The sequence below is a fragment of the Onychostoma macrolepis genome, chromosome 01, assembly GCF_012432095.1.
Source record: "Onychostoma macrolepis isolate SWU-2019 chromosome 01, ASM1243209v1, whole genome shotgun sequence".
Classification (NCBI taxonomy): Eukaryota; Metazoa; Chordata; class Actinopteri; order Cypriniformes; family Cyprinidae; genus Onychostoma; species Onychostoma macrolepis.
The window spans coordinates 19,735,901-19,807,989 of NC_081155.1; the positions used below are offsets into that span (position 1 = coordinate 19,735,901).

General features: G+C 36.8%; 2 protein-coding genes across 2 annotated transcripts; one reads left to right on the forward strand and one right to left on the reverse strand.

Moving 5' to 3' along the window:
* The first annotated feature begins 3,934 nt into the window (after positions 1-3,934).
* dok7b (docking protein 7b) lies at positions 3,935-24,697 on the forward strand. Its single transcript, XM_058788772.1, has 12 exons — positions 3,935-4,111; positions 4,477-4,616; positions 4,742-4,787; positions 6,389-6,619; positions 9,131-9,331; positions 13,539-13,658; positions 16,714-16,821; positions 17,869-18,716; positions 20,867-20,924; positions 22,024-22,104; positions 22,216-22,362; positions 22,933-24,697. The coding sequence occupies exons 2-12, from the start codon at positions 4,563-4,565 to the stop codon at positions 23,064-23,066; spliced, it is 2,028 nt and encodes a 675-aa protein (XP_058644755.1). The 5' UTR covers positions 3,935-4,111; positions 4,477-4,562; the 3' UTR covers positions 23,067-24,697.
* Positions 24,698-24,829: 132 nt separating this feature from the next.
* lrpap1 (low density lipoprotein receptor-related protein associated protein 1) lies at positions 24,830-28,421 on the reverse strand. The gene is made up of 8 exons (XM_058788786.1): positions 28,140-28,421; positions 27,789-27,933; positions 27,441-27,571; positions 27,200-27,320; positions 26,660-26,815; positions 26,494-26,576; positions 26,122-26,298; positions 24,830-25,998 (listed from the first exon to the last, which is right to left on the reverse strand). Exons 1-8 carry the CDS (start codon positions 28,251-28,253, stop codon positions 25,930-25,932), a joined length of 996 nt encoding a protein of 331 aa, XP_058644769.1. The 5' UTR covers positions 28,254-28,421; the 3' UTR covers positions 24,830-25,929.
* Between the last annotated feature and the right edge of the window lie 43,668 nt (positions 28,422-72,089).

Here is a 72,089-nt window from a genome sequence, read left to right on the forward strand (position 1 = left end):
ACCAGCAAAGGAAGAATGAGAACAGGAGTTTACCAGACCTCAGACCAAACAGAACTGCTGCCTGTGAAAAAGCGTATTGATCCAACTGCAAAAACGGCAATTAAACCTTCAGTTAAAACTTCAAGCAAGAAGAATAACCACAGCAAGAACAATGCCACTTTTGTCTGATCAGACAATAAAGAGGCTGAGCTTGGTAACAATTAACAATCTACTACCTTGATAGCTTTTTCCAATGCAGAAGAAAACCTTCACTTGCAACAATTTAAATAACTTCTAACATGGAGCTTGTAGTGGATTTTCACGTTTGTTTTTGCTGTCAGTTACTGGGCTGCTATAATGTGCTTATACAGCACATTAACCTCTATAAATATGACCTGTGAGGAGCTGTTTGGGACTGAGCTGGACTGGCACGCTGTGGATTGCTGTAGGACTTCATCTATTTTACTTATGGACATTAATGTCAGGTTCAATGTAACAGCATTATAATAAAGCATTATAAGGTGTCATACTACTAATACTTGTCTCTTGCTTAATGTTTCCTCCTTGTGCTACTGCCAGTGAAGTCTTCTATGCTGCTGTCTCGTTGGACAAGGTAATGCTTTCTTGCGTCTCCAAAGTTCACACGTAATTTTAATGGCTACCATTCAGCGTTGAAAACGGCTCATTGACCTGAGGATGTGAAGGCACTGCTTTCTGCCAAGACGGATTTCAGGGATAATTGCAAAGAGGAAGGAGCTACTGAAAGGGAAAGACCGATGGAAGGAAAAGATCAATACAAAATGCCGCAGGTATTCTAAGGACATGCAGTGTTTTCATTTGCTAAACCACAAGCTAATGCATTGATGGTTCCTGCACTCCGACACAGCAACTGTCTTGAATAAATATGAATGACTTTTCCATCCCTGGTCAGCGATTTGAATCTCTTAATGTTTGTTGATTGCATTTGTATCAGTGGGCATTGAGGAATTTAAATTTCATTCATAAAGGAAGATCTTGGCTGCTGAGTGGCAACGTCTGATTGGCATTGGTTTTCCTTTGTGGCCACTGTGTCCTTGAGCAAAACCCGATGAAACCCAAGTTGCCCGAGGGATGCTAAACATTGCACTTCTGTCATTAACTCCCACCCCCTACTTCTAGGGTTTTTTTTTTAGGAATTAGAATAACTTCTAAGTATTCATTTCTCTCTTTGTGACATTGCTTTTATACAACAGTTCAATAAACAACAAGGTAATTGCAACATACTTTAATAGCAATTTGTAACTATTTTCATTCTGGCAAATTTGCAGCTAATTTGTAGTACAATCTCATTTATACATTTTTGTTCAATCTGCTTGCACCCCTCTGATGGTTAGGTTTAAGGGTGGACCTTGTTTAGGCTTTCTTCTAAAAAATCATTTCCGTATGAATCACGTTGTACATATTCATATGAAATCACCATCTTGATAAGTAGTAAGATTTTCTCATGAGATGTGCTTGGTAATTGAGTAACTTAACCAATGACATTTTTGTGTATTGAACTGTTGCTGTCTCTCTCAGAGCAATAGACGGTATAGTGACATTCCCAATGTCCTGTGTTCTTGAACAAAGCAGTTGAGTGAATAATTCAATGACTCATTCAAGACAGTTTCTGTGTCCAAATATGCCTACTTTACTACCATATAGAAACTGAAAACACTATGTGATAAAGTATTCAGAAAACAGTAGGTGAAAAGTACTAGGATGATCTACTACTTTCGGACACTTTGCAATCCCATGAGGCCATGGGAGAGAAGTTGTGTGACAGTGTAAATAATAGATGGTGAATGTAGTATGTCTGGATTTCATACACACGTTCATAGAGCATTTTTAACAGTTGTGAAGTAATTATTTATTCAAAAGAAATACTCAGAATATGCAATTTTGGACATTTAATTTCCTGAATGAATCAGTGTGTTGCATTTGAACAAATGAGTTGTGTGAATGATCCAATGACTCAGCCATATTAACTGACACGTTTCTTTTGTTCAATGAATCAGTGTGTTTGAATGATTCAATAACTCATAATGAAAATCACCTATAAACTGCAGAAAAATGATTGCATAAGTAAATCCAACGTTTACCTAGATTAATAAATGCTGTATATTCTCGTTCATTGTTACTTAATGATGCCTAATGCATTAACTAATATGAATGAACGGAACCTTATTGTAAAGTGTTACCCATACACAAAATGCATTTAGGAGTGTTGCACAATTTTATCCTGGGTGTAAAATGCTTGACATCCCAGCTTTCAACTGGCCTACTGCTTCACGCTTCACAAAGGACAATAAAACACTGTATCAACCACTAGCCTTCTGAGCTCCTTACATTGGCTGTAGTCATTTTACAACTAACTTCACTCCCTCTACCAGCATCTGCTATTTGTCCTCTGGAGTGTATTCAAAATGCTTCAGCTTGACTTGTCTTTAACCTCTGGAATTCTCTCATGTTACGCCTCTCTTGCCTGCCAATATGATGCCGTTTCTGACTTTTATACTACTGCCAATGTTCTGACGCCCACTACCTTCAATCCTTCATCTAAACTTCACCCCAGCCTAGCCATTTCTTTCAGGCAGTTGTGCTCGCTCAGATCCCTCATCTCTCCATATGAAAGGTTACTGCTTGTCTAGGTGCAGACATTTCTCCATTTGTTGATCTCTGCATTGGTGGAACTAAATGAATCAAGCTGTCAAAACAGCTGATTTTTCAATACAAAGCCACAAAGGAACATAGCTTTTAGAGTTATCTTCTCCTCCATCCACATTCACCTTTCATAAATCCAAAAATATTGAAATATAGTGAGGTCTGAAACTCGAAAAAACCCTGGAAATGCATCTATTTAGCATTTTTCTAGTTTAACACAACTCTTTTCAATCAAGTTCAAAGGAGTAGAACCTCATGATCCACGTTATCCAGCATAACGAAAATGCTCCAAAGAGTACCTTGTGCTTCAATGGAAGCAGAAACATTTTGTACAAATATGTGTGGCGTTATTTTAATGACACATGTCGAGAGCGCATTATTGTAGCGCAAAAGCACATTAATATAATATTTCCTATGCTCTTGTGCGCGCACGTAAAACATGTCTCTCCTCTCACTCAAAGTGTGCGTGTGCGCGCTCAAACTGTGTTCTGTGCACTCGCAAATCTCTCTGAGAAGAGACATGCTTTAAGTGCGCGCAATTTCTTTGGGCGAGAGCAGCGTGTATCTGAGCGCGCGCGTCCGGTTTTGTGCAAGAGCAAAGGAAATATTATATTAATGTGCTTTTGCGCTACAATAATGCGCTCTCGACATTTGTCATTAAAATAACGCCATACCATATGCACTAATATAGTCGTTGTCACAAATTTGCTTATTTGATTAAGGCCCTAAAATGCTGCAGCTTTTAGCTGCCTATTTCGGTAATTTACATGAGCACTTTGTGATCACTTTAGAAAGAAAGCATCTCTTATGGACATACATAATATAAATGTAATTTCACGAATATTGTGTTTTGCTATCAGGTTATTTCAAGTAAATGCATTTTAAACGAAACAGACATAGGGAAAGCCTCTACACAGTCATGTTATTTGCAGGAATACTATATTGCTGAAGACAAAATGCTCTTTGCGGGAATCCGAATGGAATCAGACACCAGGGACATGAACTGATTCTTCTAGTAAGAAACAGTGGTGTTGTGCCTTCAGGCTGGACGCTTAATTGAGATTCAAAATGCTTCATGGTGCTGTCCCATTTCGCTTGTGTTAAGTGTTAACTGTATTCCCCAGTTACTTCCCCACTGTGAACACAGTTGGCATACAGTATGAGGCCCCTTTGAGCGCTACATCCTAGAAGGGTTCCCATCCACCTTTTCTTCCCGTAAAAATGTGCACGGCCATTTGTAAATTCTATTGGTCTGGCTTCCGCCTCATCTGCGTCCAGATATTTTTAGCTGTCAAAAAAAAAAAAAAAAAAAAATTAGTTTTGCTGCTTGAAATTGAAAATGGGTGTGTCTTAGCATATTATTTTATTATGAACACACTGGTTTGTAGTGCAAACAGTTTTACCATTTACTGCACGTTGTTATTTTTCTCGTCATAGCGGCTAATGAACAGTAAGTCTTGCCCATGCTTACTTCCACTTTGAAGAAAAAGGTGGTATTATTATAGCCAGTTTCTTTTATGTGGTTAAACGGTTTTATCATATAGAGATTATCCACTATTATTTTAGCAGTTCACATAATGCCATGTTTGTTTACATGTCTCTTAAAACACATGCCTACTTGACTGTCCGAACCTTGCAGCAATGCTTGCATCGCTTGTCCCGGTGTTGTAAATTAATTTGGCACCATTTAACTTGCCACCTTGACCCACTGAACAACTGTAAAAACCTTTGCCTTGTAGTGTAGGTCTGTGTTCAGAGGGTGGGCCAATGCATGTGTGAGTTATGTGGGTGAGAGAGAGTTTGTGCGTGTTGCAGCAATGCAGACAGTTCTGGAGGTTATTTTGAAAGTGACCCCCTCACTGCCGCGGACCGCTCACAGCTGTCGGGAACCATGACACAAGATGACGGATACGGTTGTCGTAGAGGGACAAGTCAGACTTCGAGAGGGGAAAAAGGTGGTTAAAAGCAACGCAAACTACTTTTACTGTATCTTTCAATGTTATTCAAAAACTTAGATTTTTCTTTGTTTGCATATACGAACAGTATGTTTGTTTGTTGATTTGATTCTCTGCGTTTACAGTGGAAAAACAGATGGGTGGTTCTTCGGAAACCTTCGCCGGTTGCAGGTAAATACGCGGAAAACTTTTTACGCTGCTGTTTAACAGTGTTGAGATGATGTAATTAATTCAATATTGCTGTTTGTTCCATAAACGTAGTTTCTGTTTATCAAAGACCTGACATAGCGCTGTCACGGTTGTTTTTTCCCGTGACGGTATGCGAGGTATTGGTATGGTCGTTATGAGCGACACTCTAGATGCACGTGTCACGATGTCGCAAGTCACTCTGGCTCGAGCTGTTTTTAGGGCCAACAGGTACAATGTAAACTTAAAAAACTTTTTGTACTACACTTTTGAAGTTTATATTCGGGACCGTGGCTAGTTGTCACAAGAGCTATCACTGACGCTTTCACAAATGTCACAAATATATAGTTTTATATGTTGGTTTCAAACTTTTAGTGAATTCCGTCCTTTAAGCTAAAATCCAACAAACCAATACCATAATATTTTTGACAGCATATGTTGACCCATGCATTTTAACACTTATTAATGCCATTTGTATAGGAAAAGCAATAACTCCATTTAAGCTCCCCAATAAAAACAACTTACTTTTTCCAGTTTTGTTCTTTCATTCACTGTTTATGATTATTATTATTTTTAATAATTGTTTTGCTTTTTATACTTTCTTTCAATTTAGTGCGTTGTAGTGGCAGGTTTTGATGTTAGAATGGAACCAACATGTTGTTCAGTTACATTTTTCCAGGGTAATAATAGTAGAATGTTCAAAAGCATTTTGGTAAATAGAACTTAAAGGTATGCATCTATACATTTTAAAAAATAAACTTCCCTTGAGAAATATTCACAGTCTGGAGTTGAAAACATGACAACCATCTTTGGCCTCCTCTATGATAATGCATCAGCATTCACAGTGCAAGTCATACACTTACATAACTTTTTTTAGGTGAACTTGGCTAGCGGATAGGTCATTTTTGGATCCCTGTCGCCTGAAGCTGTCATTGTTTAATAGGTTAGTCTCCAGTTGCTTTCATGGATCACTGTGTCTTTTGATGTGTGTTATGACAGCTGCTTGACTCCTCGCATACTGTTTTTGAAGTCTGGTGATGTAGAGGTTTGTTCACTTGTATAGAAGTGTAAAAACAAAACATCACCACATTTTCAAAACAACCAAAAAGTGGAGGCGTTTTAGAGACTATAGCTTGATGCTGTCACACATGCAACGCTAGTTTATGGAAAGAAACAGTTTATATTTCATGGCTCGGTAATTGCGTCCCATGCATCTGTTATTTTGTCAATTGTAATTCTTGATGATTATGCAAATTATGATATCAACTGCTGCAGTTGTAGTGCAACATAGTGAAATGAAAAGGAAAAAGTACACTTTTTTTGCCTTATAGAAATAGCATCTGAATGATTTTATGTGACATGAATGGTACCATGGTTCGTTAATGGTATTAGATGGTACTTACACCATGGCAGTGAATAATGTACAGTGATATTTTTATGGAACTCTAAAGTGCTTTGATGATATGGTCACAGTAAACATCTAAAAACCATGGTATTGCTATTACTGCTGTAATTTTTGGTAGTTTTTGTTACTCTAAGCTGCATTTCTGATGCTTTATGAATCTGTAATCTTGACTCTGTCTCAGACTGCCTGACCTTGCTGGTGTATAAGGAGCGTGGAGAGAAGAGTAAAGGACAGCGGGAGAGGAATCAGGCCACACTGAGGGATATCTGTGGACTGGAGGCACTTCAGGGGTTTGATGGAGTGAATTACGCGCTCGGTCTGCTCTGCCTGAGCCAGTCTGTCATGCTGGGCTTCGACAACAAAGTGTCTCTTCTGGCCTGGGATGCTCGTATCCGCTACAGCCTTGGAGAGGGTAAGAGAAGAGCGTGTCTGTGTGTGTGTGTGTGAACACTGATCAGATGGAAATGGCCATTAGTTAAAATTGTCATTATTTACTCATCCTTATGTCATTCCAAACCGGCATGCTGTTACTATGTCAAAATTAGATTTTTTTTTTTGGAAAAATCACATCATAGCCATCCAGTGACAATGTTCAAAGTGACTGAGGGCTGTCAAGCTCCCAAAAGGACAAAAATAACACCAAAACAAGCACACACACACACACACACACACATTTATTTATTTATCAGACAATTTTTAGCACCTCAATATCAACATTAATATTTATAATTTTATTATGTATGTCTTCTCTCTTTAATTCTTATTTCTTACATATTTTTTTACAAAATTCTTACTTCTTACATACTGTATTTCTACAGCACTTTTTTGAATGAATGCCCCCTCAGTCTCACATTGTGATATAATTCAATAATTCTCAACCTACTTTCACACTTTTCACCAGTGCAGGTGATATGAATAATATGAAAATAGTTTTTAGATCAATCAATATAAAACTCTATATGAATTTTTATAGTTTTATAATGTAAATCCTCTGTCTTTAATCCTTACTCTTCAGTTTGTAATTTTGTTTTATTGTGTTTTCTAGCAAACGTATCTAATCAGTAGGCCTACATAAATAATTGTGGGTAGGTGGTGGGCCATGGGAGCTAACGTTTGATCTCGCCTAGGGCACTATGAGTCAAGATCACTGTTGGCTCTGTTAATCCCAGACACCCTTGAAAAACACGTACAGACATACACCTACCCCCAGATGGCTGACTCTTTTGCTCTCACAAGTACACATACACTCTCAAGTCGTGCACTTTGAGAAAGCAGCAAAGTTATAATTGGGATCCTGTGATGTGTGATACTGTATACGATCGCTTGGGTTTTTCTCGAACATGCGCTTGACAGAGTAACACATACTAAAAAAACATAAAATATGGTTTTCTGAACTCAGTTCAGATGACTTGAGGTAATTTCAAATGAAAGTTTTCATTTCCATTTATGCATCTAAAATGTTGAATGACAATGAAATAATCTTGTTTATGACTGATGTTTCTCTCCTTTGCTTTAAAACAAAAAACAAAAACAGTTTTCAGCTCTTGTTTGGCAGCTGTTATGCTGACAATTCTGAATGCATGTGTTGTGCTCGCTCCGATGCCTCCCTGATTTTCAGGTCCCATGTTTGTTGTTTATTTGTTTTGCTTTAAGTCAATCAGAACGCTGATAGATTTTGCTTATGTTTCATTCCGCTCTGTTGCTCTTATTAGTTTCTTTCTACACTACCTAAACATACTGTTCTGTAGCAAGTTGCTCATGACTGATGCATCAGCGCCTAGCTTTGGTTGACTGTCAATAAAAATGTGAGAGCATTTGCTGAGTTGATAAATCCCATAATTTAGGCCTAAAACATATCATATGATGATTGTGTGTATAACGCGTGACAAGGTACGCAATGGAATAGGATTTATGAGGTAAAAATTACATTAATCCCATTGCTGATGCAAGACATGCACACATATGCATAATTATGCTTGCTAGGATTGTATTGATTGCTTGTCTCTATTATGATAAATTGTGGTATTTTTCCTAATGATTTGGAGTCTGTATTCACACTTGTGTTGGTTAATCACACCCATAAATTATGTATTGAACTTGAAATAAATTTATTAATAAATTTACAAAGTTGTGGGAGCCAAAAAAGACAAATAAATATCCAGCCTATAAAAATGCACTGATGATCTATTTAGGACTTCCACAGACTGTCTGGAAATATCAGGGAAATTGTGTTTTTGATTGATTCAATTCATCTCACAATCTTTCAAATGTATTATCAACAAGATAATAAAGTAAAAAAAAAAAAAAAGCTTGCAATTCATAATGTAGTTCGATTTGATTATGACTTGCCCACTTGAGCCAGTTATTTGAAATAATTTTATCTTAATGATTCATTGGCAGATTAAACCTGAACTTATTTTAACAATATTTTCTATAGTGTTCATAAAAAAAAAAAAAAAAAAAAAAAAAGAAAAACATTAATTGGTCAAATGATCTGGGAACCCTGTTCATTACTCATGCTGTAGTTTAAATGTATTTTTGATAGTTCCCAATTTGGTATGATGTTGTTACCTCTTGGTACAAAGAAAATGTGATAAGAAGAATATCGGATTATTGACCCATATTACCAAATTGCAAAATATGCTTGTTTAAAAAATTCATTCATCTACTACATTTATTTAAAACATGAATTAAGAAATTTACTAAAACATATAGAAATATATAGATTTAAAAAAAAAAAAAAAAACTTTTATGTACAATACATTTTTGGAGTTTTAAGTACAATGTACTGTGTCCTTCTAGCTGACGGGATGAAATTAGGCCTTTCCAGAATGTCTTGAGAACAACTGCTTTGATTTAATAGCAGTTGACATGCTCTAATTTGAAAGATAATAAGCTCCTCTTAAATTTGTCTCTCTTTCAGTCCACAGGTTCAACGTCAACGTCCAGCCTGGCACCAAACTAGAAAGTGGCCCTGCCTCACTGCATTTGTGCAACAACTTGCTTGTCATCGCCAGAGACCTCCCTCCAACTGTCATTGGCCAATGGAAACTGTCAGACTTAAGACGTTATGGTGCTGTTCCTAATGGATTTGTCTTTGAGGGAGGGACACGATGTGGCTACTGTAAGTTCATGTTATTGTTCTTTTGTTCCTTCAGTGCTGTTCTTTTTTGTTCTTCATTGAATTTATCATTTGTCACTTGATCTTTCTGAGATGCGAAGAGGTTCTTGGACATCTCTCTTATTTTATTTTGGCAGATTACTGCTTTTTCTTCATTGAGAAGAATCCCTTGATGATTGCGTTGAATGTGTAGCTTGTTCTTGTACAAAGTTGTCTCCTTCTCTGCCTCTTTTTCACTTAGTCTTAGTGAAATTCCCTGTGGTGGAAGTAGCACAGAGGTGTTTGCCAATAGTAAATGTGAAAATCAGATAACCTCACACTCAGTCTTTCTCTCACCCCAACCCCCCCCCCCCCCTCTCATTTTCTCGCTCCCCCATACTTACAGAATCAGTACACATTACTTTTGTTCACCCACACACAGATTGTGGTAATGTGTGATGTGCTTCAGTATAAGATGTTGCGTTAGCACCAGTGAAACCCACCAGCTGCCTCTCTGGCAAATTCATCTGCAGCTGTTCTGTAGCTTCAGCAGCTTTAATGCTCCATCTTATATGAAACTTCCTTACAATGACAGCCATGTCTCAACAGAAAAAGTGTGTTTTATTGCAGTTATAATCAGGGTAATTAAACTGTCACTTCTAATGGTATTCAGGTTGTTTGTTAGATGCTGTTTGAATGCGCTATGCAGGGAACTCTGGGCAGTTTTATGTGTTTAGATGGTAAGGCAGCATGTGAAAGGTCTCTTGCCAAGTGGAGGACCTTGAGGGGGCAGGGGTGCTCAAATCGGACACCAGACTCCAAACGTACCTCTCATAGCTGTAGTAGTACATTAGTCCAACATAAGTCACGTCTAGTTCTGCACAAAAACCACACCTGCAGAACTTCACAAAAAGCTGTAAATCATAAAAAAAACTCTATCATTTAGAAAGTTACACATTACGTGCGTTTCATACTAATATTTCTATTATTTAAATATTAATATTGAAATTAAATAATGTTAATATATATATTTCTTTATTTATATATTATGCCTGAATATTTTGATATATATACTGTATAATATATATACTGTGTGTATATATATATATATATATATATATATATATATATATATATATATATATATATATATATATATATATATTTAAAATAAATAAATAAATAAAAACACACACACACACACACACACACACACATATATTATTTGTTTTTATTTATTAAAATATGTTAAATATAATATTAAAATAATGTTACATATAATGTTATGTTTAGAAAATCTAACAATATTTAAATATTATATTGCATTTACTTTGTCATTTAGCAGATGCTTTTATCCAAAGTGACTTAGAAATGAGGACAATCGAAGCAATCAAAATCAACGAAAGAACAGTTATACACAAGTGCTATAACAAGTTTCAGTTAGCTTAAAATAAGATATGAGAAAAGCATGAAATCGATATTTTAAAAATTAGTTTTTTTTCTTTTCATTTTTCGTTTTTGAGTGACCTATCCCTTTAATTAATTTTTTATTAATGATTTTTTTTTTTTTTAGATGAAATTACGCTATAAAAAACCCTAAAACTGCCAGTAGGTGGCAGTAAAATGTCTTAATGAATAAATCATTAAGTAATTTATTAATTTATTGGATTTGTTCAAATGGCTGATTCATTCAGGAATGAAGTAAATCTTTATGAATGGGTAATTAAATCATTGGTTCACCCCATTCTTCAAAACGCGGATTCATTCAGAAATTGTGTGTTTTTGTGTGCTTGGAAATGCACAATTCTTGTGATGTGGTTTTAATTGGTAATATTTGCGTTGGCAAACTGAGCAAAAACAGACACTATTTTGTTCAAAATATAACACAATATTAACTTACTTAACTGCTGTATGAAATCACGCATGAAATCACTTTTGCATGCTATTGGGGACGAAAACAGCACTCGTGTGATATTGCTTATCATATAAATATGAGAAATTCATACAGCGGCATTTTTTTTTTTTGGCTTTGAATTTTGGGGGCACATAACTGAATACATATACACATACATATCACAAATAAAGATGTAAAATGTAAAAAACAATAAATATTTATTTAAAATATTAATAATTAATTCACATAAATCAAGATGTAAAAATATTTTTTTAATTTTTTAATTTGATGTTTGCAGATACCATACCAATTAGCCTCTGTGTAATTTAAAATTTAAAAATGTTCCTTCAAAACCAGTGCAGAAAATCCAAAGCAAAAGATCTGCAGATTAAAACCACTACTAACACCTTATACATTCTGAAAATGTATGGAAATCCATAAAAACAGAGACAGCCAAGTTCACATTTAGATACACACAGTGAAATAATACTTTGTCTGGAGCATGTATCTGTTAGCCAGTGCTTCACCTCATTACAGTTTGACAACCACACACAGCCACACAGAGGTCATGTCCCTCCCACTGCCATTAGTGTAATTCAGCAGTTGGTTGCACTGGGACAGAGTCAATTAAATTGAAAACATGGCCTTGTTGCTGTTTCTAGCGCGATTCAGTGTCACAGGCCACATGCAGTGACAAAACACATATTGGCAGTGCAATTAGTGAGTGTGTCGGCTGTCTCATTTGATTTCAGCGAGTGAACGTGTGTGAGTATGTTCACTGGCTTAGTTTGTCAACAGACTTGGACAGATTGTAGATCACTGTTTTCCCTGCTGTCAGGTAGGGCATTCGTGTAACAATTTGGCTGGCATCAACAATGAAAAAACATGTCATGAGATCTAAAATAAGTTGAAACTGACAATGCAATTCTAATTACAAGATTCTGAAATTGTTTGAGCTTAACCTGATTAGAGTTGTTGTACGTGAGCCATACATTTAGTTACACAACTTTACATATTGCATTAAACAGTGTATTAGAAAATACATGCTTAGACTGTAATACTGGCTTATTTTATGGAATACTGCGTAATGGCTTACTATTTAAAAAATATTATGTGAAACAATGCATTATGCAATGATAAATGTTTCAAACAGAAGTTGCATAAAGTCTATGTAAAACATCTGGCACATTAAAAAGTCAAGAAAAAAATAAATAAAATATATATATAAAAAAGAAAGCTGATGCTTAGAATTAATTTGTAATGATGGAAATGAAAGGTGAGCTGCTTTGCATTGCGGGACAGGATTTTGCAAGATTTTTTTCAAATTTTTTTATGAGTGGCAATGGTGAAAATCACTGTAGCTTAAAGTAAATGTAGGCCTTTTTATTCTCTTAAAATTGGTAAATAGCCACAGACATGGCCAGTGGCCACATGCCTCAAGTTTTAATGGCCTGCCAGTGTGTTTATGAATTATGAAACCAAGAGCTAAGGGTGTTATGGTTATTTTTATAAAGGGCTGTCACTCCTATACTGCCCACCGTCTCCACAGTGACGCTGAGGGATTTGACAGGACTATATTTACCTCCATGAAAGACTGCCTAAGTCTCTTTCCTCATCAGGTCCTACAAAGAAAAACAGTCATAATCTGACTGTGGATGAATCATTAATGCATCTTACAGCAAGTAAGGCCTTTGTTACCCCACATTGTACTTGAAGCCTCAAGGCTCTTTAATAGCTTATGTTTTTCAGTAGCATTCAGCCATGCTTTTGCCAGCACTTATTTTAGTCTGAAAGGTGTTGCAGGCTTTGTAGATGCTATTGACGTTTGTATGGAGGAGGTGTGGGCACCAAAGCAGATTTTCTTGGTACGCTATACTGCTCCTATTTTATAAATAATAAATTATGCTCAATTAAAAGTGCAAATTTTTTTCTTATCTCAAAGAGAGTACTTCCATTAGTTCCACAGCACGTATAAACAAAAATGATCAGTCTTCTTTAGTGATAAAACATCGCTTCAATTACCCTTTACAATAAACGTTGAATGTCTGATGCATTTATGGTGTATGAACTGTATGAGTTTTTCTTGGTTCCATTGTCTTGAATTAGTCTATATAATTCATTTATTCTGAATCAGTGAAATGTGAATGTTCTCATCTGCTCAGAGGAATAGCTTGATGTTCCCCATTTGTTATAATCTTGTGGTCATTACTGAATGAACTAATCTTCGATTCAGTGCTATGGACAATTAATATCAATCTGAATTCGGTGCATTATGTCTTTTGAATAAAATAGGCTCAAGACATTAAGGAGCTATTTCTCTTCTCTCTGTCTCTATAGGGGCTGGTGTTTTCTTCCTTGCATGTGCAGAAGGAGAACAGATCAGTTTTTTGTTCGATTGCATCGTTCGTGGCATATCGCCAAGCAGGGGGCCGTTTGGACTGCGTCCAGTCCTGCCAGGTGAGTTCATATTTGTGGAGGTGTGTGATGTAAGATCTCAGTTCAAAAAGTTGCCATGTTGCCACTGCTGGCCTCATTAGCTTGATGTGCGTGAGCTGTCAGCTGTGTGCGCATATCTGTGTCTAAGCTCTGTGTGTGATTGATATGTGGTGTCAAGTTTCCCTCTCTCTCGTTATCTCTCCCAGAACACTCATGTTCTGCTCAGATCAACTGGACTGGTTTTATGCTCAGATTGACTACTTGCTCAGTGTTTGGAGTCTCAGAGACTCCAATTATGTATATATATTATGTATATAATAATAATAATAATAATATTTTTTTTTAAATTAGCCTTTTCTTTTACTTTTATTTGAATTGAGATACTTATTTGACCTAATCAAAACCCAGTATATTATATATTATATTATTGAATATCTGCCAGTAGGCATGCTCTTCTCAGAAATGTGAAATTTAAAATAAACAATAAAAAATGAACTGAAGTGTACTGATTCAGAACTTTATTGTGTAAACAGCATTGCATTATTTAATGTTTTTAAATTGGATTCCCTGAGATCATACTGTAAGTAATGTAACATTTTTAATGTGACAAGGCATTTGAAACATGTTATCAAATTGAAATTGTTCATAATCTGCTCTCATATTTAAAAGTCAATTTGATGTTAAATGTTTTTGAGTTGTTAAAATATTCCTGAGTCTCTGAGACCCCAAACAGAACATGAGAGGTAATAAATTATTCCAAAACGGTATAATGAATTTATATCCCTAGTTTCAGCATTCATAATGAATTATGAAGTGTAGTACACTTACTCACTCAAATTAGTGAAATATACTTGTATAACATTTTAAACAAACTTACATAGCAATTGCACATTTTTCCTATTATTTTTATTAGGCAAATTCTGTGACTGTGTCACAATTATCAATAGTTATAAAGTAATATTTTTATTACTGAAATGCTACTGGCAGATTTTTACATTGTAGCTGTAGCAGGATGCCATGGTAAATCACGTTCATTAAGTTTAATGAACTTCAATGAGTCTTACTTTGTAATGGCAGTCGCTTTTTGAATGGCTCCATCTTGACGGAGGATAATAATATCTATGTGGTGCATATCTTTTTAATGGAACCTAACATGACTTCCAGAATACTGAATTATTGTCCTGAAAATCAATGTAAGATTTACATTTAGTTTATTGATCGATTCTAGATAGATTTACCACGTAAGCATAATAGTATATTAAACCTTAATGAGTTTGACATATCATTTTATAGATCAACCCCCCACACTGGAACACAGATATTGAGTTAAAATGGTACAGTCTAGCAGAAAGGTTGTGTGCTGCCATGATTTGTGTGAACAGAAACCTATGGAGAGCTGACACACGGTCAGTAACATGTAAGAAGGATATGGATATGAAGTGGCTTAAAGCTTTTCTGTGGTTCATAGCTAAAATTAGCACAGCCATAGTTAAAATGTCTTTCTACATAGTCAGAGAGCATGTAGAATAGTTCAAACCCTACAAAGATTGATCCGCGAAGGGTGCTCCTGGGCTGTTCCTCGTAATGTACTGTTGCTCTGGAAAAAAGTGTGTGCTAAATGACTCCTCATTTACATATACCCATTTACAGAGGTGATCTATAATGTGTGGACTTATGTTTTGACAGGTGTTATTTTTCCCCCCTTCATTACATTGATGTTGTGTACCACTGCTTTAAAAATATGATCATTCAAAATTGGTAAAGATCTTTTTGTATTTCTCTGTGGACCAACAACGAAGACAACACAATCATTTTCAGCGCAGTTTTGATGATTATGATGATAATAGCTTGTTTTGTAATCATGTTGAAAACTTTTCTAGTATTTCTTTCCCTCAATGATTGCTTTAGGAAAGTATAAATATATAAATCAAAAGCCTTAAAGTTTGTTTACTTTGATGTTTATGACAACACATTCTGCCACATTACATTAAGTTCTCATCTGTCGTCCATCATTCTGAGATGCCAGGGCAGTTGTTCTTGCTGTCATTAAGTGTCATTAATTAAGTTCACTTGATGCATTTTAACCTTTGACATTCAATGAAAGTTGTGCAAGAGTTTGCCAGTGATAAATAAGGTGTACAGGTTATTGATAGCCAAGTCACTCTTCTGTGTCAGCTTCTCACTTTATTCTGTATTCTGCGGAGGAATTTCACAGAGCAGATAAATTGTGCAATGACAAACCTCTTTAAATATGCAAAAAGCAAACGCTCTTTTAGCTTTTTATCTTTACATTCTCAGTACTGTTCTTCAGCTGCACATGCACAAAAACGAGCAGCTTATTCAAACTGTATAATAAGTATTTTAACACACACACATTCTGCAGAACTGCTGTACAGAAGCAACTTGCAATTTTGTTTTTGCTTGTGAAATATTGATTTTTTTTCAGTCTATTTGTTGCCTGTAGCATTGCTTGAATGCTTGTTGTACCATGTTAAACCAGCTTGAAATTGACTTTTCATGCTAATAAGATTTCCAAAAATATCTACCACTGAACTGTGCCTCCATATCAACTTTTCTATGCTATATTCAGTGGTTCCTTTCCTCTTGTTTTGTTCCAGTTGTGTCTTTTTTCGAGACCCTTTATTTATTTGTTCTCCCCTGACTGATTTATTATCTCATTTGAGCACTTTGTGTTCAGTGTCCTGATTTATTCTATTGTGAGGGAGAATGATTACCAACCTTCTGCCATATTCAAAAGGAGGTCTCAAAGCATCCCGTGTGTGAGTGTGTGTGTGTGTGAGTGCATGTGTGAGATATTATTGCTGTGAGGCTTTGTCTGTGATGTACCAGTAGAAATTGATAAATGCAGCCAGTGGCTCCAGTGATTCTGCCAGCAGAGACAGTGATACAACAGTGATGGATTATATATGACTTAATGCTCAGAGACAAATCAGTGCTGTCTGGTGCATGTTTGTGTGATCATAAGGATATACTGTATGTTGGTGCATGTGTGTATGAATGATTAATGTTCACTGTATTAGTTTAATTAAAATTTAATGAGATTCTGTTTCCATAGACCCCAGTGCTAACCCATCATCTATAGAAGACAGGATTAGCCAGGAGGCCAGTGAGCTAGAGAAACGACTCAGTATGCTGTCCATTTGTAGTCACCACAGCAGTGCAGGTGATACAAGAAGCCATACATGAAATTTACACACAGAGGAGGCTGTTTTATTTCAAATAAAAGGTTTTCGTAAATAATAATTCATCCAGAAATGAATATCTGTCATAATTTACTCCTCTTCATGCCATTCTAGTTTTAGTGGATCACAAAATAGTAATTTTTGAAGAATCTTTACACATTCCATACAGCAACAGTACATAATGTCTGCCAAGCTCCAAAAAGACCATAAAAGCAACAAAAAAGGATCATAAAAGCCTTCACATAAAAGCCGTGTGGAAAAAAAGATCGCTATGTCAAAGGGCAAGGTTTTGTAAGGGAGATTGTAGTCAAACTAAAGCCTGAAACTTCATCCTGAAGAGATACTACCACTTATTTAGAATCTGTTTACCTGATAAATAAATAAGCATACAAGAAATATTGAATTATTTTAGGTCACACTTTATTTTAAGGTCCAGTTCTTGCCATTAGCAACTAATTTGCTGCTTATTAATAGTTAGTAAGGTTGTTAAGTTTAGGTATTGGGTAGGATTAGGGATGTAGAATATGGTCGTGTAATCATGCTTTATATGTACTAATAAACAGCTAATATGTTAATAATAGGCATGCTAATAAGCAACTAGTTAATACTGAGGATTGGTCCCTAGTGTTACCTTATATGTTATAAAAAAAGTAAGTGAGCACAAAGTGATACAAAAGACATATGTCCAACATATTGTTCATTCAAAAATACTTTTTGATTTTCAGAATGCAGCGATTGGCCAATCAGAATAAAGTTTTCCAGAAAAACATGTAGTAATAGATTTCAAGTTTAGTCTGTATCGCAGATCATATGGCTTTAAAAGACTTTACGGGCATTCTAAAATGCGGTGCAAAGATTCTTCAAAAAGTTCTCCTTTGTGTTCCACCAAACAAGCATCATTGTATAAATCAAATCGTAATTGTTTTTTGTGTCAACACCTTATTGAAATTCATGTACAATGCTAACAAGAAGCCAGTTTCCAGGCAATCATTTGTTAATCCCATCCTCTCTTTGTTATAATTGGTCAGCCTCAACCTTCAGTTATGGCACCTCCTTGGCAGGAGACGATCGGAGCATCTCCAGCTCCTCCTCTGAGGCCAGCCATTCTGATAACAGCCTGGGCAGCCGCCTGGCGATATGGCCTGAGCCGGTCAGACACCCCACCCCCGTCGAACCACCACCACCACCACCATCATCATCATCATCATCATCATCATCATCCCTATCCCTGTTAGGGGTTGCGCGATCTAAGAGTACAGCCTGTTCTGTCAGCACGTCCTGTGACGAGCGTCTATATGGAGCAATGATGGCAGGGCTCCATCCCCCGTCCAAGCCTCCTCACTCCAGAGGTCTTCAAGAGGCGGGACGCCAGAGCTCAACAGACAGTGGTATTGCCACCGGAAGCCACTCTTCATATTCTGGAAGCTTCTCCTCCTACACTGGTAGTATGGATATTGGGCATGGAGAGACTGATGAGTTTGGATCCTTAACAAGCCTCCCTCAAAACCCCAATTCAAACTCTATCTCCCTTATCAACACTCCAGTACGGACGATTCCACAAATTCCAGAGCACAAACCGTGTGTGTGTCCACTCAGAGAGGCTGCTCAAATGTACCAGGTTCCCACTCCACCTCTGCAGCATTACGACATCCCCCGCAGGCTCCTACAACATCAGGAGCAGTTTTTGAATGCTGCAAGCCAGGGACAGAGGCCTGAATGTGGAGCTCTGGAACCTGAGGGCATCCCTGCAGATGCCACCCCCAAACAAACTGTCCCACAGAGATCCAGCGGGGGGGGTGAAGGAGCAGCGCCCCCTGAAGGTTCCAGTACACTGCAATTACAGCCCGCCATCTGTCCTGACTGTGGGGGAGGAAAGGTAACAAGATTTGTTTTCTTGTTGACTTTCTGTTTTTTTTTATGAGCGGTTCCATATTTTTCAGCTGATTTCGATGGAACACCATACTAAACTTTTCTTTTAAGAGTTTCTGTATTACTTAAGTAAGCCCCCACAGAATCAACTGCATGGACCAGAACAGCATAGTCCGATTTCAGAAAGAATCACTCATATGAACCGATTCTTTTTACTGAATCAGAAAAAAAAAACAGCGAAACCAGTGTAGGTTGATCCCAGAATGAATGACTCTTAAAAAGTCAGCTTTTTTTTTTTTTTTTTGTAGTTAATCAAGATTAAATCAGAGTAGTTACTGACTGGTTCTTAAAATGACAACAGACACATTTTGTCAGTTTTTTTATGTTTTTGAGAGATATGCCCACCAATGCTGCAGTGCTTATTTAATCATAAGTATAATACCATTGTATTATAAGTAACATACCATATGATATAATAACATTGTGAAATTTTTATTTTATAAATTTTTAAAATGTAATTTATTTCTGTGTATTCAGCAATCATTACTCCAGTCTTTAGTGTCACATGATCCTTAAGAAATCATTCAAATATGCTAATTTAGTGCTCAAGACCCATTTCTTATTATTATCAATGTTAAAAACAGTTGTGCTGATTATTTAATATTTTTGTGGATACCGTGATACATTTATTTCAGGATTCTTTGATGATTAGAAAATTCAGAAGAAATGCATTTATTTGAAATAGAAGTCCTTTGTAATATTTATAAATGCAACTTTTTAGCAATTTAATGCCTCCTTGCTGAATAAAAATGACTGGCACGAGACATTTGAACAACAGTGTATGTTACCACATTTTGTTTAATTTCATATATAAAGGATTGCATTAATGTCATTTCTTAAAGTACTGTGTAAACACACCTTTTGCACAAATACAATGGCATTTCTTTTGTCCTTTTATTCTTTAACACTACTAAAAGTATCATTAATGGAACCGTACAGCACCAGAATTGCTTAGAGGAATTGGAACCAGAAAGGTTAAATTCTTTACTGGAATACTCTATATCAGGGTTGCCCAATCCTGCTCCTGGCGATCGACTGTCCTGCAAAGTTCAGCTCCAACTCTAATCAAACACACCTGCCTTTAATTTTCAAGCGATCCTGAAGACCTTAATTAGTTGCTTCAGGTGTGTTTGATTAGAGTTGGAGCTGAACTTTACAGGACAGTCGATCGCCAGGAGCAGGATTGGGCACCCCTGCTCTAAATGGTCTTTCTAAATAACCTGTTAGCCTCCATATGCCTGTGGAAACCTAGTGAACTTGGATGTTAAGAAATTACACAGCAAACAGTGCAAATCAGTCAAGCTTATAACTCCCAAACAAATGTGCTTTGATTAAACCAGATAACTGCTCAGCTATTTCTGAGTCTAAATGCATCTTTTGTCGAAGTATGTGGACAAACTGTTCTCTAGATTTGGACTAAAACTTTACCAACAAAATCAGACTTCTGCAACAGATCAGGGCAGTGTTGATTGAGCATCAGTTTTCCGATATGCACTCCTCAAATCACAGAATCCAGCGTTCCAGCACAAATCCAAAGACTGTTCCAGCCGTCTGTGTCTTTGGATCATGCTCAGCCATCACGTTGATGCATCAGTGGGGAGGCACAACCAGTTTGCCGAATGAATTTAAATGTGTTTGTCATCTCACCACATGCTCCAAGTTGATCTGAAAATGCAATAAAAAGCTATTAAAACAACCTGCTTTTGACCGAACATCCTAACGTTTTTCTATTCAGGGCAATCAATATTTCACACTGAAAAACATTTCACTCTCATCACTGTGGCTTAAAGCATTCAGTACATTTTTGTACAATAATGGTAAAATTTCAGTTGCTTATTGTGGCCAGAACCACATCTTCAGGCTTGTACTAGGTGTTGGTGTAGTCCGTCAATGCAACAGCAGAAGCGGTAAGAAATATGGTCCGATAATATATTTCCAAAATTGTTTAGTTCAACAGTGATTTTGAAATATTTTGGTGATGTACAACAGCAGAAGGAGCAGAAATAGCTGGTTTAGTCAATTAAAGAAAATAAATATATCACTAAACAAGTGTGCTGCTGCTTGGGGATTTCTGAATCCCTTCTGTGTTTCTTGTAGGTGGAGGAGAGGAGCAGGTGTGAGATGAGAAGCAGTTCTGAGGAGCAAAAGTCTGATGGTGAGCATCGCACAGTTTTAAAGGGCCTCATTTGTAAAGTGTGCGTACGCTCAGATTTGATCTTAGAGTGTGTGTGCGCTTAAATCCATGCCAACGCTCACATCATCCTGACTATGGAGTTTTGTCCTCTGTAGAGGACATTATTTTTTAGCGATTTCTCCTAGGCCTTACATGTCACAGTTTTGTCCAGATGTCCTGTACAGAGCACATTCAGGGCTTTTCAGAGATACCAAATGACCACTTCCTCTCCTTGGTATTTAAAAATGAGCTACATTAATTTAGTGATCAAATTTAACACTCCTATGGAAATATGATAACATTTTGTAATGATCATTTAAATCTGACTAATTGTCAATTTGTTTGTCATAAACATCTCAGGAAAATGTTATGGGGTTTCAAATCAAAATATGACCTTCTGTTATGAAACAGGATGTCGATTTCATGTCCACTGTAGAGCACACCAGGACTTAAAGCATGTTTATTACACATTTTGGTTTATTCTATAATATATAAGAGGGTATTCTATAGTCTTTGGTTGTGCCGCGCGCAAGTTGAAGATCATTTGCGATTCATAGATGTCACATCTAAAAGAGAGAGGTGTACATTCATTTTATGAATCACACATACGCATATTTGAGAGATGAACGAAAGATCAAATTTAGGATGGTTTCTGCACAACATTTTATAAATGAGGCCTCTGGTTTTGAAATGATAATGATGGTAAAGACCTCTGAGGACACTGTCCTTCAGTCAGGTAACGATACTTGTATGTTATTTCAACAGGAAGTGCATCATGACTTTCTTTATTCCTAAGTGCATAAAGCTTTCAACCAGACCTCCGTGTCTGTATCGACTGATAAAGTGATTCTAGTCTCAGCATTGACATGTCATAGCTAAACATAGTAACCATGAGGAGAAATTGTGATGCTTTGCTGTCACTGGATATCTTATGCTTGTGTGTGCAATATGCTAAGTCAGATTGTCTTCTGCTGATTAACAATTTAATGATTTCTGAGCATAAATAAAGCCCAGTGTATTTTGATTCTAAATGAATGGCTTACTTGTGATTCATTCTTGTTTTTTTTTTTGTCCTCCTCAGCTGATCCAAAAGGCAATTATGAGCAGATGGCATTTACGACTGATGCATCCAGGTGGCCACAGTTCAGAGCTGGAGAATATGGTAATTGAGATGCCCCTCTTATACAGTATATCGCCATCTGATCACTGCATTTCTTTCGCTTGGTTTTATTGGTAACTCTGCATGAATTGGGTTTGTGCTCTGGTCTTGCAGGAGAGGCAGGACTGACAGTTATTAACAAACTTCAAGGTGATTCTGTTAACTATGTGAATATCCCCATCAGTCCCACATCTAAACGCCAGCTGCACTATATGGAGTTAGATCTGCAGGACCGTCCAGAGTCAAGCCACACTATCAGAGGTACACTGTGTTCCTCTTATATATACTACACATATTTTATCATGGCTCCAATTTTTAAAAAAATGCCACGTGTGTGCACCAAAACGGCCTTTATTTGATCAAAAATGGAGTAAAAGCAGTGATATTGTGAAATATTATTACAATTAAAAGTAACTTTTCAATTTTAATAAAATGGAAAATATGTCATTTATTCCTGTGATGGCAAAGCTGAATTTTATAACATAATTACTCCAGTCCTCAGTGTAGCAAAATTGATACCTTTTTTTCTCCCCAAAGATTTTTAATGCATAAAAACAGCAATTATTTGAAATAAAACATTTTTTTGCAACAATGTATAGCCTAAGTCTTAACTGTAATGTATGCATCCTTTTGAATACAATAAAATTAAATAAAATTAATTTGAACAGTAATTTAAACTGTTAGTATCTATGGTTTTGTCTATTTTGGGTTTGAAAACAAATGACTATCCAGCTGTGTTGAGATTATTCTAAAATATCAAAAGGGTATTGCACATAAAATAAATAAAGTTTTTAAATACATCGGTTTGTGTGTGTGTGTGTTTATGAGCAGCGGCCGGCTCCAGCACTAAATACGCCCACATTGACATCACTGCGACTGAGACAGCACAGAGGGTGGGAGCCCAGCATGCACAGGGCCGAGAGGAGAGACTACAGGAACTAGAACAGAAGAGGAGAGGAACCTGAAAATATAATGTAGTGGAGTCAAAACGTCTGAGACCACATTAAAAATATAGATTTTTTCCCCTTTTAAACAGGGTTTGTGTATTTTAAAAATGTTAGATGAAAATGTTTATGTTTATATATTTAATATAACATTTTAAGATGGTGTCATATATGTCACTTAGGTCACTTTTGTGAATTGTGAGCACATTTGTGACCCTGGACCACAAAACCAGTCTTAAGTCGCTGGAGTATGTTTGTAGCAATAGCCAAAAATACATTGTATGGGTCAAAATGATAGATTTTCTTTTATGCCAAAAATCATTAGGATATAAAGTAAAGATCATGTTCCATGAAGATATTTTGTAAATTTCTGATCGTAAATATATCAAAAGTGAATTTTTGATTAGTAATATGCATTGCTAAGAACTTAATTTGGACAACTTTAAAGGCGATTTTCTCAATATTTAGATTTTTTTGCACCCCCAGATTCCAGATATTCAAATAGTTGTATGTCAGCCAAATATTGTCCGATCCTAACAAACCATACATCAATGGAAAGCTGTATAAATCTCAATTTTGAAAGAATTGACACTTAAGACTGGTTTTGTCATACAGGGTCACATTTTTGAAAACAACTTTTAATAATTTTCTTGCATCCACTGAAGCACAAAACGTGCATCATCAGGTTTTACACAAACGCTTGGAGTTCATGCAGCTCAAATGCCATTTGTCATTTTTAAAGCAACAAAGAGATACAGAAAATGTTAACAGATTCTTCAATTCATATACCTTTTTTTTTTCAATTTAACTTTTAACTCAAATTGTTATGCTGAAAAAATGTTTGTTAGAGAAATGCATATTAGAATAATTTTAGGTAGTGATCTCTCAGACGTTAAGACTCCACTGTACATCAGTGGTTCTCAACATAGGGTCCAAGGTTCACTATGGGGGCCTCAGTATGACTTTTAGTTAATATAATATAATAGAAAGATCTAACTCTAAATTAAAATAGGAAAATAATACATACAACCAAGATATAAACTGAAAAATATTGGAGGGCCTTTGAAAATTGGGTTGGACTACTTTGTTGGGCTTTCAGTTGAGAACTGCTGCTTCACAGTGTATGTTAAAAGGACAGTTCAACCAAAAATTAAAATTACCCCATGATTTACTCACCCTCAAGCCATCCTAGACGTGTATATGACTTTCTTCTTTCAGACGAATACAATCAGAGTTATATCAAAAAATGTCCTGGCTCTTCCAAGCTTTATAATGGCAGTGAATGGGGTGGGGGGGGTGGGGGTTAATAAAGCCCCCCTGAAGCGAATCGATGCAGTTGTTTAAGAAGAATATCCATATTTAAAACTTTATAAACGAGGCTTGAGGGTGAGTAAATCACAAGGAAATTGTAATTTTTGGGTGAACTATCCCTTTGTGCATTGCTGCATTGTATATTATGTACAACGTGTATGAATGTATTATTTTCCATGGTTAAAATTCACGTGGAATGAAAAGGTTATAAATCTGAAAGCAGATCCCAAATGCAACAACTGTTGACTGTAAATATATACTTTAATTGGTGACCAATTTTGTTCTGTACATTTACACATTGAAATATTTCATAACTTTTTTTTTTCCAAATATTTTCTGAAATTTCTATGTTGACTATAGCAGTAGTAATAAAAATGATAAATCAGTGACTAGCGTTGCTCGTCCTTAAATGCTTGATGCAGTTGCCTACAGCTCAGCATAGCGACCATTTGACATCATAGAAAACACAAGGCTTTGGAAGTTTGTTTTATTATGAAACATGTAACATGAACTGAGCAGAATGTGGACTTGTACATTTTTTATGAAGATCACATTCAAGATAATTCATTATTACCATATTTTTATGAATATGAGGATTTTAAATCACAAACTAGTTAGTAATAACAGTAGAATTAAAAAATAATTAGTGCACAGTTTATATTAGAATTTTTATGACAAATCTCAAATGTCTAACCGATGGAACGGTTTAAACAGTTAGGATGTTGATTCAAGTCTACGTTGGGTCAACACTGTCAATCATGGTGATGGGCTTTGTATCCAATGCTATTTAGAGATTCAGTCAATATCATAGTTGACTCAAGGTCTGCCTTGCCAAATCTGGCTATTTAAGTGCCTGAGCTTGGCTTTTTTCTTTTTCTTTTTTGGCTTTCTCCATTACACTCTAGCCTTTTTAGCCCTTTTCACTGAAGCACACAATTTTCCTGAATCTGTCAGGTTGTGCTATTATCCTAATATAAATCAAGCCTGTTGTTCACGAATGGGTATTATTCAGTTTACATCTTAGGATGTTCAGGACTTAGGTTTAAGAAAGAAAGAAAAAAAAACATGAGAATTACTGAAATGATAGCTTTAACCGTTTATATTGAAAACGTTAGAGAGCTTTTTTTCATGTGTAAGGTTATTACATGTTGCTCGTGTTGTGGAGGAATGTTGAGTTCTTTTGCACCCACATTTGTGGGATGCTACACATATTTCATTGTGCATTTGTTGTTTAGCAACTATTATTAAATAATGGAGCCACAAACAAATGTGGCCAAAATTTATAGTACGTGAACAACATTAGCGTTTTGGCTAAATCAGCTTGTAGCCATTTGCTACACAAACATAAAATGGGAAGTAACCAACAAAAGCAGAACTCATCCCTGCTCAGTACAGTTTAAAAAAAATTATCATGTAGTCTGGCTTCCCAATGGAAATGTTAAATTCATGTACAATATGCCCTACCTTTATAACCCTGGCCCATCTGTGTTGGATAACATTTTGGAATACAGCATATGTGACCTCTGAACAATTATAGCTAACAGTAGTGCAGTCATCATGACAAAAATGGTGTTCAGAGTTCATTGTGTTGCAATCCATTTCGGGAAATCTTATTTGTCAAGTCCTGCAAGTGTTTCTTCATCTAAAGAAAAAAAGAAAAGTGTGACAGGGTTATTAAAAATACACTAAGTACAATCACCAGAAAATCCACAAAGTACAATAACCAAAAAAGTTGTTATTCTAAAACCTAGTTTTGCAGCTCTACCTTGTATCCCATTTCTCGTGCTTTCTCAGCAAGAGTGTTGTATTTCTCTTTGTTTCTCATTATGTGATCTTTGTCTCCCAGGGCCTCCACATGCTTCAGTTTCTGATGAGACAGTTCCAGCTGCTCCTGATAGTGCTGGTGCTTCTCCACCTTTGTTTCAAAGTGTCCAAGTTCCTCCTAAATGAGAGCAGAAAAAAGAAAAGAAAAAAAAAAAGAAGACACTTCAGAAGTTTTGAAAATAATCCTTATACCAATGTAAAGCCTAAAGCCTATGCATATTAAAATGAAACTGAAATGCAATATTTAGCAGTAACCTTAGCTGTGCAGTAATAATCTGAATGGTATTCATGTTACGACATAAGCGAAGCTTACTTTAAGAGAGTCAAGTTCGTCTTCACTGAGATTAGATCTTTTTGCCATCTCCCAAAGTTCTATGACTCGTGGCTCCTTAAATTCTGCCAGAGACAACGAGAGCATTAGAAAGTAATGGGTCAATTCATTTATGAAACACGAATTCAACCTTAGCAAAGGTCCCCACCACTGTCAGCACTGTAACCCTCATGGGTGATCTTGCGGAGTCTTTCAAAGCCTTGGTTCAGGTCCCTCATCCTCTGCTTCAGATCTGAGTGTTTCTGATGAAGAACATGTTCCTTCGTGTCACCCTCCAGAGGACTGATTACGTTCTTATGGATCTCTGATGGAAAGAACAGTGCAAGAGACATTTATTCAGAAGGTTCTGAAATTTTAAGAAAAAGATTAGTTAGAATCTGCTCAGGAGGTTAGAATTTATACAGCCCCATTATTAAACTTCCCAAAAGCATCGTTGGCCAACTATGGTCACAAGTTCCATTATTACCAACATAGGCGTAAGGAACTCACAATGAATTAAACTTTGAAGCAAAATGACAGGGAATAAAAACACTGAATTAGTCCTTAGATGTTCTTCATCAACACTGGCCAAAAAAACGTATTAGAAATAGTCTTGCCTCATATAGCCTTTCAGGGATCTTTTATATTCTTGGAACTCTATTACAGATCCTACATGACATCTTGGCACTAAACACGATCAAACTCTAACCTTCGGTCCGGCTGACAGTGTCCATGACAATATTGTACTCATTGATTCTGTCTTTGTGGTGCAGGAATTCTCTCTGCAAGGTCTGGAGCTCCTCGTCAGAGAACTTTCCAGAAGTCTTGGCCTGAGGATCAAAGGTCGAAGAGAACATTTAAGCAAAGTTGGTAAATGAGTGAACAAGTCTGTAAACCTGCAAATGAGTTACACATTCACACTCCAGTAGCTGTTTCATCCCATCAGTTACCTTGTTCCACAGCTTGTCCAGCCTTGGGTCATCAAATGTGTCTCCCTCTTTAACATCATGATCTTTCAGTCTGTTGCTGTCCAGTGTCCGGGTGTCTTTTTTCCCATCCATTCCATACTTTGCTAAAATAACTGACCAAACAAACAAAGGTGTATTATATGAAAGATACAGTCATTTTAGTTTCGAGTTTGCTTCATATCATAAACACAATAGCATTTTCTCTTTAATATGTCCTGTCCCAGCTTCCAGTAGCAATAGGAAATATGTCAACAAATGAAAGAGAACTGTTTGTCAGGCTTTTTCACGAGTTCTTTGAATACATATCCCACAAAAAGAGTCAAATCCTACTATTAAAATTGCGTCTGAGCTTGGCTTCTCTCTCTCCATCCTCATCCATCCCTTCTGCTTTCAGTTTTTTCCACTGAAGTTCATCTTTCTCTTGGATCTTCAAGTCACTGTGCAGTTCTGAGAGTCGCACCGGTGCAAGCTGCATCTGAAGCAGAGATGGTGATGGACAGTTATACACATTATAATGTTCAGAAGCAACCATGTTATTAAATCTGAGCAGTCATGAAATACTATAGTATAGAGATTTAAACACAATGATAAAAGACGGACAAGCAGAATATCTCATAACACTGGTCAAAAATGAATTATTGTATATTTATAATATATTGTATAATCTGTCACATTACTTACTCTTATCGCCTTTTCCCAAACCTGATTTAGTTTGGCAATCCTGAATTCCACCTGATTGTTGTTTTTATCGGATGCTTTTTGTTCATTCATTTCTTTTGTGTACTTCCCCGCCATTGCTCCGACAAAAACAAAGAAACCAAAATTAGAATCTGCATTTTCATTTTGACACACAAGAAGCGAATTAGTAACAAAACCTATGAAAGTGTGTAATGTTTTCTAGGGCATCTGCAGCGCTATTCAGGAAGCGCTACGAGAATCATGTGGCGTTCACATGCCTGAACGTCCAGCTGCGCATTGCATCATGGGTCTTGTAGTTTTAAATTTCTTAGACATTCGCGCTTAGGAGCGAGTGACTGGACGTTTAAAGACTTCAAATCCCACACAGCGCTGCTTGCTCGTTACCTAGTAACAACGCGTAAAGGGGCTTCGAGCAAATGAGATCAATCCACGCACTGGGAATGAAGGGAAGAAGCCCACTTGCAGCCATCTGTTTATTGAAACTGCCTACAAGATTAGATTTTAAATCTCATTAGATCATAAGCACAGACATCCCAAAAGTCTAATACTCATTTTTAATTCCTGAGTGTTAGCCCATCTGTTGGATTTCAAATAAAATAAATAAAATCCAATGCCTGGGAAGCAAAATTCACCCATTATTGTCAGCTCTAACAGGGTTATCAGAGGTGTGAACACTTTTGCAATTTGTCTTGGTCAAGCCTGCTACTTATATTGTAATTTGTCTCTGCCAATTTTCCCAGTTTGAATGCTAGTACTAGTACTAACTTTGTCCAACACCGGAGATAATTCAATGATTGATATAGCAAACAAGATGAGACCAAGTGAGATTCCTCATAAAGGCTACTATAAAATCACTGAATTATCAGGACACTACATGTTTGTATGTTTATATCAAATTGTGCCACCAATGCTATAGACCTCAAAAATGAAACCCAATAGGTTACAGGATATTTAATGACTTTATCTTACTAACAAAGAACACCACATAATCCTCATATGGCTAGGTTAATCCATTTACTTTTATCATAAAATAACTGAATACATTTATGAAACACAAATTGTTATACATTTATTGAACAGCAACTTCAAGTGTTACTGAGAGAGAGCTTTGGACTTTAATTTTTCAAAACTTTGTACTTTTACAACATAGGCCTACTTGTATCAGAGCTAGTTGATCATTCTTGTTATCCCATCACATTAGGAAATATGCTTACATTATCTAACCAAATTGACATAAAATCCATAACGCCTGTAATATCTATCCAAGGTGTCATCACCTTTAAAACACCAGCTCTCTGAGGGACCTTTTGTGCACAAATTCATATTGATGGACTCTTCTCTCTTTCACAGTCTATCCTGTTCTATGTTGACATATTGGAAAAGCTTGCTTGCGTGCACACACACACACACACGTATGTTTCTATGTTTTATGGGGACAGGTGTAGTGTAGTGTAGTTTTTATACTGTAAAAAATGCAGGCCTATTCCTTTTTTCTAACTCTACCCCTAAACCTACCATTCACATAAAACTTTCTACATTTTTAGATTTTCAAAAAACTACAATTCAGTATGTTTTTTAAGCATTTTGTATTACAGGACATAGGCAGTGTCCTCATAAACCACCTTTACATTGTAATACCTCTGTCATACCCATGTGATACAAATTTGTGTCCTCGTAAACCACCCAAACCAGTGCACGCGCACGCAGCACATATATGATACAGAAAACAACTAATAATTACATGAGATAAATCCAGTACTGAAAATGTATCATATTTGACAAAATTAGACATTAAAATCAAACCACTTGAAAAACACTTACTAACAATTCATAAGTGATTAAAAATGTAGCCTATTAAGGACATTTATGTGTTTATGAAATTGCTAAAAATATATGAAATGGATTTTGTAATGCTTTTCAAGGTACGGTATGAAAAGGCAGTTAAGTGATTAAGGTTGTATCATCTTTGCTCACTGTCACGAGTGTAGTCATTGACCTTTGATTCTACTCAAAGGACCTTTTAGAGGAGCAAAGTAGTGCATAAATGTCCCTATAAAAAGTACACAAGCTGTGCCAGTGAAAACACTTCATATGTTAACATAGTACATCTGCTTGTTTTCCACCCACTTAAAAATAACACTTAAATTGCTGTTGTGACTATCCATAATTGTCCTCTTGATAATATGACATTGGTTCTAATTTTTAATAATTAATAAAACAAACAATTCCAGCATGGTACAGCAAAACTGATCAGAAATCAAGATAATGCCCTTTTGGTTGTATTTGGTTTCATCATATCTTTTTGACTATAAAGTCATGTATAAAGTATATTTTCCATGTTTGCCGAAGACATCCTTGGACTTTGTATTACAACCTGAATTCCGGAAATGTTGGGACGTTTTTTAAGTTTGAATAAAATGAAAACTAAAAGAATTTCAAATCACATGAGCCAATATTTTATTCACAATAGAACAAAGATAACATAACAAATGTTTAAACTGAGAAATATTACAATTTTATGCACAAAATGAACTCATTTCAAATTTAATGCCTGCTACAGGTTTCAAAATAGTTGAGACGGGGGCATGTTTACCATGGTGTAGCATCTCCTCTTCTTTTCAAAACAGTTTGAAGACGTTCGAGGTTATGAGTTTCTGGAGTTTTGGTGTTGGAATTTGGTCCCATTCTTGCCTGATATAGGTTTCCAGCTGCTGAAGAGTTCATGGTCATCTTTGACGTATTTTTTGTTTAATGATGCGCCAAATGTTCTCTATAGGTGACAGATCTGGACCGCATGCAGGCCAATTCAGCACCCAGACTCTTCTACTACGAAGCCATGCTGTCGTAATAGCTGCAGTATGTGGTTTTGCATTGTCCTGCTGAAATACACAAGGCCTTCCCTGAAATAGACGTCGTCTGGAGGGGAGCATATGTTGCTCTAAAACCTTTATATACCTTTCAGCATTCATAGTGCCTTCCAAAACATGCAAGCTGCCCATATCGTATGCACTTATGCACCCCATACCATCAGAGATGCTGGCTTTTGAACTGAACGCTGATAACATGCTGGAAGGTCTCCCTCCTCTTTAGCCCGGAGGACACGGCATCCGTGATTTCCAACAAGAATGTCAAATTTGGACTCGTCTGACCATAGAACACTTTTCCACTTTGAAACAGTCCATTTTAAATGAGCCTTGGCCCACAGGACACGATGGCGCTTCTGGACCATGTTCACATATGGCTTCCTTTTTGCATGATAGAGTTTTAGTTGGCATCTGCAGATGGCACGGCAGATTGTGTTTACCGACAGTGGTTTCTGGAAGTATTCCTGGGCCCATTTAGTTATGTCAATGACAGAATCATGCCGATGAGTGATGCATTCGTCTGAGGGCCCGAAAACCATGGGCATCCAACAAAGGTCTTTGGCCTTGTCAAGTCAAGTCACCTTTATTTATATAGCGCTTTTAACAATACAGATTGTGTCAAAGCACCTAACAGTATCAAATGAGAGGATAGAGTGTCAGTAATGTATAATGATAAGATTAAACACTCAATTTTCAATTTTCAGTTAAAGGCCTTTCATTATTGAATTCAGAGATGTCATTGTCTAGCTCAGTTTAGTTTAAATATTATCTGTGCAATCAAATCGGTGATAATCGCTAGAAATTAAGTGTCCCCAACTGAGCAAGCCAGAGGCGACAGCGGCAAGGAACCAAAACTCCCTCTGTGACAGAATGGAGAAAAAAAACCTTGGGAGAAACCAGGCTCAGTCGGGGGGCAGTTCTCCTCTGGCCAGACGAAACCCGCAGTTCAAAAGTTTATATTTCTATTTTAATTTGCCTTGTCCCTTACGCACAGAGATTTCTCCAGTTTCTCTGAATCTTTTGATGATGTTATGCACTGTAGATGTTGAGATTTGCAAAGCCTTTGCAATTTGATGTTGAGGAACGTTGTTTTTAAAGTATTCCACAATCTTTTTATGCACTCTTTCACAGATTGGAGAGCCTCTGCCCATCTTTACTTCTGAGAGACTCTGCCTCTCTAAGACATCCCTTTTATAGCTAATCATGTTACAGACCTGATGTCAATTAACTTAATTAGTTGCTAGAGGTTCTCCCAGCTGAATCTTTTCAAAATGTCTTGCTTTTTCAGCCCTTTGTTGCCCCTGTGCCAACTTTTTTGAGACCTGTAGCAGGCATCAAATTTGAAATGAGCTCATTTAGTGGATAAAAGTGTAAAATTTCTCAGTTTAAACATTTGTTATGTTCTCTATGTTTAAAATATTGGCTCATGTGATTTGAAAGTCTTTTAGTTTTCATTTTATTAAAATTTAAAAAAACATCCCAACATTTCCGGAATTCGGGTTGTACAATAGCAAATTTCAGCGGCAGTATTGAAAAATCCTTAAATACTGGCCTTTGTTGAGAAAACCTTGATTTGACAAGCCAATTTATCCAAAACCAAAATTATGACTTCTCATGATTGTTATAATATACTGTGATGTGAAGGTAAACACTGTCGTCATCAGCATCATCATCATCAGAGTCAGAGTCAGAGTCAAAAACATCATCAAAACATAAAAGTATAAATAGAGATATATCAAGTATTTCTTGATTTGTCTGTATTTATTGTCCCTTTATGTTCATAACCATGGAACTCTGTTTCTACATTCAGACCGTTGCAGTGGTGCTGTGGTTTGCATTTTACCATTTAGTTAATTTGTATATACAGAGTATTTTGCTGCTCAGCAATGCTGGGGAAATATAGCTGATTATGTAAGCTCATTTGGTTGAATGAAAAATAAAAATAAATCAAAGTAATCCATGGCTCGCAATGGTGCGGTTGCTCAGATAATTCTTCATAATCTTTCATGTTGCTCTAAATTGAACACTTCTCTCCCCTAATGTTGTATTTTTTCATGTATAGTATTATTAATGAATACAAGCAAAGGGCACTAAGCAAGTAAACTGGAGCCTAAAGCGATTCCATTACATAAAGTTTGATGCTGTTCTCAGTTTCTCGACCTTTAATGTAGTTCAGATTCCATTAACGTGCAACAGAGATGGTCAAAGGCCTTTGTGTTTCGCTGCCAGAGACGTCTGTGGGCGCATCAAGCCTAATGAATACACTCAATCACAGACAACGGGAACAAACACTGTCATTAAGCGAGCAAACATTACATTTAAGGACGTTCTGCTCCATTCATTCGTCTTCATTTAAACAGGTCAAGGAGGATTCTTCGGACAAGTCGTCCACTTCTTTTTTGACCATTATGACATTATACAGCTTTAAGAGGTGATGGGGGATCAGCCGCTCACTTGTTCACATAGCTATCAGAATAGAGCACACACTAATGACTACTGCTTTTTAACAGCTTCTCAGTTTTATTCTCCATATCTGTTAGGCAGAGTATTCACACAGGGTTTCTAAGATATCAAGCCATAAATCTTCCAGTGCAACCCTGAGGATCCAAACCACAAGGCAGAAACAAGATCTTTAATGTTTTCTTCTGGAGATTTAATGAAACACTATGCAGTGTTTTCGAAGCTGGCATCCTTACCAGGCTACCTTAACCAGCTTTATCAGAAAGTCTAGACATGTTTATGCTGTGCCACCAGCTAGACCAACACCAAACTGGAACAAACAGCTTACATGCACTCTTAAAAATAAAGGTTCTTTATTGACATTGATGGTTTCATGAAGAACCTTTAACATCCATGGAGCCTTTCCTTTGCACAACGCTCATGAAAATAAAGAATCCAAAAAAGTGTGAATCCCCCCCCAGTGAAACCAGCCCCAATGCTAAACCTTGGCAACACTGCATAAAGGAACCATTTTGAGAAACCCCAAATTATCTTTCAGTGAACAGTTCTTATAGGGATAGTGCACCCTAAATGAAAATTCTGCCATTAATTAGTCACCCTCATGTCGTTCCAAACCCGTAAGACCTTCATTCATCTTCAGAATACAAATTAAGATATTTTTGATGAAATCCGAGAGCTTTCTGACCCTCCATAGACAATGCAACTGACACGTTCAAGGCCCAGAAAGGTAGTAAGAACATCGTTAAAATAGTCCATGTGACATCAGTGATTCAACCATAATGCTATAACCGTAATGCAAACGTAATGTTACATAACGTGTTGCATTGCTGTATATGCAGGGTCACAAAGCTCTCAGATTTCATCAAAAATATCTTAATTTGTGTTCCGAAGATGAACAAAGGGCTTTGGTTTTGGAACGACACGAGGGTGACTAATTAATGACAGAATTTTCATTTAGGGTGCACTATCCCTTTAAGAAAACAATTTTCTTTCTTAGTGTGAAATGCATTTGAATAATCTAAAGAACCATCTACAATAAAATAAATTTTTGTGCAATGAAAAGTTACCATGGATGTTAAAGGTTCTTCATGGAATCATAAATACCAATTTTAGACCCTTTATTTTTAAAAGTGAACCAGAGAAAGTTCTTCAGATTATAAAGCATTCTTCACACTAAGAAAAAAAAAATTAGAAGTGATCATTGAAAGCTTCTTTGGAGAACCCAAAATATTTTTTCTATGGCACTGCTATGAAACCCCCCACCTTTATTATTGGAAACTTTATTTTTAAGAACATAACATGAAATTTATGCTGGTCTAAATTGGTCATCTCAGCAGGGTAGAACCTCCTATTACTTAAGAAAGTCTGTCATGCTGTCTGATAACCCTGCCTACATGAGTTTGGAAAGATGTTATGTAGCCCTACCCATTTGTGTCCTTGGTTTATAGCAAAATGAAGAGCTGTCACTTTCTTAACATCTCTGAACTTGGTCTATTATTCATCACCTGTAGATGGTGCTGAAGTTTTCTTTCAATCAAGAGAGAGAGCGCGAGAAAGAAGACGAGAGAAAGTGAAAGACAAAACACATAAGTCATCTACAAGAAGACTCAGCACGCTCTTGTCTAGGAGTGTTAATGTTGTTTACAGGTGTCTGGCCTTGACAGCCAGATGCATGCACACGTGCACGCGCGCGCGCACACACACACACTCACACTTGTTTCACTATCCTTGTGGGGACATCATAGGCATGATGGTTTTTATACAGTACAAACCATATGTGCTATTGCCCTACACCAACCCTGCACCTAAACCTACCCCTTACAGGAAACTTTCTGCATTTTTAGATTTTCAGAAAACTTAATTCTGTGTGATTTATTAGCTTGTTTGCCAGTGGGGACCTCAATTTAGGTCCCCACCGTGACACGAGTCCCCATGAGTCTGTGTGTATTCAGGTTTAAGTCCCCACCTGAATAGAAAAACAAGTACACACACACACACACACACACACACACACACACACAAACAAACAAACAAACAAACAAACAAACTATAGCCAAATCAGCATTTCACATCAGAGACTCCAATAAGCTGCTGCCCAGAATGTTCTACAGTAGTTCCATCAATACGAATCCTTCCACTGACACATTATATTGGATTGCAAGCTGCATATTTACACATGGATACAAATCTTTTTAAATAAAGAAGCAGTAAAAAATGCTGTCAGTAGGCTAACCTAAAGGGTGTTTTAAATGTCTATCCTTTATTCAATAATCATTTGACAGTCTCCTTCTCCAGTGACCTTTATGCTGCACTCCTGTCCTCACCATGATATGCTGTTTGATTCAATGATAGCAGGTAATTTTCACCAAACAATGTTTTGCTCGTATGCCTCAGGCACAGTCTTGTTCAACCTTTATTGCTCTTTTCTTTCCTGCGGTGGCAGTGTATGGCGAAGGGGAACAATATATCTCCAATTGTAATAATATACCTACTTTTTAAAAAATAGCCTTGTTTTGAAGAAATTAACACTGATTCAAAGAACAAAACATGACCCACAAGTAGCTCTTCAGTAGTTTTTAAAATAGCAACTTTTCCACTTGAACATTGCTGGGAAATTCTTGAATTTATTTTATTCATTTATTCTATTCCATGTCTTTTAGTTCCATTTATGACATTACATTATCACTCACAAATATGTATCAAACAAATAATGAGATCATAGATCATATATATATATATATATATATACTCAAATTGCTAATATACCTTTAATAAGGTTACACAAATCTTGCCACGTTTTGTCAACACTGTCTGATATTTGTGTAATATGCGCAAGTATTGTATATGAGAATAATTATTGTTTATTTTGTCAAAACTGGAGGCTGTTAACTTTTTTTGTTAACTTTTTTCTGTCTTATGGGTGGTGAAAATTCAATAGATGGAACTGAAACCTTTATCCTGTAGTCTCAAAATATTGAAGTGACGGCTCATTGTTCTGTGAAGTGAACAAAAAAGGGAAACTGACACAAAAGAGTAAATGCAACAGAATGAGAAAGAAAGAGGGTTTAAGTACAGCAGGGAGCTGGACGACTAAATAAATATTCACAGACAATGAATTTAATTTCTCCAAGCCAGCAGTAATTGAAAGACACAACTATACAATGTAATACCTGTATTAACCTTCAAACCAACACACGTTTCCTTCATGAGAGCTTGTTGCATGATGTTTTTTTATTTTTTTATTTTGTATTTTTTCCCCAGTAGAAACTAGATTATGGAATTGACCTTTTAAGAGTATTTTTCACCATAGGAAACATTTCAAGGTGATATGTAAGAAGATTTCCACTGACAAAAACATTTAACACACACCAACTGTCGTGCATTTAAGGCCCTGCGTTGAATAGATAAGTACACCTGATCTCACGGTCTATACAAAGTTTTCCTTGTTTATTGAGATAAGGGAGGCAAGCAGAGGCACATTGCTGCTGCTTTCCCTGTGCATTGATAGTATTGATTGGTTCACGGTGGTGGTCCGTCACAGCCAATTGGGAATGACGAAAACAGGACGTCTGTGGAGTTGCACCCTGCAGAAATAAAGCATGGAATATGAGCACTTGTTCAAGTAAATTCGGATCCAAAACCCAGACTGTTTGTTGGTGCTTTTAAAATGTTTTTGAAAATAAAGTACAGGCCCATGATCCTGATTCATCCTTTCTATTCAGTCTTCGTACAAAAGTACTACTTGAACAATGAACTGCATTTGTTAATGCAAAGAGTCTGTTACACCTTAGTGGGCAGTGGGTGGCTTGCAGAATCAGCTTATATAGCCTTGATAAAAGTTATGCAGTCTATTATTTAGTTTTTACTGAAGAGGAATTAGTACACATGGTCATTTTTTCCAAGCAAACCAAGGTAATCTTTGACCCTTGACTTACTGCCATCTTGGTTAATTCACAATTCACAATAAGCTACTTCAATTTTTTTTAAAGAGCAATGTGTACATGAACTGGTAATAATCACGTCTTTGACCAATGCTAGCAGAATTAATGAACAATAATGAACTGCTGTCCAATTTAAATGAGTGAATGCATTTCTAATGACAGAATTGTCTCAAACAGAAACTCCAAAGGCAAAAGTCATGGTATTCAATGATTAGAAAGATTTCTGCATAATTACATATAAATCTATTGGCACCTGCAGCCTTGGTAATTTCAATGAGCAATAATTGCAAAGACAATATGAAATCTTTTTCTTTCTTTCTTTCATTCTTTCTTCCTTTCTATTTCAGATTACTGTCGTGATTCTCATGTAAAGGGATTTATGCTACATCCTCCTGAACTTTCTTAACTACATTTTTAAATTTCTTTATTTTATCTAACCTATTCAAGGAAAAGGAAAAATGCTACTTATGATATTTGCACCAATTAGGCTATTACAGTAAACCTGTGTAAAGCCACACAGATCACTTCAACTGTATGGATGGATTGGCAGTCTGATGGCTGTAATTATGTAAACTATCCTCTCTGAACAGAGAACAGGCAATAACACCTTAAGCAAAGAGACAGAGAAAGAGAGAAACAGTTCATCTTTTATTCATTGCATCATGCCGGCTAACAGACTGTCTCAGTCTCACACAGACGATGAGTTTAAATAAAAAAAGACAACACACGGCTTAAAACAGAAATGTCAGCAACAGTGCACTTTAGCACACAGACAGTGATCCCATAGTTCATTCAGCACCATTTCATAATTTAAACCTATTTACTTGGAAAAGAAGATAGTATCTGAAAACACAGATAACAGCTATATGTGTTTAAACAGACCCAGCATTATATAGAAAAGTAGATCATTTCTTAACAACAACAACGAAACATCTATGCATACATGTAGGAAATTGAGCACGAGTCCAGAGTTCAATTCTTTAGCATAAAGCCGCTATTTGGTCTCTATCTTCCTCTTCCTTTCTATCATCCATTGTTTATGTGGAACCTGAAGCCAGTTCACCAAAGCTGAATCTCCAGGGCGCTCTCTCAAAGTCCTGATGCAGTGATTTTTTAAAGGGCTACGCAAATGAAAGGACACTCGACTACGGCTCACTGAGCACTTAAGTTCACATTGCCAACATTTTAACAAGACAACCCTCATCCCAGAAGATCCCTTGGTAATGTGCATTACAACAATGACAGGAGAATTTTCCAGGTGTTGCAATAATCTTCATCATCATGTCCTCTTCCTTAATCACTACCGCCAGGCTTGATACCTTCTGCTTGACTAGGTGCTGATTGCAAGGGCAGAGTAAAACAGGGAAGATGTATAATTGCTCAATTTCAGCCCAACGGGAACAGGAGGGTTGTTGGAGGAATCAATAAGCGACAGGCTAAGGGCTCTGGCCCTGGAGACGGCTTAAGTACCTCAGAAGTGAGAGAATAAAAGAGGAAAGAAAGTACAGGAGAGCCATTTAAGAACAGAACAGAGAGTTCTTAGAGAAAAGTAACCCAATAACTCTCCACGGTGCAGCTTTCAAATCGAAAGTTGACATATATTCTTACATATATCTGGTATATACTGTACACTCTTAAAAGTGCTGGGTTATTTCTGTAAACACATTGTTGGGTTAATTGTGCTGGGTCATAATTCTGGGTTGTTTGCGGTACTGTAAACACATAGTTGGGTTATTAGTGCTGGGTCAAATGACTGCAAGGGGTTCTTTCACCACTGAACACCTGGGTTGGGTTATTTTGACCCAACCGGTTTGTTTATTTTTCCTCTTCATCGAATTTTCTGGGTCTTCACTCGTCTCGTCGTCAGACGGTCAAGCAACTCGCAGCAAGCAGGATTATAAGGTAAATTAATATGATAATATGATTATTTACCTCTATTTTTATAAGCTGTGGTGAGAGCACACTGATTTCACGTTTAATGTGGTATTTTATCTGTCGCTGTGCGGGTTAAAGTTAGCGTTATTCTGTGAATGAAGTAGCCGCCTACATTTTTTGTTGACAAAAAAGGTCTCAGCAATCTCTTTATCGTTATATAAAAGTTATAAATATAGGCTATATATTAGTTATGTGTGTGTGTGTGTGTGTGTGTGTGTGAGTGTGAGCGAGCGTGCGCGTGTGCAAAGTTTTATATTTTAACGCCTCATGAAAAAGGTATGAACTATCGTTAGGTCAGAAATACAGGGGTAAGTTCAGTTAACTTACTGTCTGTATAACGTTTCTGTGTGGCTTTGTAATGTTTTGTCATAATTAGATCTTTTCGTACTAAAATTTATCTTTTAAGGTCTTTTTTTTCCCCAAGTAAATGTCTGCGACGTGCCGAATCCAACAATAACTTATTTTCGCGCTCTTTTTTCCTCAGGTAACGTTAGCTGCATTAGCTACCCTTAACGTTAAACCACAATATTGCAGGTATGTAATATTATTCTTAAATGGTAAGTAATATTCTTAAATATTTTACTTAAAATGTTGTCTAAAGTTAGACTTAATCTCTCATGGTGTTTGAGGTCCTTCTTCCTCTGTTTTAGTGAATGCTTTTGTTGCTTTAATCAGAACACAAGTTTATCCAGGTTAACAGTAAGTTAGAGAGGCTATGCCTGCGTCCCAAAGTGCATACTATCCATCCTAAATTCTATGTGATAGTAGTAATTTTCAATACTATTTAGGGCAGATAGGGTGGATAGTATGCACATTGGGACGCAGGGCATGTAATGTGTTCTTTATATGTTACTGTTAGAAATAACAATTTGTATTTGAGATTGATGAATAATAGGCAGATCACTGGATTTCCAGGCTGGCATACTGTATGGTTTTGCTAGCTTTTAACCCAGTTTTTCATCCTTATTTTACAGAATTTGTTTTGCCTCCCCAAAATTTTTTAGATGGTGGATTCGCAGCAATGGGTCTACAAGCATCCCAGAAATCTTGAAGTTCCCCAGGCTTCTAGAAAAACTTGGCATGGTAAGAAATAATTTAGATTTTATGGTTTCGTTTACAGAAATTTTAAATGGTTAAATTGTTAGTGGGGTTGTGCAGATAGACGATAGTATAGTGTATTGACGATAGTCAGAGATATTGCTGAGAGCTGATGTCTTTGTCGATAGTCAAGGCAATATTACAGGAGCTGCCCCACATCTTTAAAATTTGAGCACATTGTTTTCTGTGAGTGTACACAGCAGCAGCACCTCTGCCAGAACGTCACTAACATCACTAACATCTTTGATTGTGAGATCAGTTTCACAGCTTGCACTGTATTATTCTTATGATTTAGATGCTAAAAGGGAGAGTGCTTTCAAAGTCCTGCCCACTCTGCTTCCCCAATCAATATTCGAGAACGGAGGAAAGGTCTTCAGACCCACAACCAGAATCCTGGAAGTCATTCATTTGACGTACAACCTGTAAGTTTCTTTAACTTTTTCTACTCTATACACAGAGTACAACGGGGCTAAAGGCCCACCTTAACAAAAAATGTGGTATTCACTGCGCTGCGCAATTAAAATGTATAATTGCCGAAAAAATATATACGTTGTATTGAACATTAATGGAGCAACAGATTTTGTGTGAAAATATATCATTCAAGTTGTTTATTTTGTTTAAAAATCTTATAAATGTATGAGGTGACAAAGGGGGCCTTTTACCCCACACACACAGTATTGATGCAAATACTTCAGCTAAAATAATGTTTTTTTTTTTATAATGTCTAAGTTAATACTTGTTAAAAACAAGCACTTTAGCAAAGTTTGTTCTGTTTTCTTCTTAATTAAAAAAAAAAAAAAAAAAAAAAGGTGTTCAATAAATATAGGCCTACTGTCATTAAAATATGTTAATATAAAAAATATATTTTAAAATACAGAAATAAAGTCATTTTAATAAGTAAAGATTCTGAAAGTATTGAAGGAGATTCAATAATAATCGAAAATATATTTACAATAGTAGGCTAACAACAAATGATATTTTATTATATGATAAATATCATGTTTTTAAATATGATGGTTTAATTTTAAACATTGTGATTATCTTTAATATGGATACATACATAATATATATGATATTTATAACAACATAATATATGATATTAATCAGCTGAATCTAACCATGTCATGTGAACAAATGGAAAAGTCAGCCATCTATTAATTATCATGTTAATTACTGCGCCTTTAGCCCCAACAGCAGGGGCGCTTTTTACCCCAAATACCATACGTTTACATATTCTTTCTTTATTTAAAAACTGTTGCTTTAATTATCTTAAGCAAAACTGAAAATCATAAAGAAGGCCTTTGTCTCAAAATATATGCATTATTTTTAGCGATTCTCATTTGCTACTTAAATGTACAACATTTTAAAAAACATAAAATATAAGATCAAGTAAGCACAGAATCAACTTTGCACTGCTGCGTGTGATCGCGTCAAAGATCAGACAAATAAAATCGTGCATGTTGCATGTGAAGCGAATGTTTTGCAAAGTGCTACGCCACGTTTTTGTGCCATCTAGTGGTTTAGATGAAAATAATATCAAAGGTGCCTTTTACCCCGGGGCGCCTTTAGCCCTGTTGTACCCTATTGTGCAAAAGTTTTAGGCCACTAGTATTTTCAACAGTTAAAAATGGTTTTAAGTCAGTTATTTCTATCTTTTGCTGTAGTGTGTCTGTAGGAAATATCAGTTTACATTTTCAAACATTCATTTTGTCATTAATTGTAATAATCCAGTGAATGTCTGACAACAGCCAGTGCTCCACACAGAGATCTGATCTGATCATCATCGAGTCTGTCTGGAATGACATGAAGAAACTGAGACAAACTAAATCCAGAAGAACTGTGGCAACATCTCCAAGACGCTTCAAGAAATCTACCTGCAAACCTACAGTACTTGTTGACAAAGAATAGGAATCTACAGTACCTAGTTTACAAAGTTTTGTTTTTTAAAGAAACTGATCTACAAAAAACATTTTATTTGTGTCTGTAGGGATTGGGTGTAATGTGTAACAGTATAGCACCCATTCAAAAACTTTTTAAAAAGAAATGTGAAAACTCATTAAATTGATATTTACAGTTGCATTTTTTGTATTGTGTAATTGTATTACAGAAAAATAATAATTTTACATTTCTTTGTGATTGTTATTTATTATTATTATTATTAGTAATATTGGTAAATATAAACGTAGCAAGGCAATGAGACGACAAATAACCCAATGTTTGGGTAATGTTTAACCCAGCAACACAGTTAGCCTGACCCACTGGTTGGGTTAAATAAACAACCCAGCATTCTGGGTCAAATGGCTCAACCCAGCACTTGGGTCAAAACAACCCAGCGCGTGTTCTGTCCCATAGTTACCCAGCGGCTGGGTTAAGGTTGGGTTATTTTTTAACCCAGCCTTTTTAGAGTGTATGCGTGAATACAAAAAAGTGAAAAACTTCTGCCCACATCATTCATCCTGATATTTACATATAAATGTAATCCAATAATTTTCATAGTGTAGTTTGTCTTATATGTGGATATAAATAAAGCCCATAAGATTCTTCCCAGAGCACATCATTCATCTTTACATATAAAAGATATTAGATCATACTGCCTGTCTGTAAATAGCCAGTAGGCATGATTCATGAGCTTGAACATCACACTTTCTTGAAGTCCTAAGAGGTTTAATTTTTAACCAAGGAATATTTAAATGACTATACATTTTAAAATGTTATTTTAAATTACTGCGTTATTTTTTATGTATCAGTAAACAAGAAAAAGACAATGTACGCATATATGAATACATCTGATAAACTTACCAGCATGCAGTATGAGTTGAGTCAAAAGAGGCAGAGGCTCTATTTAAATGTCTGATTCTAGTGGCTTTGAGACTCAATATTGCATGTGATCTCTCTTTATTCATCTCTCTCTCACACACACACACACCAGCCTCATCTGTAGTCCACTGTCACCAAGGTGTAGGAGAGAGTGAAGTGGAGAATTGAGAAAAAGCGAGAGTGAGAATACGGAGCCCTTTAAAGGACATTGTGGTGGGAAAAATTCGGGGTGAATGGAAAAAATTCAGGGTGGGAGGAAATTTTTTTTTTCAAATGTTTTGCGTTCTCTTGCAAAACTTTTGCGTTCCCTCGAGAAACTTTGCGTTCCCTCGCAAAACTTTTGCCTTCTCTAGCAAAGATATTCTCTCGCAAAACCATTTGAGTTCTAACAAACTCTTCCTGTTTACTTTACAGCTTGCAGTGGTTACAGCTCATATGTTCACAATGGAGCAGTTTATAGAGTTTTATTTTGAACTTGGACTCAAAGTAATACAGTCAGTGCTTATTTCGAGGCACGGTTTTGGGACATTCTGAAACGCTTAATGTGGCAAACAGTGACATTGGAGGACTAAATTCGATAATAATAAATCCTGATAAAAATGATTAGGCTAACATTAATAACCGAACATACGAGCTGTAACCACTGCAAGCTGTAAAGTAAACAGGAAGAGTTTGTCCGAACTCAAATGTTTTTGCGAGGGAACGCAAATATATTTGCGAGAGAATGCAAAAGTTTTGCGAGGGAATGCAAAAATCTTTGCGAGAGAACGCAAAACATTTGAAAAATATTTTTTCCTTCCACCCTGAATTTTTTCCACTCACCCCGAATTTTTCCCACCACAATGTCCTTTAAAGGGCTCCGTATGAGAAAGACTGAGAGAAGGTGAAATGTTGTTTGAGCATGAATAGTTCAGTTGCTCAAAAGCAGTAGCCTATTCAAAATCTCAAGCCAGATGAATTTTATTCATTATCTGGCAGAAGTTTATTGTTCAAGCTGACTAAAAACCAACAATCAGACCAATCAAACAGATAAAATAAAATCTTTAAAAAAAAAGAGAACAATCTTGTGTGGCTTTCCTATTTATAAGAATAGTTCATCCAGAAATTGTAAGCAGTATTTAGGCTACACATGTTTTGGGATCCCGTATCACTGTAAAACACAAATTCTGAATCATTCTGCTACGAACCATAAAAGTACTTAAAGGGATAGTTCACCAAAAAAAAACTAAAATTCTGTCATTAATTACTCACCCTCATGTCGTTCCAAACCCGGAAGAACTTTGTTCATCTTCTTTGAGCTCTCTGATCCTCCAGCCCGATTGTACATAGTTTACGAGGTGGCTATTCTGTACGAATTCGTACGACCTCACTCGAACAAATTTATACGATTTTTGCTAAATCGTACGTATTTTACAAGTTGCACAATTCGTATGAATTTGTACGAATGACCTACACCTAACCCCGCCCCTAAACCTACCCGTCACTGAGGTCTAGACAAATCATACAAGTGAGGTCATACAAATTCATACGAATTAGTCACCTCATAAAATACGTACCAGTTGGTCGTGAGATAGCGTTGGACCTTCCCATAGACAGCAAGGGTCCTAACATGATCAAGGTAAAATAGTTCATGTGACATCAGGGGTTCAACCGTAATTTTGGAGATTTTGCTGCCATTGTGGAGAGATTATCATGGTGCACGCATCTGCTTCTGCATCATGTAAACAACGCATGTGCATGGTGCTGCTGCTTACATTAGGCTTGTTTGAGATGCTCTTCGCCTCAACTGAAATGTAGGTGAGAGCAGGCGGCTGCAGTGAGGGGAGGAGTGAAATGAGCGCAGTCAAGACGGACAGTTCTGCCCTCTCGAAGTGGAACAGATACCTACAAGATCAAAGGCGGAAATCACGTTATTCTCACTCATATGCTGTGCTGCCGATAAACATGATATAATTTCAGTCCTGTTGCTTTTATATGAATATAAATATGATGAACAAGACACTCAAAGTGCTTGCTATTTAATTCCATACGAAAGGCCTATTTATCATCCATTTTTATTTTAATTCAAACATGTATTTTAGATTTTTATAGAAAATATGACAACAATCACATATCTCACACAGAGATAACATTGTCATAGTGTTTGGGAATATTCATACACAATTTAAATACATAATGAATGAAATCAGATTAAAAAAATAAAACATTTTAGAAGAGAACACAGCATCATGGTTGTCTGAACCAATGAGCATTAAGCTGTGTCTTCAGTCAGTCGTTTCCCATCATGCTTTTGACCAGCGCAGTCGGTGGAGAACAACTGCATGCGACTGCTCAATCCGACACAGCCGCCTCGCCGTTGCGAGAGTTTTTTGGCACACGTCAGCATGACATCAGAGCAAGGCGGACGTAACTCGGACATTTTTCTAACCGGCATGCATCTCGCGGTGATCAGGTGCTGGACTGGGACAAAAATCAGCCCTGGCATTTTTTGGTCCTGGTGGCCCACCACCATATATATATATACAGGTGCATCTCAATAAATTAGAATGTTGTGGAAAAGTTCATTTATTTCAGTAATTCAACTCAAATTGTGAAACTTGTGTATTAAATAAATTCAGTGCACACAGACTGAAGTAGTTTAAGGGTGAATCCCATTTCTCTGTCTTACCCCTTCCCCTACGTCTTACCCCTAGCCCTTATCCCTCGAAACCGAGTGGTAAGCGCTAGGGGTGAAAACATACCCCTATGAAATGAGACACCACTTGGTTACGGTTACGTCATCATACACCGTCGCTAGCTGGCTGCTACGTCACCAGAGCCGACAACTGTCGATCACGAACTTTGGATCGTTTTACAAACTTGTTAAAACTGTAGACATGCATGAAGTCCATTCAAGGCTAGTCTGCGGGACTGTTGTGCAAATCAGCAATGTAACGTTAGCGTCGCAAACTAGCGATTTTTTAAAAACGTTTCAATTAAGAACATGGTTGCAAATATATATGTACAGGACTGTCTAGAGCACAAAACAAGACTGTCGTAATTTTTAAATAAATTATTTAAGCCGAAAATACTTGATTGTTGCCGGTTGCGCAGTGTGTTCTGGGTACCCCTCGGTTTCAAGTAAGCTCGTGAAAATGCTTGGTTTTAAGGGGTATCTACCCCTTCCCCTTAGCGCTACCCCTCGATCAAAATGAGAATTGGGATAGCCCTTACTCTCACGTGAACGCGCAAAACTAAGGGGAAGGGGTAAGACAGAGAAATGGGATTCACCCTAAGTCTTTGGTTCTTTTAATTGTGATGATTTTGGCTCACATTTAACAAAAACCCACCAATTCATTATCTCAACAAATTAGAATATAGTGACATGCCAATCAGCTAATCAACTCAAAACACCTGCAAAGGTTTCCTGAGCCTTCAAAATGGTCTCCCAGTTTGGTTCACTAGGCTACACAATCATGGGGAAGACTGCTGATCTGACAGTTGTCCAGAAGACAATCATTGACACACTTCATAAGGAGGGTAAGCCACAAACATTCATTGCCAAAGAAGCTGGCTGTTCACAGAGTGCTGTATCCAAGCATGTTAACAGAAAGTTGAGTGGAAGGAAAAAGTGTGGAAAAAAAGATGCACAACCAACCGAGAGAACCGCAGCCTTATGAGGATTGTCAAGCAAAATCGATTAAAGAATTTGGGTGAACTTCACAAGGAATGGACTGAGGCTGGGGTCAAGCCATCAAGAGCCACCATACACAGATGTGTCAAGGAATTTGGCTACAGTTGTCATATTCCTCTTGTTAAGCCACTCCTGAACCACAGACAACGTCAGAGGCATCTTACCTGGGCTAAGGAGAAGAAGAACTGGACTGTTGCCCAGTGGTCCAAAGTCCTCTTTTCAGATGAGAGCAAGTTTTGTATTTCATTTGGAAACCAAGGTCCTAGAGTCTGGAGGAAGGGTGGAGAAGCTCATAGCCCAAGTTGCTTGAAGTCCAGTGTTAAGTTTCCAGTCTGTGATGATTTGGGGTGCAATGTCATCTGCTGGTGTTGGTCCATTGTGTTTTTTGAAAACCAAAGTCACTGCACCCGTTTACCAAGAAATTTTGGAGCACTTCATGCTTCCTTCTGCTGACCAGCTTTTTGAAGATGCTGATTTCATTTTCCAGCAGGATTTGGCACCTGCCCACACTGCCAAAAGCACCAAAAGTTGGTTAAATGACCATGGTGTTGGTGTGCTTGACTGGCCAGCAAACTCACCAGACCTGAACCCCATAGAGAATCTGATGAGCTGAAGGCCACTGTCAAATAAACCTGGGCTTCCATACCACCTCAGCAGTGCCACAAACTGATCACCTCCATGCCACGCCGAATTGAGGCCGTAATTAAAGCAGAAGGAGACCCTACCAAGTATTGAGTACATATACAGTAAATGAACATACTTTCCAGAAGGCCAACAACTCACTAAAAATGTTTTTTTTTTTATTGGTCTTATGAAGTATTCTAATTTGTTGAGATAGTGAATTGGTGGGTTTTTGTTAAACGTGAGCCAAAATCATCACAATTAAAAGAACCAAAGACTTAAACTACTTCAGTCTGTGTGCATTGAATTTATTTAATACACGAGTTTCACAATTTGAGTTGAATTACTGAAATAAGTGAACTTTTCCACGACATTCTAATTTATTGAGATGCACCTGTATATATATATATATATATATATATATATATATATATATATGATATACACTACCATTCAAAAGTTTTTGAACAGTAAGATTTTTCATTATTTTTTGAAAGAAGTCTCTTCTGCTAACCAAGTCTGCATTTATTTGATCCAAAATACAGCAAAAACAGTAATATTGTGAAATATTTTTAATATTTAAAATAACTGTTTTCTATTTTAATATATTTTAAAATGTAATGTATTCCTGTGATCAAAGTTGTATTTTCAGCATCATTACTCCAGTCACATGATCGTTCAGAAATCATTCAAATATTCTGATTTGCTGCTCAAAATACATTTATTATTATTATTATTATTATTATTATTATTGTTGTTGAAAACAGCTGAGTATAATTTTTTTCAGGTTTCTTTGATGAATAGAAAGTTCAGAAGAACAGCATTTATCTGAAATAGAAATCTTTTGTAACATTATAAATGTCTTTATCATCATTTTTGATCAATTTAAAGCATCTTTGCTAAATAAAAGTATTAATTTCCATAATTTCTTTCCCAAAAAAACAAAGCAAAAATTATACTGACTCCAGTCTTTTGAATGGTGTATTGTATAATGTTCCAAAAGCTTTTTTATTTCAGATAAATGCTGATCTTTGGATATTTCTATTCATCAAAGAATCCATTAATAATAATAAATATTTCTTGAGCAGCAAATCAGCATATTAGAATGATTTCTGAAGATCATGCAACACTGAAGACTGGAGTAATAATGCTGAAAATTCAGCTTTGAACACAGGAATAAATTACATTTTAAAACATATTCAAATAGAAAGCAGTTATTTTAAATAGTAAACATATTTCACAATATTACTGCTTTTGCTGTATTTTGGATAAAATAAATGCAGGCTTGGTGAGCATAAGAGAATTCTTAAAAAAAAAAAAAAACATTCAAAATCTTACTGTTCAATAACTTTTGACTGGTAGTGTAGATATGTATCATTGATTGCATCGAGTAGTTTTGGATAATAAAAAAAACTGGCTCTTTACACCTCATCACTCATCGCAGAGCAAGCCTGTTCTTGATAAAGCTGCTGTGAAAACGTGGGAAAAGCCGACGAGGAATAAGTTGGGGAGAAACGTTCTTTATATAGGCGGAGCAAAACACTTCATGGCTCCGTCTATAGCGCATTGTGATTGGGTGGTTTAAGCTGTCAATACAAGAGACAAACCAATGGGCCACTGGCTGCTCGTACTCCCCGCTTGATGGTCCTCGGCAAAAAAAATTACAAATTCTGTCGGCCCACCGGGAAAATTCCCGGTATGCCCGATTACCAGTCCAGCCCTGCCGGTGATCGGTTCTGCGCAGATTTTGCTCATCCTATTAACACGCACATGCGTCAACACGCAGTGATACTAGGTTTGTTTGAGATGCGCCTCGCCTCGCCTGAAATGTAGGCGAGAGTAGGCGGCTGCAGTGAGGGGAGGAGTGAAATAAGCGCAGTCAAGACTAGGCTTGTTTGAGATGAGCAATATCTGCGCAGAACCGATCACCGGTGATCGGATGACACAACCGTGATGCTGCGTTCTCTTCTAAAATGTTTTTTTTATTTTTATTTTTTAATCTGATTTCATGCTATTATGTATTTAAATTGTGCATGAATATTCCCAAACATGACAGTGCGATCTCTTTGTGAGATATGTGATTGTTGTCATATTTTCTATAAAAATCTAAAATACATGTTTGAATTAAAATAAAAATGGATGATAAATATGCCTTTCGTATGGAATTAAATAGCAAGCACTTTGAGTGTCTTGTTCATCAGAGTTATATTCATATAAAAGCAACAGAACTGAAATTATATCATGTTTATCAGCAGCACAGCATATGAGTGAGAATAACGCTCACGTTGCTACGTTTCTGGACCTTGATCGTGTTAGGACCCTTGCTGTCTATGGGAGGCTCAGAGAGCTCTCGGATTTTATCATATATCTTAATTTGTGTTCCAAAGATGAACAAAGGTCTTACGGGTTTGGAATGACACGAGGGTGAGTAATTAATGACAGAATTTTCATTTTTGGGTGAACTAACCCTTTAATGTCAGGGTTTTTCAAAATACAAATATTTTGAAATGTTTTTTCTCCACAAAATGTATTAATTTTCATGCTCAATCATGCTCAATGCACAGAAACTTTTTATACAAAATGCACTTGTGTGGACAAAATACATATCTCATTCAAAATCAGCATTTTGTGTACAAAATGAATTTTCATTAAAAGTGAGATACACCATGGCAGAAAGCTTTCTGTTATTCACAATATGAATAGAACATTCATCCTTTCAGCATGTGCATTTGTGCCCAATCTATAGAGCTGACTTTACATTTCTGATGATGAAATGCAACTCGCTTTTCATCTTTTTGTATATCAAATGTAATAAAGCATTTTTTATTTTTTTTTCTCACAAAATGATGCATTTAATACGTAATATAACGTATAACGTAATTGAATCAGTCCACAAAAAGAGTCAGGTGCCCCTATTCCTGCAATTGAAAATCTCACTGAGAATAGTAAAAGTAAGCGATGGAAAATATGGTGTTTTGTCGTTTTCAAAAAAAAACTAACTATGATTTCCTCACCTGCTCACCAGCTAACCAACAAAACCAAACCTCCCAAAATTTAAAATAAATATAGAATATCACGTCAGTATATCTACTTAAAGTGATTTGGTTGAACACAGCTGATTGGTTTATCAGCTGTGACAGATAGCTTTCTATAACTTTTGCAGTTGGCAGCAGAGATAAGCCTTATCACGTTCTGCAACATGCTAATCCTTCTCCACGCTGATGATCTGTCTGTTTTTCTTTGTCCTCACAGACAGCCTCACTGAAAACAGAACTTCAAGTTGCTTTCAGATATATTGTGAAATAATGTTTGTTGTGATGTCCTGACATTTACAAGATAGGAGACTAAATGACAACGTTGTCTGAGCCCTCACAATTGTCTGAGTTTTGCACGAATAGCCTCAAAATTGTAATCTGATCTTAACCCCTGAAGACTTATTTAAGGGAAGACAGAGAATGATGTGAATAGTACTAATGAACACCTTTTTTTTCTCCATCCAATCCTTTGTAGTTGATGGTTTTAGTGTTATGGGAACCTTTTAATCATTACCATTTCAATTTAACATTTTATATTCTGCAGGAGCACAAATTGTGGCAGAGCATGATAACATATCCCACAATATCAGTGCATACTGTTTATAGTCAACACACAATACCAACAGAATTTCAATCCACTGGCTTGTGCAGGCAATTACAGCAGATGGAAAGTATTAAGATGCCAAAATAACAAGAAGGCAGTTACTGACTAGAAGTGGGAGTCCTTACAATGGGAATCCTCATACAAGTCAACATGTCGTCAACGACAACAGGGAATTTAAACGGAAAACAAAGCCATGATTGTGATACACACTGCAGGTAAATGAAAAATAGAAATTCATGGCAACATGTTTGATTACACTGGTAATTGTGGCCCATTCTGAAACACTATGTCCTCCCTTTCAAAATCTATATGGCTTTCTCTGTTGTCTCATGAGAATTGTAATAACCAAACATAGTCAGATAATTGCTTTGGAAGAATATGTATTGTGCAAAGTGATATGCAAATGAAAATAAGATTCCCTAAAAAAGGTTAGATATTCTGGAACCCATGAATGATGGTTCAAATTTGTTTTTATCCTCTCGAAGGCAACACTGAGAAGATACATGTACGACTAGATGCATTTTGTGCTCCTGACTGAAGAACCGAGCATCATTTGGACAGAATGACTTCCTGTGTTTCAGTTCTGTTGGCCTGAGGCGTAGCAGTGTCAGCTATATAGAGAGAAAAAGTCTGTGTGTGTGCTTGGCATTTTGTCAAGGTACTCACTCTGCTGGCTCTAAGGTAAGTCAGTGTCACATAGAGTGAGCGGGTCAGCATAACATAGTGAAAAATGCTGCGTGAGCTCACCCTGAGAAACTACGTATCACCATGACAACTACTGGATTTCTTCGAGATAATAAAAAAGAAAATATTCCAATGTGGCAGCTGCCAAGTCGTTAACAACTACAATAAATGTCAATGTACAGCTTTAAAGCCATGCCGTGGTTAAGTTTTGGTGAGCTAAGTGGCGAGGCAGTAAAACAAGACGGTACCTATGAGTCTGCGGTCTGGCAGTGAACTTATAAAACCTGTCATATCTTCATAGCTCACATTGACACCTCACTCGGCTATCACTGCTACCTGCTGTGATGCACTGACATGACTACGGTACGAACAGACGGCACAGATGGGAACTTTGTGTGTGCGTGTGTGTGTTAGTATGTGTGCTTTTTTGTGACTGCGCTCATGTGAGAGTGAGAGAAAGTCCTACAGTATGTGTGCTTGTGTGTGTTTTGTATAGAGTGTTACAGCGTCAGGTTTTGAGCACTGACACTGCAGTTTTGCCAGTAAGGACAGATTCTGAAAAAAAAAAAAAAGTGGGTTTGCCCTTGAACAACTCTATGAAATGTGTGGGGTGTATTTGCTTGCGCACATGAGCTATTTATTCAGACACACAGCAACACACAAATGTACATAGAGATTCAAATACACATATCTTTGACATACTATATATATAAACTGCAACTGATCTTGACAGGCAGTGATTAGTAAGCATTTTTTGTGTATAAAAAAGAGCAGCTTTGATATGATATTCCATCTATCCATCCGTTCATTCTCCAAACCGCTTGTCCTCTTGGTCATGGGTGATATCATATACCATAAGAAAAAAAAAATAAGAAAAAATAACATGTTTCAAATGCCATAAAGATGGCTATAATAAAGTGAGTGAACGCAGATGGACTGTGTGATTTCTGCCACAGCCATTTAGATAGATTTATGGAATATGCTATGTGCTTTTTTACACATAAAAATGATTACTGATCAATACCTGTCAAGATCAGTTGCCCTTTTATATACAAAATATTTGCATTTTTATGCATTTAAAATCTACTTCAAAAACCTGAGGGGCGCAGATACATTGATCCAAGAGGACAGCTGGAAGTCCAATGCTTTCGTACAACTTCTATCTTAGTATTCCACATGCATCACTGCTCCATGAATCTACAGCCCTAGGGAAACTGAGCAAACTAAAGCTATGGTAAATGGGACTTAAGCTGGTGCTTTAGTCTTGATGTGATTTTTTTTTTTTTTCCATTGGGAAAGATTTACGTGACAGCTCACTGAACTATAGGATGAGTTTTTAATTAGTTTAGTTGTCCAATGTGTGATTTAAAGAGCTGTGCTCTGGTGCCCCGTTAATTTTGGAACAGTGCTTTAAAACACATTTTAGTCCCATTGCTTAATTGATTAAAGATTGATTTCTTCTTCCCTACCCTATCAAACCGAACATCAGTAGGCCTACTAGCTAGGGAACATATAGAATGAAATCTGTTCAAAGTTAAGTATCACTATTTTAAAAATCACCTCCAGCTTTTATTAAGATCACATGATCATAACTGGCAAATTTGCTTTCTTAAAGTACCTTCATGACATGTCCTCTTCGCTACCAGCCTTGCACAATTCATTAACTTGCTTGCTTTCACTGGAACGCAAAAACGTTGTATTGAGCTAATGAGTGAGCATGCAGACAGGTGTCTCCAAATTGTATGGTGCCCTGGTGTGTCTGTGATTTAAGAAATATGGCTGACAAAAATGATTGAAATCAACAAGATGAAACATGATTTTTTTTTTTATTGTTAAAGCTCATTTATTCATTTTGATGAATGATTAGAGACAAAATGCTTAAAGATGTCTGAAAGTATTACTGTCAGCCTCTGATTTTGCTGATCAGAGAGAATATGAGAGAAAAGAAGAGGCTGTGATGAATTTCTGAGAGAGAGTCTCTAAGCTGATAAGAGACTGAGTTGCATTTAGATACCTCAGAGATTTTGGTTCCCTCTCAAAATGTTATTTGGAAAGTTCAAATGCACCGATAACCTCAACAGACACACATACACCTATGCACATTTTCATTAGCTGGACTGGATACAGCAAAAGAATCTTCCTCACTGCTGGCATTGAATATTTCAGAGTACGAGATGTGTCATAATGTCTCTTGGATGGAGCATTGCACATTCAGTAATGGGGCGTCTGCTCTGTCTACAGTCCCTGCAGTCATGAACTCAGGCACATAAGGTGCTCTGAAGATCAGAGTGAACTTCGGAAAGTTAGCAGATGGTGAACAGGCTACTCAGAACTTTGTCAATATAAACTGGCTATTAAAGATAGAGAAAAAAATGACTGTAATCAGTAATGACTTAAATATTGATTCTAACCTGTTTTTATCTTTAAAATCCAATAATAATAATAATAATATATTATTATTATTATTTTTTTTTTTTGCATTTCCTTTGCTTATGACAACAGTTATGTTCTCAGAGCATGGGTGATTCTGCACAACTTATTGAACATATTCATTGGTCATTGCTGGGAAGAGTTTTTATTGTTGTGATCTTGAAATGTAATTATTCAATTAGATTCAATTCAATTCAATTCAAGTTTATTTGTATAGCGCTTTTCATGATACAAATCGTTGCAAAGCATCTTTACAGGAAATTAAGTTTCTACAATATACTTAGTAGTAGCTTATCAGTGGTGACTATGTAAAGTTGATGTACATATGGCAGAAATGTATGGTAAAAAATCAGTTAATGACGTAATCAAACAGATGATGAACACTATTAACAGAAATGATTATTTGTTGCAATCAAACTTATAGCAAAATTTGGTATTTCTATGTGTTGTTTCAGGGTTGGCATCATCTGAGGTCCTCTGAGGGGTTGGCATCATCTCTTCTCAGGTGTTCGGTTATCTCAGATCTTTTAAGGGTTGGATACAGACTGAAGCATGTGTAATTCCTAGTTACCACGGGATGTCAATCCCTTGGCAGAAACAGAGAAACAAATAGAGACACAATTAGCGTAGCTGCTGTTCCAACTAAGTAAAAATGATTTGTTCAACCCAAGCTAAAGAATAATAATGTGCATTTAATCAGATATAACTGCAGTAAAAGATTATGAGATGCATTATGTGAATGCTTGGCTAAAGAGATGTGTCTTCAATCTAGATTTAAACAGAGACTGTGTGTCTGAACCCCAAACGTTATCAGGGAGGCTATTCCAGAGTTAAGGAGCCAAATGCGAAAAAGAACTACCTCCTTTAGTGGATTTTGCTATCCTAGGTACTACCAAAAGTCCAGAGTTTTGCAACCTTAGAGAGCGTGATGGATTGTAGCTAGCTAGAAGACAAGTTAGGTATGCAGGAGCTAAACCATTAAGGGCCTTATATGTAAGTAATAATATTTTGTAACTGATCCGGAACTTAATAGGTAGCCAGCTTAGAAAATTTAAAAGTTTCATCTGGTCTTGTTGAGATAAATAGTTGAGTATCATCAGCATAACAATGAAAACTAATCCCGTATTTTCTAATAATATTACCAAGGGGCGACATGTATATTGAAAATAGCAGAGGACCTAGGACAGATCCTTGTGGCACTCCATACTTTACTGGTGATAATTTAGATGACTCCCCCTTTAAATAAACAAAGTGGTAGCGATTGGACAGGTAGGATCTAAACCGTCTTAAAGCCTGCCCTTGAATACCCTCATAGTTTTGTAATCGATCTATGAGTATATCATGATCTATAGTGTCGAACGCAGCACTAAGATCAAGTAAAACTAACAATGAGATGCAGGCTTGGTTTGATGCAAGAAGCAAGTCATTTGTCATTTGAATTAGTGCAATAGAAATTCTTCATAGAGATAATTTTTTTTGCAAGAAGGAGCAATTATGACCTTTATAATAATGATATACAGTATTTGATAATAGTTTCTGAGATGTCTGTGCAATAAAAGATAAAAGTAGTAAAAAGTAGTAAATACCCTAGAGGTACTCGGTGTGGTTGGAATTTATGCGGTCATAAATAAAATTCACTATGACAAATAAAGAGGACAGTCATAAAGAATTATGCCTAATTGTCAAGGGTAATCACCCATCACCATGGTGGTTGGATGTATCATCACACCCTTAATGGATAAAATGACGTTTACAGATTTGTCCACCGTAGTGGATGCCAATCATCAGAGGTCCCATTAGACCTTACAAATGTCCATACTCCAACAACCAGAGGCTTAAATCCATACACTTGTTTTGTCTCTTTTTCCCCGATGTGAACTTTTGAACTTTCCTCTATAGGCTTGATACAGATACTCTCTCCTTTTCAGACCAGATGCTGTCCAACTTCAATTATTATTCCATCTCATTCATTTAGGCTGTTGTTTCATCAACAAATTGTTTGTTTTTCTGCTTCTTTCTCTCTCCCATATATGTTTGACCTCAGGCCCTAAGTAGTCATCAGTCAAATAGAAACAATAAATGGCTTTTGTAGCCTACAGGACTCAGTGCTTAGGCAAACTTCTGCAACATTTCAAAAGCACAAATGTCATGTAACAATTGCTTATGACAACAAAGACAGTGATACATGAATGTATTCATGTAGCATAGTCACACTGTCCTTCAAAGAAGAGCTATGAGTTTGTGCTTTAAGGGGTTGTTAAACACTAAATGGTGAAAAAAAGCTTTCTGGCCTTGTTAAAATTCACAGGGGACTTTGTGATTAATGTGTGGGGTTGGGAAGTGAGAGAGCTCAATTGCACCATGCCGATATGCTGCTTTAGCAGACATGACTCCACATGGTCCATAACATCTTTCATTTCAAGCATGCTGGTACCCAAAAACCCAAAGCCGTGCAGCTGCCCCATGCCAAATCTTTAAGTAGCAGTTGCTGAAATAAAAGCATTGCAGATTGAGCCTATATAGGAAAGTCCTTGGCAGGAATTTGTAATTTCTGGTCTGATAAATATCTTTCAGTGTCAATATTAAAGTGACCCTAAACAAGGACATTCACTGAATCTGAAATGAGGAACTAGATTAAATATTGATGGCCATGCATACCTTACTACTTCTGAGACTTTTTAACTACACAATGAAATGATGATATAATCAGCAATGCGCCCATTTTAAAATATCATTACTTAAACATGGTTCACTCTGAAAGAAGAGCTATTTTGTATGGAAGCCTGTTTCTGCCACTGAATAAAAAAATCAAAAAAAGGTAATTGCATGTTTTTATCTCACAATTCAGACTTTTTTCCCCTTGCAATTGCGAGTTTACAACTCACAATTCTGACTTATAAATTGAGATATAAACTTGCAATTGCGAGAAATAAAGTCAGACTTGCAAAATAAAAACTGATGTTTTGGACTTTTTTCGTCACAATTTTGACTTTTTTTCTTGCAACTGCAAATTTATATCACGCAATAACCTACTGACTATAACTCGCAACTGCGAGTTTGTATCACGCAATTCTGAGAAAAAAGTCAGAACTGCTCGTTTATATTTTTTTCCTCGCAGTTGCAAGATAAAAAGTCGTAATTACTTTTTACATTTTTTTATTTATTCAGTGGTGGAAACAGTCTTTCATAAATTTTGACCTTTTGATTAAAATAAATAAATAAATGCCTTTGCACCAGTTATCTCAACCCCATTTTAACCTACATTTACAGATTGAGAAAACCCATTAGAAGCTTGAGGGAATTGAAGAGAAAAGGAGTTCTGGGTTGATGTCCAACACCAGATTCATATCTCTCTCACAGTCTTTGGTTAGACAAGGCGTCACCTGGAAGATTTAATGGGCACCAGATCGCCATAATGCATTTTTCTCTACTAAAAAAAAAAAAAAAAATCAAAATGGACTGTACTAAATCTCAGAAGGGGTATAAACGGGAAAGAAGGAGATTTACTAGCACAGGATATTGATGGATTGTGATGGCAAACTTCAGCATGGATTTTCATCACATGAAACATAATTTCTGCTTGCTGGATCTTTGGGATTTACAGTATGGCCTGTTCATAGCTGGTGAATTCTGTTCACACAAATTTGGTAAATCTGAATATTTCATAGCAACTGAACAATACTTCTGTTACACAATAGTATTTAAGAACTCAATGTGGTCCTGTGTGAAAGATAAAATGTGACTTTACGCTGAACTGCTGCTCTCTTGTAAAATGTCAGTGCCAAATTTAATTGATTATTCTTTTAGTGTAACCCAGACTGATTCTGGGGCTAAATTTATGTGTTCAATTTATGGGTTTTGGAATGGAGTGTGAAATGGTGGATTACATCAGTTGGTTGCTACAAATCTTTATCAGGATAAAACAGTCAGCCAAGCATGAACTGGCAAGTCAGTCGGTCACATAATCCATTACAATTCAGTTTTCAGACATTTCAGTGCTAAATTATGAGCAATGCTGATTTATCAGAGCATTTGGCCAAATTTACATTGTGATGCAAACTTGCCAGTTCATGCTTGGCTGACTGTTTTATCCTGATAAAGATTTGTAGCAACCAACTGATGTAATCCACCATTTCACACTCCATTCCAAAACCCATAAATTGAACACATAAATTTAGCCCCAGAATCAGTCTGGGTTACACTAAAAGAATAATCAATTAAATTTGGCACTGACAATTGTCTAGGAACTTTAATTCTACATAAATGGCAAAGCGAAAACATGTTAAAACTGGAACCAAAAGGAATAGCTTAACATATGAGTAATGCAAAAACCTGTGCCATTTTTACACCCACTGAGGTACTCGAAACACTAAAAATAAAAACTCAGTAGAAAACAAAACAAAACAAACCTCATTAACTGTTATCCACCAAACCCCCCCAGGATGTTATGCAGCTCATATGGGTTATAACATCCCTCTCATGATCCAGAGAAAGTTATTACTGTAATACCAGGTGTAATCAGGGCCTGTTTGTCCCAACTGCCCTACTGCCCTTTCTTTCACTCGCCTTTTCTCATCTCTCAGAGCAGCGAGGAAAAGCACATTGCCTATACTTTTGAGTTTACTCTAGTGGAATCTGAAAATATAAAATAATTGAGGGAGAAGGGAGAGAACGAGTATAAGGAAAGTAAGAAATTAGGTGGTGCTATAGTACTGCAACTAAACATGATGTAACCCAAAAGAAACAACAATTAATTCTGAAAAAGAATTAATAATGACATTTCAAAGCATTTCAACAAGTGACAACAAGACTTTCATGTTCAAAGCACAATATATATTTGTAATACTCCTTGCAACAGCTTTAAATGACTCATTGACCTTCAGTGTAAAATTGTAAAAGACCTGCAGAGCAAAACAACTAAACAAAAGCTATAAATTATAGTAAGAAATAAGGTATGAGAAGCTGTGCTATACTATGAATACAGTTGTGAATTCATGATGTAAAGTAGACAATAAAACACTATTAGCTATTGACCAATCAATCAGCATCAAGGCACAAAATTAGTAAGAAAGAAAGAAAGAAAGAAAGAAAAAGAAAGAAAGAACAAAACAAAAAAAGAGAGAATGAAAGAAAGAAAAAACAGAAGCCAAAATGATGTGTCATGTCTTGTACATCTGTTGTCAATTTGAATAACTGAATTACAATTAAATCACTCTTGGGTTTATGAATCTTATGAGTCAGACATCAGGACGAAACCGCACATGCGGGACGCCTAATTTTGCAGCACAGACAAACCTAATTACTTTGCAACATTACACTGCTGCTGCAAAGTTATTATGTGGAATGTGCATACCACATTTTTTATTTTTTTAAATCAGCATTTCAAAATCTGAACACTTTCACTGAGTGCTGTATGGATCTATCTGAGCAGCAGGCTGTTGGTACTGGCTGATTATCACATTTGTGTGTTTTATGTGGATGCGTCAGCTGGCTCTGGCCAGAGGCTTTCAGCAAAGTCTTGCATCTTTCGGCAGGTTGCTTTTCTGTGTTTATGCCATGTGATAGTGAGACATGAAGGGTGTTTTTAGATCAATTGTTGTTTAGTAGATTCGTTTCAGAAATGAGGTGATAAGGGCAAGCCAATCTTTGTCAACAACAAATGCATAATTATGTTGAAAATATTTGCAAGGGTCATTAAAGCAATGCAAAATTCCTGGCTGTGTGTGGCAAGAAGAATAATGCCTATGATGATAAACCAAGCAGAAAATGCATTTATTCTGAATGCATTTGTTTGGAAATCCCTCACAGCACAAATATGGCTAAAGATCCAGATAAGCAAAACTGTAAAGGGAAATTCCCCTGTTGTTAGAAAAAAAAGCTTTGTAAGCTGTTTATTGTGTAGTTATTAGTGCAACATCACTAATAGTTACAGAATAACAGCTTACAAAGCAGTCTTTGGATCTGTCATGCATATCGGTTCAGAAGTTCATTTTGCATCAGGTTCATGGTTTTTGCATTTTCACAGCTAAACTGGAAACTTGTTCTGTAAAGATGTTGGGCAGGAGGAGGCTGTCCAGTGCTTGTATGGTTTATAATCTAAAGATTTGAGTACACTGTAAAAAATTTACATTTTGAAAAATTGTGGAAACTTACAAATAAACATCGATTCAACAAATTGCTTCCCAAAAATTACCCCCAAACAAAAAAATACATTGTACTAATTTTAGCTGAAGGTCTGAAGTTAAAATTAAAAATATACATTCACCGAACATATTAAATTGTGCTCAGCCAATCTATCAAGCAGAAGTGAAAAATCTGTGTTGGCCGAACAAGCCTTGCACCAAAAAACGCGTGTACGCATGCGCCTGAGAAAAACCGTTGGTGTAGTGAATTCAAATATATGCGCGCGAGAGAGCCGAGCCGAAGCTGAGGAGAGACAGAACATCATTTCCAGACGGATTTTCCACCATTAAAGTTATGGTGAGTACTGAACTTTGTCTTTATTAAGACATGTTTAAGTTAAACAGAGTGCAGGTCTCAGTAATTTCGACATAAAAACGAAAAACGTGGCTATGATATTAACATTACTTTACATTACATTACTGCCTCTGATAAGTTAAAGTAAGTATTCGCTAAACGAATCAAACCGAGTGTCCGAATGTTTTACTTTAGGACACAATACATTTTATATAAATAGCATTGTATTTTGCAGAATAACGGTGAATTCACGCCTCTACTCATGTCATGTTGGCGTTATAATAACCTAGTTTAGCTCCTACTGATATCTCGGTAGAGATGTAGTGCGATAGGCTGTGTCGGTGTCGGTGTTTCCTTCCTGAATGAATCAACCGTAAATGATTCGGTTCAATCGCAATGACTCGCTTATTAACAGTGACTTTCTGCCACCTACTGGCGGCCTTAATTTCACATTCATTTTTAAATAATTCCAAATATCAGTATTCATGTTTAAAATATCAGAACATTATTTATGCAGTTGTAACTGTAGCTTAAATGGTTGATGTCCTGTATTAAACGTTTTGTAAATGTTTCTAAATGCCACTTCAGATGCAGCATATGTGTTTCCATTGCATTGCAAAGATGAATTTTGTTGATACTGATTTCATTTGCTTGGTAACAGCACACGTCTTATTCTAATTGACTACTAAAATGTAAGAATTTGACTCAAATGATGATGCACATTTTTAGAAAAATGGCTTTATGAAGGTAAAATTGCCCATAAAAGGTAAAACTCAATTTAAACGTATTGGAAAAGATTAATTTCTATGACTGCTGTGAACTGACCACCACACCGAATATGCAGAATATCAAAACTTTAGGACTGCACAGTAGTCCTTAAAATTTAAGCACAAAAACACACTCAGCAAAATATTGTCCATGTAATTGTTGTTATCGATAAAATCCAAGAACATATTGAGATATAATTTTTGTCAATATCGTACACCCCTATCTCTCGGTTACCTAAAGTTACTATTTATTGAACTAAATTATTTTTATTTCACTTGATGAATATTATATTAAATGTATGAGACACAAGGAAAACGTTTCTGCTGTAACAATTGTTTTTTGTTCCCCTCAGTGTAACCCACCATTGTTAGATCTGAGCTTACGAGGCACCATTTAGTCAGAAGTGTAGAGAAGGAACCACAGTGAGTATTTAACTCAGTTCTTATTGAATATGTTTATTCCATATTAGTGTCAAATACTGTGAGCTCTTAGATGTAATTTGTGTGACGTGGCTCTGTGTAATGCAGGCTGCATAAGTTATTGAAGTTATATGTAGACTTTTATGGACATTGCTATTTTATATTTTTTACAGAGCAATTGGAGAGCCACACTCTCCAATTGGAATAAAATTGGAATAGTAAGCATTAGTGTTGTCACGGTACCAAAATTTCAGTATTCGGTACCGATACCAGTCAAAATCCACGGTTCTCGGTACCAATTTCGGTACCACATGCTAATTAAAAAAAACACACTATTTTTAATAATAAAGTCAAGCAAAAATAAAAATGTACAAAAATCAATGGCATTCTTTATACTTTATTTAAATTGTGTTTCAAGTTTTTCCGCAAGTAATAAAAGTATGAAAAACAGTAAACAAGTTTCACCCAAATTTAATTTGTCTTTTAATTAATTAAATTTAAACACATTGTATTGGTTTGGTAAATAAAGGGAATTTACTATTAAAATTTAAATATGGAAGAAATATTGTGTGATTTCTTAAAAAAAAAAATTACATATATATATATATATATATATATATATATATATATATATATATATCAGTGGCCAGCGGTGACTTTTTTAACCGGGTATGCTGAGTGCTAAGATTAAGCACCCCGCGCTACAATCCTGACGAGTCACAGCCACAGAGCGGAGGCGCCAAAGCTGCAGAGAATCCACTTACCCGGAAGCTTCCGTCACTGTCTCACTGACATAGATTTACAGAAAATGACCATTTTTTTTCAAATAAATAATTTTACATACTTATTCCCAACACTTTATTAAGCTTTAGTCACATCTCAAATGACAAGAGATCAACTTATAATCATGTTTATATTCATTAGCCTGTGAACTCATTCTCTCAGACGGCCTGGGTATGCGGCGCATTCGCAGCTTATATGGACGGAACGCCACTGATATATATATATAAATTATATTTCTGGCACAATGTCTTTAAGATAAACTTTTATTTTGACGGGTTGCCGTGAATACCTTTACATTTCTGTGTGTAGCTATATGATATGACGCTGGTTTTACTCAATGAAACGGTAAAATGCTCGCGAGGGGACTCTCAGAGCAGTTCTGTAGATGTTGTTTATGTATTTATGTCCTCATTGAGACGGCAGATGATGAAGCGTCAGGCGCGCTTCAGTGTATGTAGTAAAAAAAAGAAAAAACCGCGCGTCTCTGCCATTCATTCATTCACACAGAGACTCGCAGAACATTCGGGATTCATATTTGAATCGACTTTTGCGGCTTAATATTTACAGATACTAGTCCACGTCGCGATTTGATTTAAGTGTAATGACCTACTTTTGATTAATTCATCCAAACTTTGACAAATTCCGTGACATTCCGTGCTAAACTGTAAATTCCGTTTTTATAACTGGATTCCGAGATTCCGTCCGCGTTTTCTGCATCGCGGAAATCATAGGGCCGTACGCGTCAAGAACCGGGTTGACCGGGATCGGTACCACCGGTACTTAAAAAAACCTGGTACCGTGACGTTTTCACTTTTTTAGAACCGACTTGGTACCGAAGTACCGGGTCTTTTGACAACACTAGTAAGCATCAGCAGTTGCACTTCAAGAGCCCTGTCAAGTGTGCTAAATGTCTCCGTTGTCCTGGAAGAGGAGGTGGTGCTTGACAACTTAGGAGACTTTGTAAATGTATTTATTGTATGCACTCAACATGGAGTACAACAAGGATTTACAGTAAAAGGTTAGGTTCATCTCTCCAAGGCCATATAATATTTTCAAAGTTACACAAAGTCAAAATTAAATTAATTAATACAATACAAATGTGTATGTTTTTAATAGTTTGAATTTGCCACACATAAATGCCAAGTTCTGCCATGAAACTCTAGAAGGCGCCGGCTGATGGTTCCTTAATGCAATGTTCACAGTCTCTTGGGAGTCTGTGTTTGAAGATTAGTATAGATTCTGTTTGTCTCTTGTCAATTTAGTGGTTTCGTTAATGACGAATGTGACGGATCAGTGGCCCTCCCCCTCATTATCATCACCACCCCGTCCCTTATTCGCCGCCCTTCACCAGGCTCCCGACTGGAGTGGGTGGATGAGAGGAGGGGCGTGGGATCAACGCGGGCTGGCGGCGTGTGATGAGGCACAGCTGGACTGAATGAAGCCTCATCACCGCCGCTGTTAAATGCCCAGCGCGCCTCTCCTCGAGAGACCGGTCTCTTCCCCCGTGCATGCACGCTGGTGTCCTCGTGGGTCCAGGAAGGGTGCGTAGAGGGACATCGCGCCACCGAAGACGTGAGCTGCCGAACCCGCGGTCCGGACGAAAGCCGCACCCGTATTACGGCCGTCGGACCAGGATGTCGGGCCGTACAAGTCCTACCAAAGGCCGTGGAAGAAGAGGAAGAGCCGCCGCTAGAATGAAGCCGCCGCCCCTCACGCCCCGGACCCGAGTGGGAGCGCGTGCGGCCGCCGGACTCCGCCCCTTCTCTGGACCCTTCCCCTCCTGGAACACTGCCCTCCTGCACAAGCCCCGCAGCACGACGAGGACACCAGACCCCCTGTTTATTTTGGACACTTCTTCCCCTGGACACGCTATTTTGTTAATAAAAGCCTCTCCGAGGCCTGACGCCACACCCACTGTGTCTGTCGTTGGCTCCTCCCGTCACAGTGGTGGAGAATGCGGGCAAGGCGGAGCCTAGACAGCGCAGTTGGGCAACACCTGAAGACGTCATCCCCTCTCGCCCGCAGAAGTTCGTGGAGAAGCGCGTGGGACGGAGAAACGACGGAGACGGCCTCCCAACCACCAAAGGGGTAAGTGACGTTTCCCCACTTGTCATCTTACCCTGTGGTTGGTTGAGGCTGTCGACTAATACCGGTTTCTCTGTCCCTGTTCCGCGCTGTGCGAGAGGAGGATCGCCGGAGAGGAATCCCTGCCCGCCCACTCCGACCGTATGGAGCCTGGTTGAGGAAGGTAGCACTCCTGCGTGGGCGGCGACCGATGACGGGATGTCGCTTGGGGGAATGTGACGGATCAGTGGCCCTCCCCTCATTATCATCACCACCCGTCCCTTATTCGCCGCCCTTCACCAGGCTCCCGACTGGAGTGGGTGGATGAGAGGAGGGGCGTGATCAACGCGGGCTGGCGGCGTGTGATGAGGCACAGCTGGACTGAATGAAGCCTCATCACCGCCGCTGTTAAATGCCCAGCGCCTCTCCTCGAGACCGGTCTCTTCCCCGTGCATGCACGCTGGTGTCCTCGTGGGTCCAGGAAGGGTGCGTGGGGACATCGCGCCACCGAAGACGTGAGCTGCCGAACCCGCGGTCCGGACGAAGCCGCACCCGTATTACGGCCGTCGGACCAGGATGTCGGGCCGTACAAGTCCTACCAAAGGCCGTGGAAGAAGAGGAAGAGCCGCCGCTAGAATGAAGCCGCCGCCCCTCACGCCCCGGACCCGAGTGGGAGCGCGTGCGGCCGCCGGACTCCGCCCCTTCTCTGGACCCTTCCCCTCCTGGAACACTGCCCTCCTGCACAAGCCCCGCAGCACGACGAGGACACCAGACCCCCTGTTTATTTTGGACACTTCTTCCCCTGGACACGCTATTTTGTTAATAAAAGCCTCTCCGAGGCCTGACGCCACACCCACTGTGTCTGTCGTTGGCTCCTCCCGTCACACATGTTATGACAACCTGGCTGCAATTAAAACTTTCACAGAGATAAACAGTCATTAAATGCAACATTCAGGACTGAAGTATCATTTGACATTAAAATCACAGATTAAAAGTGATCTTTATTGCCTATTCCATGTCTTGTGCTGTGACAGCCCCTTTAAAATCCATTTCTAGATTGAAAATCAGTTGGTCTGAATTTGTTCACATGGAGAAAAAACCCTAATACTGTTGAGTAAAAGTCAAGCCTAATACTATTATGTATAAGCACAAGAAAAGCACGTAGGGTCCTTGAGAAAGGTTTGAGAAGGGGCAGTCGAGACTGACCCCAGAGACAACCAACCGTGTTAATTCCCCTTGCAGAATTCAAGCCGACAATCCATCCCCAAGTGGCGTGACACAGGTCTCCACATGACAGATGAGAGCTTAAATCATTCATAATTTGCCCTGTGCAGAAGAAAAAATGAGCGAGAGTGGGATAAGTCTTGGTACATTTCTGAAGCGAAATAATTAGTACCAGTTGGCCCCTTTGATCTCCCACAAGTGCTTAGTTACCAAACCTAACTGACTCAGAAAAGGTGGGAAACTGACAAAAACACTCTAACAAAAAACAGGCATATGCAGAATTAATGAAGTCCCTGTACAGAGCCTAGTAGAAGACTGGCATCATAATAAATTAGAACAAATCTTGTCACAGTCATGGAAAGGTGAGACACTCGATTTCAATTTTATCAGTAAATTGAAATGTAAGCCTCTTGTGCGTGTGTTAGCTGCCATTCTGTGGGTTGGCCATATCTAGTAGTTTAATTCCTCTAGGAGTTAAACTCCCACATCTGATCATTGCACTGCCCTCAAAATTGCTGTTTCTTGTTATATGTGTTTGTGTGTGCGTGTCTCCACACTAACTCAGTGAGGACCGGGACTGACTTTATTCTATGCATGAATAAGGTGGATTCAGGCAAATTGGGCCATTTTTGTCAAAGTAGCTCAATTTACCCGTTTCTCCCCATTTAAGATAAAATAAGTCCCGTCCCCTTTTGATGTCTGTGGATATAGTGGCTTACCTTTGTGAGAGTCATTGTGGATGACATTTTCAAATGTCGCAATCATTTTAGAGTCTGTCAGCAAGCGAAAGGATGTACTTCTGTGTTATATATAAATTCAGGAATATGTATTCATAAATACACTACCAGTCAAAGGCTTTTGAACAGTAAGATTTTTAATGTTTTTTTTTTTAAAGAAGTCTCTTCTGCTCAATAAGCTTGCATTTATTTGATCCAAAGTACAGCAAAAACAGTACAATTTTGAAATATTTTTACTATTTAAAAATAACTACTGGTAACACTTTATTTTGATAGTCCACTTTAGACATTCTACTAACAGTAAGTAGTTTTGCAACTACATGTCAACTAGCAGTCATTAGAGTATTAGTAGACTGTCTGCTTAATATCTCCTAACACTTTATTTTGATGGGTCCTCAACATATAACATACTGAGTATGAGAAACTTTGCAAGTATATGTCAACTTATTCTACTAACCCTAAACCTGAGAGTTAGTAGACATGTAGTTGCAAATTAATGAGAATTAGTTGACATGTAGTTACAAAGTTACTTATAGTTAGTAGAATGTATAAAGTGTAACCTAACTACTTTCTATTTGAATATATTTTAAAATGTAATGTATTCCTGGTAGTGTATGTGTGGTGGACTGAAATGAAGTGGAAAATTCTCCTCTCTAAATGTGGGTCTTTTAAATTCATGTTCCAGTTCCATTTAATTTTTATAAGGTTTCCAGGTGAAAATGTAAACCATTTAAATAACCAAGGTAGTATTATATAATATCTATAATATGATTTGGTTACAGTTTATTTCGACAGTCTACTTGAGACCTTCTACTAACTATAAGTAACTTTCCAACTAACTTTCATTAATTTGCAACTACATGTCAACTAACTCTCATTAGAATATTAGTAGACTGTTAGGTTAGAGTTAGGGTTAGTAGAATCATTTGTCATGTATTTGCAGAGAATGTCTAAAGCTGACTATCAAAATGAAGTGTTGCCTATGATTTATTTTAACATACAATTTATTAAAACAAAGTAAACAAATCTCTGACTTCTTGGACAAAATGGCTCTTATATGCACAGGTATTTTTGCATGTGTGCAGGACATGTCACATCCATGCTAGTATCTTTTCATTGTTCTATGATAATCAAGTAATAATTAGTGAACTTCCTGGCAGTGCATCCCTATACTGTTCTCACACACTATGATTCACAATGTGAAGACAAATGCCATGAATATAACCTCACAGTCAGGACAATGAGTCAGTCACGATTCTTGTGTGAAATATTCATTGAAACAATGTTTGACAAACATGTCAGATGTCCTTTGAACGACAGAAAATTAAAGACTGGTTCATGGGTGTTCAGTCTCATGCTGATCTGCATAGCATGTTAAATTATTTAAGCCCATCAAACACATAACAGGTAAATGATAAATGCTCAAATTTAAAAACATCACATTTTCAGAAGTCTTTCATTCTATATTACTTCAGAAATTAGCATAAAAGCAAGTACACAAGCTATATAAAATATCCTAGAATGAGACGACCATTTTAATCAGTATACATGGGAATTTATCTTCCTTTGCATAACTTATCTATAGAAGATATGCAAATGTAAATGCAACCTTTTGGCCTTTTATGTTCACAGGCAGAGAAAAGAAAATACGAGTCTCTATTTTTAGACTAAGCAGAAAGACAAGTCTCTATAAGAGTAATGAAGAGACATATTCGAGTGATTAATATATACTAAATGTCACACAAATATTTAGTTTGATTGAGACTTTAAGCGAGACAACGTTAGCTAAAATTAAACTAGAAGGACAAAATGCATATAAAGAAAAGGAGAGAAAGAAAGAGTTATAAGCTTTATGTAATCACATCTGTCTCCGGTGTATAATTTACAGTGTCCTGATTACAGCACTGTGTTCTTATTGGGGTCAAGAAGAGAGGCCTTTACACTTCTTTAAACACTCTTAATCTTGATTAAGAGGCCATACTGTTTTTTCTCAGACATATTTCAAATCCAGGAGACAACATGCATCTTATGTAATAATATTGGTCTTTACTGTTCACTCATGTTAACACAATGCCAGCAACAACAACAACAACAAAAATACAGATATTTTGTTTGCAGAAGATTTGGTAACACTTTAGAATAGGAAACACTTATTAACTATTAACTACAACTTTTCCCTCAACAAATTCCTAATTTGCTGCTTATTAATAGTTAGTAAGGTAGTTGTTAAATTTAGGTATTGGGTAGGATTAGGGATGTAGAATAAGGTCATGCAGAATAAGGCATTAATATGTGCTTAATTACTACTGATAAATGGCTAATATTCTATTAATATGCATGCTAATTAGCAATGAGTTAAGAGACCTTAAAATAAAATCTTACCGAAGATTTTAATAGGCAAAATTGTAAATAATCCAACTAATCCGAATAAATGGCAATGGCACATATAAAATTAGATAATGATTCAGCACAGCTTACAATAAAAAAAGAAAGATCTTCTTCTTTGTGTGAGACCTTTCTTCTCTTTGTATTGTGTAGCAGGGAGCACTTCATAAAAACACATAGTAAAATGTAATATTACAGGTCAATAGGTGCCTGAGAAAAAAAAAAAAAAAAACGCTAGCTGCACCGTTTTAATAATTGAGTGTGCTTTTAATTATTCATCCGTATATGATTTGATTATTTAGAGTGTAGAATGGGGAGAAGTACAAGATTGGGGCAAAAGTGAAATGAGAGGCAGAAGTGTAGACATAATGAGATGGACATTTTTCATAGTTTATTTATAATGACATGTATAGGGCATAAAGTGATGTATAGTATATATATGATAAGATATATTGGGTAGGCATGAAATGATGTGTAGTGTATATATAATGAGATGTATCAGGTAGATTATAGATATGATGTGATATGAATATATGATGAAATGTAAAGGGTAGATAAGATGAAATGTATTGGGTTACAAATAACGTCTAATATGATGATGAATACTATATATAAGATGAGATGAATAGAGTAGATCCCAGGTGTAAAAGACGTAGTATTAAATGTATTAAAAATATACTTGAAACTCAAGTAGTATGCTTATAATGTGTATTCCCAACATGCTTATTTGAAGTGCATTTAAAATATATTGAATTGCATTTTAATATATTTCTAAAAAGTATACTAGAAACACTTTGGTATTAAATATATGCTTAGTTATACTTCTAAGCAATGTGCTTAATACAAGCACACTATTAGTAACGTTTTAGTGTATTTACAGAAAACATACTTATGTTACCCTTACTTAAAGTATATTTTATGTCTACTTGTGTAAGAACATAACAAAATGATTATGGTTGTATGGTTATATTTTAAATATTTATGTATTTATAATTTTAATATTTGGAAAAGTATAATATTTTGAAAAACATTTTTAAAATGTACAATGTACAAACAGTTTGTCAGCTATTATTAAGCATTGCAATATTTAAAATATGTTGTTTAATATGTTGTCCAGTTTTACTTAAAAGGTTGGTTGATTAGGCTGTTGTTCATTACATGATACATTAATTGTAATAAGCTAGGTGTTTATAAATTTGTTCAAGCTTGACGCCTTTATTTTCTTATATATATTTCTGAAATTCCCACAAGGATTTCAAAATCATATCTGAAAACAAAAAACAAAAAACAAACTTGCGTTTACTTGTGTTTAAATTCAAACAACACACTGACTAAACCTGACTGGTTCCAGAGTCATTGAACGGCTCTGATTGGTTCGTATGATAATGAGCTCGCACCAGAGAGCTTCGTATATAAAATATGATGTGCGTGCATATAATATAAGTCTAAATTTAAACAGTATTATATAGAGTGATCGTGTCTCTTTAGGGCGCTTGGAGGAAACCACGCAATTCATATGGATTACTTTGGCAATGTTTTTTTGCGATTTCAACTTTTTGAAACGTGAACATCTTTCATCGGAGGGACATAAATCTCTCAGATTTCATTAAAATATCTCAGCTTTTCTTTCGAAGATGAACGAAAGTCTTAGATGGTTTGGAGCATCTTGGGTGAGTGATGGCAGAATTCAAATTGTTTTGGTGGAACTATGAAATTAATTAGAAAATATAGCGGGATGTTCTTAGTTTTACCAGCTTCTGCAAGCGTGTATGGCGTCTGGCTTTGGAACCTCACTGTGACTTCAGGTAAGATTTGTATTTAATTAACGTTATTTGTCTGTACCAGTCGTGTGTTTTTGACACATGCATTGGCAGAAAAAAATGTATAAAATAAAATTAGTTATTATAACATGCACAACATTAACAATCTTTTATTTGCAAAATGAAGTGTATTTATTTCTGATTTCCTGAACAATTTGGCTTCATTGTCATAAGGTTAATGATCTTTGAAAAACCATGATTATGAACATACGATTACTTTGTCTTGAGCTGATTTGCCAACTGTGGTAGTGTTCGTTGACTGGTGTTTATATTTGTTCAAGCTTGACAACCTTATCACCTTTATTTTCTAATATATATTTCTCATTACCCTACAGATTACTGATCTATAGGGTAGATATGATGTGATGTATAGTTTTTATGTAATTAGATATATAAGGGTTTGCATTAATGGCTGTGACTGTGCATCTCTTTTATGCCAAATGAAAAGCCAAATAGCTGAAGACCAAATTTGCCAAAAAAAAAACGCATTTTTCAAGGAAGGCTTGATTATCTATTATCCATTTTATGATCATGTAAGAAACCATACTTAGTTTTAATAAAGGATTTCCATGATTCTTTCTGCGAAGTCAATCATAGAAGTGGTTGCAAATGGTTTGTGCAGAATTCATCACCGTACTAGCACTTCTCACTTTCTCTGAAACAACAACAACAAAAAAAAAACAGAAAGTATATGCTCTTTACTGTGCTGCTGAAAAATATATTCTTTTTGGCTTTAATGAATCTTTCATAAGCACACTCATAAAATGAAATATGTATAAAAGACATAGAGTATCGTCTGTGGCATTGCAGGCATACACGCATATCTAAAGAGAGAAAGTAGAACGAGTGTGTGGAAGCAAGCAATAGATCAATTACACAGTTGATACATTCTGCTCTATGTGATTTCCCCCCTGAGTCAGTCAAATAAACTCTTATCTCTATTACGGCCAGTGTGTGTGTGTGTTTGTGTTTCAGCATATGCATATGTCTGTCATAATGAAGTGTGTGTGTGTGTGTGTGCTCGGAGGGACCCTGTTATGTTGTGGTATGGCTGTGTACTAAACCAATCTGAATTTCTTGCTGTGCATTTTGT

Bases quoted from the DNA above. Each gene is read 5' to 3' on its own strand.
- dok7b (XM_058788772.1), top strand. From the start codon at position 4,563: ATGACGGATACGGTTGTCGTAGAGGGACAAGTCAGACTTCGAGAGGGG. The intron at 20,925-22,023 runs GTGAGCATCGCA...TGTCCTCCTCAG, and splicing joins TGAGGAGCAAAAGTCTGATG to CTGATCCAAAAGGCAATTAT. The intron at 22,363-22,932 runs GTACACTGTGTT...GTTTATGAGCAG, and splicing joins GTCAAGCCACACTATCAGAG to CGGCCGGCTCCAGCACTAAA.
- lrpap1 (XM_058788786.1), bottom strand. From the start codon at position 28,253: ATGGCGGGGAAGTACACAAAAGAAATGAATGAACAAAAAGCATCCGAT. The intron at 27,572-27,788 runs GTAGGATTTGAC...TTGTTTGGTCAG, and splicing joins GCTCAGACGCAATTTTAATA to TTATTTTAGCAAAGTATGGA. The intron at 25,999-26,121 runs GTAGAGCTGCAA...TTTTTTCTTTAG, and splicing joins CACGAGAAATGGGATACAAG to ATGAAGAAACACTTGCAGGA.